At 43.2% G+C, this 58418-nt stretch overlaps 1 protein-coding gene and 1 long non-coding RNA gene across 2 annotated transcripts; one reads left to right on the plus strand and one right to left on the minus strand.

Moving 5' to 3' along the window:
- Positions 1-3759: 3759 nt before the first annotated feature.
- On the minus strand, positions 3760-5479 carry LOC111145270. The gene is made up of 3 exons (XR_002640462.1): positions 5450-5479; positions 5255-5339; positions 3760-5152 (listed from the first exon to the last, which is right to left on the minus strand). It is a non-coding gene; the product is annotated as an uncharacterized LOC111145270 (long non-coding RNA).
- A 9292-nt stretch (positions 5480-14771) lies between these two features.
- Positions 14772-20878, plus strand: LOC111145351 (hematopoietically expressed homeobox). The gene is made up of 4 exons (XM_022500206.1): positions 14772-15218; positions 17311-17489; positions 17704-17754; positions 19759-20878. The coding sequence occupies exons 1-4, from the start codon at positions 14849-14851 to the stop codon at positions 19975-19977; spliced, it is 819 nt and encodes a 272-aa protein (XP_022355914.1). The 5' UTR covers positions 14772-14848; the 3' UTR covers positions 19978-20878.
- Positions 20879-58418: the final 37540 nt, after the last annotated feature.

A 58418-nucleotide genomic window follows, 5' to 3' on the forward strand; every position in this document is an offset into this window, starting at 1 on the left:
TGTCCACAGAAGCACTATCACAATAGCCAGATGGTGCCCCCAAAATATAGTTCTAAGTGAAAGAAGTCAGATGCAGAAGTTCATATATTGTATATTGTATATTGTATGATTCCTTTTATACAAAGTATCCAAAAGAGCTAAGTTCATAGAAACAGATTTGTGATTGCCACGGTTGGTTGAGAGGGGAAAAAGGAGTGACTACTTACTAAATACGGAGTTTTATTTTAGGATGTTGGAAATATATTGGAACTAGATAGATGTGATAATCGTATAATATTGTGAATATAGGACTCAGTTGAGTGTCTGCCTTCCATGATCCCAGCATCCTGCGATCGAGCCCCACATCAGGCTCCCCACTCTGTGGGGAGTCTGCTTCTCCCTTTCCCTCTTCCCCCTGTTCTTGCTCTCTCTCTCTCAAAGTCTTAAAAAGAGAAATTGCAAGGCAAAAAATAATATTGTGAATATAGTAAATGCTAATTAATTATGTACTTTAATTCCCTAGGGGCACCTGGGTGGCTCAGTTGTCAAGCGTCTGTCTTCAGCTCAGGTCATGATCCCAGGGTCCTGGGATTGAGCCCCACATCCGGCTCCCTGCTCAGCAGGAAGCCTGCTTCTCCTTCCCCCACTCCCCTTGCTTGTGTTCCTTCTCTCGCTGTGTCTCTCTCTGTTAAATAAAGTCTTTAAAAAAATAAAGTACCTAAAACTCTTTACTTTTTAATTGAGGTACTGGCATGTAACAGTTTCAGGTATACAACATAATTATTCGTTGAGAAATGACCACAGTAAGTCTTTTTTTTTTTTTTAAAGATTTTACTTATTTATTTGACAGATAGAAATCACAAGTAGGCAGAGAGGCAGGCAGAGAGAGAGAGGAGGAAGCAGGTTCCCCGCTGAGCAGAGAGCTGGATGTGGGGCTCAATCCCAGGACACTGGGATCATGACCTGAGCTGAAGGCAGAGGCTTTAACCCACTGAGCCACCCAGGCGCCCTGACCACAGTAAGTCTTAAAATGATTCATTTTTTGTTATGTGATTTTGACTTAAATATCCATTCAAAATATTTCTATTGACTAAAGAAGATGTAACTGAATCATAGTGGCATTAATTGTTGGTAGACTTAATTAGCAGATAGAAAAAAAGTTCTTAAACAAATGCTACAATTTAAAAATATGAAAGGGGCACATGGGTGGCTCAGCTGGTTAAGCATCTGCCTTTGGCTTGGGTCATGATTCCAGGGTCCTGGGATTGAGCTCCACAATGGTCCCCCTCTGCTGCTCCCCCTGCTTCTCTCTCTCTCTCTCTCTGCTAAATGAATAAATAAAAATCTTTTTAAAATATATCAAAAATTAAAAATGTGTAGGCATGCCTAGGTGGTTCAGTCAGTTAAACATCCAACTTGATTTCAGCTCAGTCATGATCTCAGGGTCATGAGGTTGAGCCCAGTGTTGGGCTCCGTGCCAAACACAGAACCTGCTTAAGATTTTCTCTCTCCCTCTCCCTCGGCCCCTACCCCACCCCCACTCACATGCTCTCTGTCTCTCTCAAAAAAATAGATAAATGAAAATAAAAATGTGTACCACGTGTGCTCATAAAGCACAGCTATGTAATAGTCCTTTGAAAAATAACTTCATATACAAAGAGATAGACCTGGACCAAAAGAAGAAAGATAACGGAAACAAATCACAGAAATTTCAGCGAATGGAGCTGCAAAACGAGATCTTTCAAAATCAGTCATTTAAAGAATTTAAAGACATGAAATATTTTGGATGATAACTGGAAATTATAAAAAATCAGATGGAAATTCTAGAACTGAAAAATACAACAAATTATAAACAGAATGGGCTTAGTTTGCTGAACAGCTAAAGGGAGTATTAAAAAATGGATGACAGGTTAAAAGAAAATAGTTACCTGCAGCATAACAAGACAAATGGACAAGAAACAAAAAAATGGTCTGGTGAAAAGGTCTAACAGACACATAATTAGAGCCTCCAAAGAAAGGAGAGAGAATGAACCTCTGTAAATCTCAAGCAGGATGAACATCAGGTCATACCGAGGTACACCATAGTTAAAGTGCTAAAAGCCAACAATAAAGAAAAAAATCTTATAAGTAACTAGAGAAAAAAAAGATATGATTTTCATAGGAAAAATAATTAGGCCCACCCCTGCCTTTGCAACAGAAAGAAAGGAAACAGACAGTGGAATGACAGCTTCAAAGTAATGAAGAAGGTAAATTCAGCAAGAAGACAAGGAGGGAGGGACACATGGAGAATACTGGTCAAGACGAAATTTTTCAGAATCCTGGTAATTAGCCAAAGGCTTGGAGTAATCCAAGGAGCATTTATATTTTTTAAAAAATGATGAGTTTTGTAGCATTTTAACTTGACCTATTCTCATCACTCTCCCCAGCTCCTCATTACCCTTGAAAACCAACAGTCCCCCAATCACAGTGAAAACCAGTAACTAGGGACGCCTGGGTGGCTCAGTTGGTTGAGCAGCTGCCTTCGGCTCAGGTCATGATCCCGGCGTCCTGGGATCGAGTCCCACATCGGGCTCCTTGCTCATCAGGGAGCCTGCTTCTCCCTCTGCCTCTGCCTGCCATTCTGTCTGCCTGTGCTTGCTCTCTCTCCCTCTCTCTCTCTCTGACAAATAAATAAAATCTTAAAAAAAAAAAAAGAAAACCAGTAACCAATAGCAGCCACTGCCTGGGGTAGATTAGATTTGGAGTCCCCTGAAAACACCATTCTGAAAACACCATTCTCAGTAAGTGTCATTATTTGACCCATCTGGCAGGTCTCTGGAAACCCTGCATTCAAGGGCCTGTCTTTATTTGACCTGACTCTGACCTTGCTCAGTGTGAATAGCCTTTCTCCTGGGGCCATTTGTTGAAAACAAGCCACAGCCATGGTTTGCAGTGCACCTACCTGGGTTAGTGATCTTCCATCTTAAGAAAGTTGAAAAAGAGGGGCGCCTCGGTGGCTCAGTCGATTGAGCTTCTGACCTCGGCTCAGGTCATGGTCTTGGGTCTTGGGATGGAACCCCAAGTCAGGCTTCCAGCTTGGTGGGAGTCTGCTTGTCCTCCTGCTCTCTCTTGTCCCTTCCCCATCCTTTGTCTCTTTCCCAAATAAATAAAATCTTAAAAAAAATAAGTTGCAAAATAAATGCAAACTAAACCCAAAACAAACATAAGGAAGGAAACGATAAAGATTAGAGTGGAGATAAGTGAAATAAAAAATAAAGAATCAATGGAGAAAATAACTCATCAAATTCTATACCTAATGAAAATATTTCTTAGGAATGATGGTGCATTAAAGGCATCTTATATGTCTAAAAAAAATGACTGATTTTGTCACCACCAAACTGACACTAAAGGAAATATTAAAGAAAATAGAAATTTTAAGCAAAAAGAATATTATACCAAATGGCATCTCAGAGATGTAGGAAAGAATAAAGAGCAATGGAAAATACAAATGGATTGGAAAGGGTAAATAATCATTGTGAAACAATAACAGTGTTTTGTAGGGCCTAAAAAAATTCTCAAGAATAGTGTATAAGATGGAAGAAAGGTAAGAGGCATTAGGGATTCTTTTTTATTTTTTTAAAGACTTTATTTATTTATATGAGAAAGAGAGCATGAGCAGGGGGAGAGGCAGAGGGAGAAGCGGACTCCTGGATGAGCACAGAGCCAGACTGGGGACTTGATCCCAAGACCCCAAGCTCCTGACCTGAGCTGAAGTCAGATGCTTAACAGACTGAGCCACCCAGGCGCCCTGTGTTAAGGGGTTCTAAGATCCTTTGATTGTCTGGGAGGTAGTAAAGGTAATAAAGCCCTACCCTCAGTTTGGTCTCTATCATTAGACCATTATTTTCTTTCAGCACTTGAAAGATGTCACTCACTGTCTTCTGGTTTGCAGTTCCAGCAAGAAGGCTGGTATGTAATTCCCATCTTTGCTCTTCTGCATTTAATGTCTTCTTTCTCTGGCTGCCTTCAAAATTTTCTTTATGACTCTGGTTTTCAGTACTTGTAATATGGAGGGCAGGGCAAGGCGCTAGGTTGCTGGAGGGCTTTTCTCAGCATTTCTGCTCCGTCCTGTCTGTGCAGCCTTTCCTGTGGTCCTGAGCCCTCGAAGGGTCTTTCTACCATGGAAGGAAGCTATTCCTTGATTCTTGGGGTTTCCTGGTGGGTGGAGGATTGAGGTGGAGGTTGAGGAAGGTTTTCTGCTGTGCAGGTCCTGCCCTACTCCTAAGCGGGCCCTATGCCCCAAGTCTTGGGGGAGTTGGGTCTTCTCGGTGATTCTGAGAGTAGCCAATCGCCCACATCTTTTGCAGGTTCTTTGCAGGGAAGAGTGTCCTGCCCTTCCCCTAGGACTAGAAGTTTTGTTTGTTTGTTTGTTTTTACCTTTATCTCAATCACCGTGGTCTTCTGTGGTCTTCGCGTGTTCCCTGCAAGGGTGCTGCCCTTCTCCCTAGGGCTTTTGACTCTAAGGAAGTAGGGTCTGGGCAGAGCTCCACGCCTTTCTTGTAGTGATGGCTGCTCCCTTTCCAAGCCTGCATCTCTGCTTCTGGTCTCTCTGGAGCACCTGGTAAATTCTGAGAAGAGCCTGCTAGTGGGTGTAAATTCCCATTGTGTCTGCACTTTCAGGGATTCTACACTTCTTGTTACCTCACATAAGCCTTTGGCAGTTCATTAAAAATTTACCTGAATTCTTCTTACAGGTATACATGGTATCTGGTGTCTCCTCCTGCCAGGCTCTGCCACAGGTCAGCTACGGCTCTTCCCTGTCTCTCCTTGGGAAGGTCTGTCTCTCCTGAGAGTACTTAGCTGACCTGAAACCTTAGCTCTTGGATGTGTTCAAGAGAAGTTATGTGGTTTATCTCATTTTTTTCTTGTAGAGCTATCTCCCTGGCGGGAGCAGACTCAGTGTAATCTTGCATTAACATTGTCTAACTTGTTGGACAAATAGTGGAAGTGAGTTCAAGAGTGATTTCCTTTTCAAATATGTGCCTATTTTGTTCCTATTCTACTCGTCTTAAACAAAATTATTATATGTTTACTTCCATTTCTTCTGCCCCTTGCCCGTCAAGAGTCTTTTCCCAGTCTATCTGGTCACCCTTTATGCCTTTAAGATACTTCCCCAATGTGTACTTGAAGAGACCTAGGAAAATAAAAATTTGATCTGATATCATTTTAGGTTTACTCTAACCTCTTTATTCAAAAGCTTTTGTTTTGAAGGAAGCTGAAAATCTTGTTGCTTTACCTGGGCTCGGCATAGTATCTGATGAAGTAAATGGCTTTGGTTGAGCAGGAACAATGGTAGCAGATCTCACTTGGGACATTTTCCCCTAAAGAGGAAGAGAAAGAAGAGAAACTGGCAAAGACCACTTCATAGATACATTCTGTTAAAAATGTTATTTTAGGGGCGCCTGAGTGGCTCAGTAGGTTGAGAGTCTACCTTCAGCTCAGGTCATGATCTTGTAGTCCTGGGATCTAGTCTGGCATCCGGCTCCCTCCTCAGCGAGGAGTCTGCTTCTCTCTCTTCCTCTCACTTGCCCTTCCCCACTGCTCATTCTCTCTTTCAAATAAACAAATAAAATCTTAAAAAAAAAAAAAAAGAATTGCAGAATCATTATATTATATGCCTGAAACTCATATAACACTGTGTGTTAACTATACTGGAATTAAAATTAAAAAGTTGATAAAATTTAAAAAAAAGGAAATAGGGGCACCTGGGTGGCTCAGTCGTTAGGCATCTGTTTTTGGCTCAGGTCATGGTCCTGGGTTCAAGCCCTATGTCTGGCTCCACTGAGCCAGCTTCTCCCTCTCCCCTGCCTGGTGATTCCCCTACTTGTGCTCTCTCTCTGTATCAAGTAAATAAAAAGAAAAAAAGAAGAGGGAGAGAGAACATTTTTTTTACCATTAGATATTCTTTCCTGCTTTGTCAAAGATTAATTGACCATATAGTTGTGCATTTATTTCTGGGTTTTCTATTCTGTTCTATTGATCTATGTGTCTGTTTTTGTGTCAGAACCACACTGTTTTGATTACTATAGCTTGGTAGTATATCTAGAAATCTGGGATTGTGATATCTCCAGTTTTGTTCTTCTTTTTCAAGATTGCTTAGGCTACTGGGGTCTTTTGTGGTTCCGTACAAATTTTAGCATTGTTTATTCTAGTTCTGTGAAAAATGCTTGTGGTATTTGATAGGGATTGCATTAAATCTATAGACTGCTTTAAGTAGTAGATATTTAACAATATTTGGTCTTCTAGTCCATGAGCATGGAATGTCTTTCCATTTCTTTGTGTCATCTTCAATTTCCTTACTCAGTGTTTTATAGTTTTCAGAATATAGGTCTTTCACCTTTTTGGTTAGGTTTATTCCTAGGTATCTTATTATTTTGGGTGCAATTGTAAATGGGATTATTTTCTTTTTAAAGATTTTTTTTATTTTTTAAAAAAAGTTTATTTATTTTAAAGAAAGAGAACATGCAGAAGTTGGGGGACAAAAAGAGGGGGAGGGAGAGGGACAAGCAGACTCTGAGTGTGGAGCCTGACTTAGGGCTCAATCCCATGATCCTGAGATCACAACCTGAGCCCAAATCAAGAGCTGGACATCTAAGCACCTGAGCCACCTAGGAACCTTTTAAGATTTATTTATAAGCAATCTCCACACCCAACATGGGACTCAAACCCACAAGTCCAAAATCAAGAGTTGCATGTTCTGTCAACTGAACCAGCCAACATCTTCCTGACCCCCAGACTGTTTTCTTAATTTCTCTTTCTGCTGTTTCATTATTGGTGTATAGAAATGCAACAGATTTTTGTACATTGATTTTTGTATTTTGTAACTTCATTGAATTTGTTTATCAATTCTAGCAGTTTCTTGGTGGAGTTCTTTGGGTTTTCTATATATAGTATCATGTCGCCTGCAAATAGTGAAAGTTTTACTTCTTCTTTACTGACCTGGAGTTCTTTTATTTCTTTTTGTTGTCTTCTGTGGCTAGGACCTCCAGTACAATTTGAATAAAAGTGATGAGAGTGGACATCCTTGTCTTGTTTCTGATCTTAAGGGAAAACCCTCAGATTTCCCCACTGAGGATGATGTTAGCTGTGGGTTTTTTATATATGGCTTTTATTATGTTGAAATATGTTCCTTCTAAACCTATTTTGTTGAGGGTTTTTTTTTTTTTTAAAGATTTTACTTATTTATTTGACAGACAGAGATCACAAGTAGGCCGAGAGGCAGGCAGAGAGAGAGAGAGGAGGAAGCAGGCTCCCTGCCGAGCAGAGAGCCCGATGCGGGGCTCAATCCCAGGATCCTGGGATCATGACCTGAGCCGAAGGCAGAGGCTTCAACCCACTGAGCCACCCAGGCACCCCGAGGGTTTTTTTTTTTTTTAAAGATTTTGTTTATTTATTTTGACAGAGAGAAATCACAAGCAGGCAGAGAGGCAGGCAGAGAGAGAGGAGGAAGCAGGCTCCCTGCTGAGCAGAAAGCCCGATGCGGGGCTTGAACCCAGGACCTGGGATCATGACCTGAGCCAAAGGCAGCGGCTTAACCCACTGAGCCACCCAGGCACCCCGAGGGTTTTTTTTTTTTAAATCATGAATGGATGTTGTACTTTGTAAAATGTTTTTTTTGCATCTCCTAAAATGATCATATAATTCTTATCCTTTCTCTTATTCATGTGATGTAGCATGTTGATTGATTTGCAAATATTGAATCAGACTTGCAACACAGGAATAAATCCCAATTGATTGTGGTGAATGATTTTTAAAATATATTATTATTTTTTGGTTTGCTAGTATTTTATTGAAGATTTTTTTTAAGAGATAGAGGTGGAGGGTGTAGGAGGGGTAGAGGGAGAGGGAACAAATCTTAAGCAGACTCCACACCCAGTGGTGAGCCTAATGTTGGGCTTACTCTTACAACCCCAAGATTATGACCTGAGCCAAAATCGAGAGTTAGACGCTTAACCGACTGAGCCATGGAGGTGCCCTTTATTGAGAATTCTTGCATCTGTGTTCCTCAGGGATATTTGTGTCTGGCTTCCTTCACATAGCAAAGTGTTCACATAGCAGAAACAAAATAAAAAAATAAACAAGTGGGACAACATCAAACCAAAAAGCTTCTGCACAGCAAAATAAATCATCAACAAAGTGAATGAACAACCTGTAGAATGGGAAAAAATGTTTGCAAATTATATATCTGATTAGGGTTAATATCCAAAACGTATAACAAATTCATATGATTCAATAATAAAAAACAAAGTATCCACTTTAAAAGGGAGCAAAGAACCTGTACAGAAATTTTTTTTTTTTTTTTTTTTTTTTTTTAGATTTTATTTATTTATTTGACAGAGAGAGATCACAAGCAGGCAGAGAGAGAGGAAGAAGCAGGCTTCCTGCCGAGCAGAGAGCCCGATGCGGGGCTCGATCCCAGGACCCTGAGTCATGACCCGGGGCCGAAGGCAGAGGCTTAACCCACTGAGCCACCCAGGCGCCCCTGAACAGACATTTCTACAAAAAAGATTTATGAAAGGCTAACAGGTACATGAAAAGGTGCTCAACATCATTAGTCATTAGGGGAATGCAAATTCAAACCACAATGAGCTATTACCTCCTGCCTGTTAAAATGACCATCTTAAAGAAGAGAAGAGAAAATAAAAGCTGGTGTAGATATGGAGAAAAGGGAATGCTTGTGTATTGTTGGTGGGATCATAAATTGGTAAGGCCACTGTGGGAAACAGTATGAAGGATCCTCACAAATTTTAAAATAAAACCACTATATGATCCAGCAATTCCTCTTCTGGGACTATATCCAAAGACAATAAAACCCTACCTCAAAAGGATATCTGCACCATCATGATGTTCATAGCAGCATTATTTACAAGAGCCAAGACATGGAAACAACTTACGTGTCCGTCAGTGCATGAATGGATAAATATAGGGAATATTATGCAGCCACAACAATTAAGGAAATCTTAGTTTCGTGACAGCATGAATGGACCCTGAAGGCATTATGCCAAGAGAAATAAGTCAGACAAAAAAGGCAAATACTATATAATCTCACTTAAATGTGGAATCCAAGCAAAACAAAACAAAACACCTCTACAAGAAAGAGATAAAAATGTGGCTACCAGAGGTAGGGGGTCAAAGGTGAGGAATTGAAGGAAGACAGTTAAGAGGTACAAAATCCTAGTTATAAGATAAATATTCCATTGCTAGGATGCCCCACATTTTATTTATCCATTTATTGGTTGATGGATATTTGGGTTGTTTCCACTTTTTGGGAATTATAATTCTACTATGAACATATATTTTCATTTTTGGGGTATGTACCTAGAAGTGGAATGACTGGGTCATGTGGTGACTCTATGTTTAAATTTTTCAGGAACTGTCAGTTTGTTTTCTGGAGCAGCTGCTTCATTTTACGTTGCCACCAGCAATGGATGGAGATTCCAAATCTCCACAACCTTACCAACATTTGTTATTTCTTGATTAAAAAATATATATATATTACAGCTCTGCTAGTGGGTAGGAAGTAGTACCTTATTGTGGTTTTGATTTGCATTTCCCTCATATGTAGTGACATAGTACATCTTTTCATGTACTTATTGGCCATTTGTTTTTTGAAGATTTCATTTATTTATTTATTTATTTGAGAGAGAAGGAGAACATGGGGGGAAGGGAGAAGGAGAGGGAGAGATTCTCGAGCAGACTCTGCACTGAGTGTGGGGCCCAACGCAGGGGGGGTGTTTCAATCCACGACCTTGAGATCATGACCCTAGCAGAAACCAAAAGTCGCACGCTTAACCGACTGAACCATCCAGGTGTTCCATCTGTTTGTATGCCTTCTTTGGAGAAATGTCTATTCATATCTTTTGCCATTAAAAAAACTGGGTTCTCTTTTTTATTAGAGTTCCTTACTTTTCTAAATGGACAAATAAATAGCATAAGTTTCACCAAACCTTCCATGATCAATACACCCACATTAAGTATGCTAAGTATGTTAGAGTAAGTATTTCATAGTATGTGAAATGCAGACATCATGAAAGCAATGTCATGTTGATTATTACCCACGTGTTCCAGAGCTCTGATCCCAGCCATGATGCAGGAGAGACATTTCTTATCTAATCTCATTAGCATTTTGCAAGTTAGTAAAGCCCTAAAACATGAATTAGATTTTGTCAAGTTTTAAGTTAAATGTAATACAGTGATTTGATATGTGACATAATAAGTGCTTTAGTCATCCCAATATTTGAGGGTAATAAAACTTTTACTGTAAGTAAAAATAGAACCAAATTGCTATAATAAAATCCACTGATGCTTTTTTAAAAGAATTTTTTCTTGTGATGAGAATTTTTTAAAAAAGATTTTATTTACTTATAGAGAGGGAGCTGTGAGACAGAGAGCACAAGTGGGGAGTGAAGGGGCAGGAGATGGGGGTAGAGGCAGAGGGAAAGGGAGAAGCAGCCTCCAAGCTGAGCAGGGAACCTGAAGATACCGGGCTTGATCCCAGGACCCTGGGATCATGATCTGAGCCAAAGGCAGACTCTTAACTGACTGAGCCGCCCAGGTGCCCTGATGCTTTCAAGCTTTAGTTAATTTGAAGTTTTACCTCTATGTATATTTAATTATTGAAAATAAGTTGATCTATTTGTAAAGTTTATTTGTCCTAATGCATTTAATGAACATACTGTTCATCTGTTACAAAAAAAAAAAAAAAAGAAGTTTCAAAACAATTACCATAGATAAATTAGAGGTAAGACTCACCTTCTCTTCCTACAAAGGTTAGTCTCTTTTATAGTAGCAGTGACTAAAATAAATGGTGCCAAATTTTTGGACAGAGTCTTGTTTAATTCAGAATATAATTAAAATCTCATGTAGCTTTATTGGTTTTAGTATCCAGCAGAGAAAAAATATTGAAACTCCAAGAGATTTTGAATTAAATAGCTACAACAGTTTTGTTTTATTAGTTCTGACTGTGTGAAAAAAAATTATAAGGACAACTTCGGAAAAACCTAGTTCTTTTAGAGCCCCAAATGACTTTTAAAACAATAAAACTAACTATAAACCTACACAAGTGATATTAAAAATTATGTAGTTCAATAAATGTGACATTCACAAATGTGGTTGTAATTTTTTTTTTAACTATAGTAAAATGAACATGGATCTGATGACTGGATTTAGAAGAGATGGTGTTATATAGCTTAACAGAATTAAGTGCTTCAATTTGCTGGTGAGCATTATGTAGCAGAGCTGGAATGTTCTATCAATGCCTTTTAAGATCTCCATCTAACTCCCAGGGTCTGTGGCAATCAAAGAAAGGGATGATGCTTCCTTTTCCTATACTAGTGATTATTTTCCTAGCATTTTAATATTTATTTTTGGAAGGTTTGTAGATTTAGATTTTTTTTCCTTTTTTTTCTTTTTTTTTTTTTGCCTGGTGGCTGAGTCATGCACAGAATAAGCTACAAGCCCATACTATTTTTGAAGATGGAGCTTAAAGGCTAGTGATTTACTATAAGGGCATTATATGAACTGATCCCCTCAATTGCTTGTTAGGTGGAAGGGGCAAGAAAAGAAGAAAAACAAAGATGAAGAAAAGACATTTTGTGAAGAAAACAATAATCAGTCACCTGGTTAGTTCACTGAGGTCCCAATCTTTGAAGAGCCAAACATAACTTTTGAAGGTTCCTTTGAGCTTCAGATAATAATTGTCTTTTCTTTGTCCCCAAATCATGTCTCTGTTCTTGGTACACAGAACACACTTGACTTTCACAGTATTCCAGCACCTGGCTGACTTCTCCATCAGGCCCAGGGATGAAAATTAATAACTGGTGGAAAGGGTACAACATCAGACCGGACCACAGAGGGACCAATGATTTGTAAACAGGCCTCCATGATGGCTTCCAGGGACAATGTACTACCCGAACTTGTATGCAGATTTCACAAAAAATTCAAATAATTTTTACCTTAAAAAAATGAGACTGCTTTCATTTCTTTAATATCTAAAATCATACTTTAAAAATTTTTTATACTGGAAAATTTCAAATCTACAAAAAAGCTGAAACTAGTACAATGCATATCAGTATACTCTTCACCTAAATTCACCAATGAATAATTTTCTAATTTGTTTTATCTCCTTATCTGTACATGTGTGTATAATGGTTTGTGTATATATATGTTATGTGTATGTTTTGAACTGTATGAAAGTTACGGATGTCAAGACCTTCACCCCTACTTCAGTCCACACCTCCCAAAAATGAGGACATTTTACTCACAATACTAATGTCATCTAACTTACAACTCATTTTTAGTTTTTCCCTTTTATCTTCTCAATTGTCTTTTATGGCTTTCTTTTTAAAAATCCAGAATCTAATCGGTTGGTGTGATATTATGAGAGGTTTCAAAAATCCTCATCCTCAACAATGTTTCATTTGATGGTCCTTTTTTTGTTGTTTTTTAAAATATTTTATTTATTCATTTGAGAGAGAGAACACAGAGGGAGGGTGAGAGGGAGAAGCAGACTCCCCACTGAGCAGGGAGCCCATGTGGGGCTCGATCCCAGGACCCTGAGATCATGACCTGAGCAGAAGGCAGACGCTTAACCAACTGAGCCACTCAGACACCACTCACTTGATGGTTGAATTATTACATTTTAAAAATTTTATCAAAGTTTTTAATTTGTTAGCTGGCATCCTTCCAGCTTTACCATCCACCATCCCTCTCTCTCTGAGCATTGCTATGGAGAGTGAGACTATGAACTGTTACATTCAATGTGTTATAATCCAAAATGTGCTTTTGATACTTAAAGCACCTCAAATTTGGCCAATGGAAGACTCATCAGGGCGGGTCTGTCTTCATTCTGTGGTTTCTAGCACAAGATGCCTTGAGCTCACCTTGTACTTTCCCTGCCCCAGACCTAGAATCAGCCACTTCTTCCAGGACCTACTTATGCTATGAGTAGGTCACCCATCCACCTGGTTCAATTCTCCAAATATTCATAAAGTATACAGCAAGTTCTCCCTTCAACTCCACCTCTCTCTTCATGGACAGCCGATGTTACTAGTTTTTTGTGTCCTCTTCCAGATATAGTTTACCTAATAGAACAAAGGCACAGATAAATACCCCGACTCTTTCCTGACGTTTTACCTCAAATGATAGCATATTACACTCACTGTGTTCGTCTGTCATCAGACTCGGAAAGACGCCTATGACTCCAACCGCAAAAGACTAGGAGACTTTAGGCTAAGTTTCAGATTTTCAGAAAGTTCAGGGAGGATGATTTGACCAAAGCTGCACTGACAACGCTCACATGCTATTCCTTGAGTATTCGTCCCTCTCTAGGTTCTTTGACAACTTCTCATTTTTCAAACATCACTTCCTTGGAGAGTACTTTCCGTTTCTTAACACGCCCCCTCCCCCAACTAGGTGACGTCCCTGGTTATTAGGTTTCGGATCATTATGTACTTCTCCTTCCTAGCACACACATAAGTCACAGCATCAAAATTTGTTTCCTGCCTCCGTGAGGAACGGAACTACATCTGTCTTGTTCACTGCTGGCACATAGTAGTTGCTCAACAGAAATGTGCGCAGTGAAACTCGAACGCGGGCCAGCCGGCTTCCAGTCCACTCTTCTTTCGTCGGCGACCCCGCTTTAGTCGATGAAATTGTTCCAAGATGTAAATAAAACATCTCAATAGGAAAAGCTGGGAAATGTGTATTTCCACGATTAATGGAGGACCTTAGCAGAAACTGCTCACCGCGAGGTGTGACTACCGCAGGAGGGCGTCAATCAAGAAAATGCCCTCTTGGCCCTCAGGCGAGTGGAGCTGCACAGAGCCGAGGCCACAAGGCGTAGAGCCACGGATTCAATAGAAAACACGTGCAAAACGGGAAAGCGGTGCTGCGCACAGCTGCGACCCCCAGGACCCGGGGATAGGGGACACAGAGCAACTCCCATTGGGGCGGAGAAGACTGCACAACTTCTACCTGGCACTGTAAGACCCAGGCTTTCCCCTGATTCCTTCCCAAAGCAGCTTCTGCCAGCGACCTCGCGGAAGTGGCCGAGTGCGGGGCCCCACAAATGCAATGGGCTGGAGCGGCCACGAGCCCGGGGCGCCCGAAGTCTCGTCGTCCTTACGCCAACTAGGACGTAGCTAAGGGCTAGAGCTCTCTCTTTGGAGCTGCCCCAGGAACTCAGGACACTCCCCCGCTACGAGCTCCGGAGATGCCCCAGGCAACAGCCAGTGCCACCGTTACTCCAGAGAGCGCGCCGACAGGGAGAATACTTTCAGGCCGGCGAAGGGGCGGCTCTGCCGGTGGCCTCTCCGCCTGTCCGGCTCAAGCCTAGCTGCCCCGAGCCTGGGGCCGGCTACTGTCACCCTGAGCCCGGGCCCGGACGAGTGCCCCCCGAGTTTCGGCAGAGTTGCCTCCCGGCAGGAGCTGGAACTACTTGAGTCCGTGTTCCAGGCGCTGCTTTCTTCCTGTCTCCCCACGACGGACGCGGCCTTAGGCTTCCTTCGAGGGCTTTCCTGGTCAGGGTGCCTGGCGCCCGGAGCGACCGCGGCGGCAGCCGGGCACCGAGGCGCAGGGTCCCTGGAGCCTAAGGCGAGCGCGTCCTGGGGGGCGGGAGCTCGGCCGGCGGGGGCGGGCCGAGGGTGGGGGCGGGAGGCGGCTCCCGGGGCCCCGCGCCATTGGCGGCAGGGACCGGCGGCAGGAAGGGGCCAGAGAGCGCGGCCCCACCCCGTGGCCGGCAGAGCCTATCGCCGGGAGCGCGGAGCGCGGATAAATGTAGCGCCGCGGCGCGGGCCTCCAGCTCTCCGAGGGGCCGGAGCGCAGCGGAGCCATGCAGTACCCACACCCCGGGCCGGCGGCGGCGGCGGCGGGCGCCGTGGGGGTGCCGCTGTACGCGCCCACGCCGCTGCTGCAGCCGGCGCACCCGACGCCGTTCTACATCGAGGACATCCTGGGCCGCGGGCCCGCCGCGCCCACCCCCGCCCCCACGCTGCCGTCCCCCAACTCCTCCTTCACCAGCCTCGTGTCCTCCTACCGGACCCCGGTGTACGAGCCCACGCCGATCCACCCCGCCTTCTCGCACCACTCCGCCGCCGCGCTGGCCGCCGCCTACGGACCCGGCGGCTTCGGGGGCCCTCTGTACCCCTTCCCGCGGACGGTGAACGACTACACGCACGCCCTGCTCCGCCACGACCCCCTGGGTAAGGCGGCCGGGGTCATGGCGGGGCCGAGCCGCGGCGGCGGCGAGGAAGGCGCCACCCGGCAGGTGGCAGCGTCCAGGAGGCGGCGGGGGCGGAGGGGGAGGCAATAGAAAGTTGTGGCAAAAGCGATCGAAAAGCGGCTCTCGGGCGCGCGCGGGGACAGGAGGCGCGGGCCCCAGTGGCGCGCGGCCGGGCTGACCGCACCATGACTCAGATTGGTTTTCCTGCACCTTGCAGGCGTCGGGGCGCGCGGGCCGGGGCGAGACCTCTGGCACGGCCGCGGGGGCTGGCGGCCGAAGGCAGCCCCGGCGCTCGGGTCGCTCGGGGTGGGGTCCCCTTAGCTGGAGGGACCGGGAAGGGAGTGCCAAGGCGCCCCGGACCAGCCCTGCGGGGTAGGGATAGCTGCTGGGCCGCGGTGGTTACGAGGCTGGACCTGGTTCAACAAGCTTGTGCAGTGAAAGAGCCTGACCCTTTCCGTTCATACAGGAAATCTTGAGTTCTCGATAGGAGTAAATCTGGTTTCAGAAGCTGTTAAGTGTTTTCCTGGCTGCATGAAGCAGACCCTTCCCCCGGAGTAGTGCACGCTGCTGATTATTTTATCGACATCCTCAATACAGACAAATTCAGGAAACACTCGACTTCTGATAGCCGGGATCCGTTTTTCTGATATTGTTCATTTCCTCTGTGTGGGATGTGACTTTATGGCAGCTAAAATAACCAGTTGCTTCCTTTTTTTCCCCCCTCCCCGAAGCTGTTTTGCACTAGTCTGAAGCCTGACGTAAGCAAAATCTGGAAAAAAAAACAATGCCAGCTTTCAAAGTGTTTGGGGGCAGGCCTGCAGACCGACGGACCGACGGACTGACAGACATGTCTTTGGAGTAGGAAAGGCAGCCAGGACACCTAGGGCATATGGTATTCGCGAGGCTTGCCCCCTCAGCGCTCAGCCTAAGAAATAAGCCAACGGTGACCCGCACTCCGGGTGGCCCTTGTCGGCTCTGGCATCTGAAGCCCCCCTGGGTGGGGGGAGATAAAGAAACGGGGCTCTTTTTCCTTTGGGCCCCCAGGGTTTTAAATTTACTCTCTGGCAGCTTCGGTGGGGACCCTAGAGACAAACTAACATTTTAATGCCTTCATGTTAATGACGCGGCCTCTAGCTCAGCCCTCCACCTCCTTTCTCATCGTTAAGATTTGAAGGGGATTATATTTTAGCCTTTTTTTTTTTTTTTTTTTTTTGTTAAAGTGACTGTCTATTTGGTTCCAGCTTCGAGGGTTCGGTGCGGTGGCCCCGGCGTGGCTCTGTGGGCCTGCTGGGGCGGGAGCCGGACCCTCAGCGGGGCCGGGCCTGGGGCGAACGTTTTCACAGAGCGCGCCCTGCGTTTCCTTGGGTTACTGCTGGGACCGCGCAGGAGGAAGCAAAGGGCTTTTCGAGATAGACCAACAGGAAACACATTGACGGAAATGTTGCCATAGCCCACGGGGTAGCTTTAACTGGCCGCCCCCGCCGCCGGGTGTGAAATCAGAGGAGGCCGCAGAGCGCTGGGGCCAGGATTGGAAGCTCCGCGAGCGGCCTCACGTCGGCGCCCGGCCCGAGGACCTCCCGAGCAGGGTCCCTTCGGCGGTGCCTGGCCGGGACGCCTTGGGGAGTGGAACAGCCCGGGTCCTCCCCAAGACACGCACTCGGGTCTTTGGAAAGTACGGCTCACCCAGGGAGAGGGCCTGGAGGTGCAAAAAGTTCTGTAGAAACTCGAGAGTGACTTCTTAAAGAGTGTCGTGGTATTTTAGGCTCGGTTTATAGTGGCTGTTATCTTGGGGCTCCAAAGATCTGTGCGTTTGAAATCAGTTGTGGGTGTGATGGCTGTTTGTGTGCGTCTGTGAGTGTACAATGTGGTCTACGTGCCTGTGCTGTGCGGTGTGTGTGCCTACGGGTCCTTGGGTATGCATGTGTCTTGGTGCGAACGTATTGGGTCCTTGTGGGTGGGTGTGTGCGAACAAGTCTGGCTGAGTGTCCTTCTGCGTCCCCTACTCCCCTTTGTCACCTCCAGGGCCTGGCCGCTCCAGGGCTGTCCCTAACCGCTGCTCTCGCTGCCCGCAGGCAAACCCCTGCTCTGGAGCCCTTTCTTGCAGAGGCCTCTGCATAAAAGGAAAGGCGGCCAGGTCAGGTTCTCCAACGACCAGACCATCGAGTTGGAGAAGAAGTTTGAGACCCAGAAATACCTCTCTCCGCCCGAGAGGAAGCGTCTGGCCAAGATGCTGCAGCTCAGCGAGAGACAGGTGAGCGCTCCTGCGGGGCTCGGGGCAGAGGCCTGGGGCGGCGGTCGCGGGGCGGAAGACCGACGTGTTGCCAACCGTGCGCTCCGGCGTGCCGCGTCGCGCTATCCAACGCCCGGAGCTCCGGCCGTCTCGACAGTGGACCAGCAGCTTCTCCGTGATGCCCCATGTCGTATGAGTTCATGGCAATTACTTTTTTCCTCTCTCTCTCCTGTAGGTTAAAACCTGGTTTCAGAATCGACGCGCTAAATGGAGAAGACTGAAACAGGTACCGACATGGCTCTGTTTCTAGGGAAATAAATATTTTTATCATGTTATCTCAATGCGGGGCCTGTTATGGGTTGTATGCAAAAGTCATTTGAGAGACTATTTAACCTCTTCACCTTGATTAAAAAGGCAAATAGTCCTGCTGAAATTCAGGATGAGTTGCTCAGGTGGCAGTAATGCTAAAAGCACCTAATGCAGTTGCTATATCAATTATGCTTGGTTTTTCACACACTGGCTGGTAAAACTCCGGGCTAATTGTTTTATAAACCCCATATGTTGTTTATCTAATTAACGCAGGAAAGATAAAGTAATTGACAGTAAATGACTTAAGCAGTTATCTTTGGGAGAAAATTGTTTCTTTTATTTACATAGCCATAATAAAACCAGGCAGAGCTCAAGGGTAAATATAAGGAAATAAACACCTCTAAGTCTTGTTTGCATTGCTTTTTTTTTTTTAAGAAGAATTAAATATCAAAGAGTTTAAAATTATTTCCCATCTAATGCCAGCTCTTAAAATGAATATTAGACCTGCAAGAGAATATACAAGCCTATTTGGAAAGTAGCTTAAAGTTACTAACAGTCTTTTTTCCAATGACCTTGTTACGCAAGATATGATAAAAAGTAAGGGCTAATTCAGTTTTTGAAAAACCTCTATTGACTTAAATCTAAAGATCTGCTTTTGATGTTCCAATGTGGGTGTCTTCTCCAAAGGTATCTGACAAATTGCTTTCATTGTTCATTTGCTAGTGTATATAGAGATTAGAATAAAATATTTTTGAAAACCATAATATGAGCGGGGAAATTGAAAGCAGTGTGCATTTTTAAATTTGGTGATCATAACTTTTTCATTAGAAATAAGATGGTGTCACAAAGAGCACTTTGAGACAGAAAATAAATTTCCCATAATTTCATTATTTTAACAGGATTTAAAAATCTGTAGATTCCCTCTCAATCTGACCTTGTACATTTATTTGTTTCTTAGTTGCAAGCCTGGTGAATATATTATTCTATAGTCTTGCTATAAAAAAAACCCCCTGGGAATATTTCTTTGTAGTGTTTATGTCTATTTTAGACAAACAGAATTAAAAATTCACTCACTTATTCAGTTCTTGGTCAAAGTCTTGACTGCAATTTACCAGGGATTTTTAAACTAGTGGTTCCTGGGGCACCTGGGTGGCTCAATTGTTGAAGTGTCTGCCTTCGGCTCAGGTCATGATCCCAGGGTCCTGGGATGGGGCCCCACGTTGGGTTCCCTGCTCAGCAGAGAGCCTGCTTCTCCCTCTCTCCAGTGCTTGTGCTCTTTCTCTCTGTCAAAGTCTTAAAAAAAAAAAAAAAAAAAAAAAAAAGTGGTTCCTTTGTAATATGGGAATATAGTTTCCAGAAATATCCCCTGGATTTTAAGTTAATTGTAGTTAATTTCCTCCCTTTGAATGGCAGCATTCTTCCAGTTCTGCATTTTTACCTTTGCCATGATTTTGTAACTCGTTAAGTGTATTTTTAAGTTTATAAATTTACTCCAGAAAATGGATGAAAAAGGATTCAATTTAATAATTTTGAAACTTTCCCTTAATTCAGTACTTAGCATTCATATTTTTTAAATGTCTGGAAGACCCTGTTAACCTGCAAGGTTTAAAAATACTTGAAGAATGAAGATAGTGTGTACTTGTAGTGATCTAATCTCTCCTTCCTCTAAACTTTTAAGAATTTTGAGACCATGAGGATGGGCTGGAGCTAACTGTTCATTTGACACAATACAGTTAGTTATATTTGTGACTGGTTGTTCTTATCTGGCAAGAGAATGATCTTTCTTTGATATGTCAGGCACTTTTCTTCCAAAATGAGAAGCACAAGTATGTATTTTCTGAATTAAAGAGTATAGGTGAAAGCAATAGATAAACTAAAGATTTTAAAGGTGATAGAGAATGAAAACACATTTTGATTTATGTCTCTTATGTCTTCATATTTCACAAGCCTACCAATTTCCACTTTCATTCCTTTCATTCAGGAGAACCCTCAAAGCAATAAAAAAGAAGAACTGGAAAGTTTGGACAATTCCTGTGACCAGAGGCAAGACTTGCCCAGTGAGCAGAATAAAGGTGCTTTGGATAGCTCTCAGTGTTCACCCTCCCCTGCCTCCCAGGAAGACCTTGAATCAGAGATTTCAGAGGATTCTGATCAGGAAGTGGACATTGAGGGCGATAAAGGCTATTTTAATGCTGGATGATGATCACTGACACTGGCACATTCAGAAAACTGGACTTCGGACTAACATTTGCTACAGAAAATCTCCGTAGACATACTGAAAAGCTATGAGAAAGGGAATAATTTTCTGGTATTCTGGAAATCTGAAATATTTAGTGGCTGGCTAAGCAGCAAACTTACACTGAAACCTTAATTTTGACTTAAATGGTTTATGTACTGATTGTAGGTTATATGATGAAGAGACTCTTCACTGTTTAAATTCCCCCTTTTTAAAGAAGTAAATTGTTTTTTCTATTTATAAAAAGCAATTTTGAACAGTTTGTTAAATTTTTAAGTTATAACTAAAGATTTTAATAAGATCTTCTTGAATGACTTTTTAATCTGTATCTACATCCCACTTAATGGAAAAGCAAAAGGGCACCTCAGATCCAGAGGTATGCCATGGTAAAGGGGCCCACATTTCAGGCAGCCTTGGAATATTTTAAAAGGAACTTCCTTTACTTTTTATATTGTATTCTTATACTGCCTTAAATCCAATATGATCTCAGAGCTCCTGTCCAGGGGATGTGTGTGTGGTTTTTTTTTTTTTTTTTTTTTTTGGTCAGAGAGATATAGTTGATAAGAATCTTAAATGCTTGTTTTGCACTATCACTTAGTACCTTATATGACCAAGGTGTTAAGGGAATAGTACAGGGCAATTCAAGCAGAGAAACTGACTTGTCGGTGACTAAAATTAATCACAGAAGAACTGGAAGTAGCAGGTTAATTAAATGTAAGTAGACTGTAGATATTGTGTTTTATATCAAACTGTTTATAATGTGTATATATAATTGTTCACTGTAAAAAAAATGACCAAAATGGTGTTTTTTTAAAAATGAGTAACTTGTGTATAAAATAAACCCGTCGATGGGACGACTGACCTCGAGGGGCCTCTCATTCTTCCAGTGAAACAAACGCACACCTCTCACCTTTCCTTTCAGCGCCTCCCAGGTCCCGGTGCCGCGCGGCTCTGGGCTGGGCGCGGGGGCGCGGGGTAGCGGGTGGGTGGGCCCGGGGAAGTAGATTTGGAACTTTCCCTCCAGGGGGAGGGGAGCTGGGGGCGGGGGAGGGGTTCAACGTGTGTGCGTCGCGGCAGTGGGACGTTCTCGGCTTCGGACACTGAGCGCGGCGGGTCTGAGACCCCGGTGCGCCAGGTGGCTGGAAAAGCCCGGGACGAGGCCGCCGAACCGCATCGATTTGCCTCGGCTCCCAGGCTGGCCCGGGCCGCCGTCCTTGACCGGCGTGAGTCAACACTGCGTCATCCCTTGGCGGCTAAGCCCGGGTAGGGGGGTCCGCGGAGGGGTGAGGGGGGTAGCCTGCCGGGGGAGAGCGGGGCAGTAGCTGGTGTGGAGACCGCGGGTCTCAAGTTTCGGCGAGCGTCACAAGCGCCCGCAGAGCTTCTCGAAACTCTTGGCCAACCGTGTCGCCAGAGTTTCTGACTTGGTAGGTCTGGGGTGGGACCGGAAATGTGCACTTCAGCACGTGCTCAGGTGATGTCAGAGCTGCTGGGAGGAGGACCGTGCTTTGAGAACCGCCATTCTAAGGCGCTCCTCGAGTAGAAGCAGGTGGGCCCGCATACCCCCTCACTCCCCTCCCACCTGCTTCGCTTCTCCCAATAACTACTCCCAGTGTGGGAGCAGGGGGCCGGGAGGAATGAAATGGAGAAAGAGGGAAGCGGGGCGGGGAGTCTAGGCCGGTGGGAGCCAGAGTTGGCTGTGGGACCCTGGCAGGCCCGAGGAAGGGCTACTGTGAGAGGGGAGAATGGCAGTGCCAGGTAAGGGGGGTGTGGGGCTGAGAGGAAGGATGGCCTGAGGTTTCTGACTGGCCCAGCTGCTTGCCTAGTGGAGCCATCAGGTCCCTGACATTCCAGGAAAATGACATTCCAGGCCTGTTGGAGGAGAGATCCAGAAATCTCTTCCTCTAGTCTGGGCCTGCATGGAAGCCTCTAGGTGTTTGCGGCGGTGGGTGCCTCCTGACTGAGGGCCCCTGATGGAATGACTCTGCCCCTGGCGTGGCTGACCAGGGCTTTGGTTCCCCCAGACATGGGCACTCCAGTGAAGACAGAGTGAAAAGGTTATTGCTTTTAGGGAGTTGTTACAGCCTGCCTTCTTAGATTCCAAGAAGGCCTCTGGAAATGCCTGCAAATTTGAATTTCTGAGAAAACTAGCACCAGGTCCTTAAGCAGAGAGGTGTGAATAGGCCTGGAAGTTTAATAATTTGGGTTGGAGTTTCAGTTCTTGGCCTCAGTTCTCTCCTCTGTGGAATGGAGATGGTCTAGTTGACCTATGTGATCCTTTCCAGCCCCCAAATTCCCAACTCTAGGGAATCCCTTCAAGCTCTTTATCTTTATGGTTCCCCTTATTCTCTGTGTCTTCTCAGTGTTGGAGCCAAAGTAGACCTAGTAGCTGCAGGCTACAAACTCTCAGATTCTGCCTGACAGTTTACCTCTAGGTTTCAAGGGTCATAATCAGTCTCGTTGGAAAATGGGACTATCAGACTTTTGGAGAATGGGAGGCTTGTGGGCCTAATAATTGAATTAAAGCAATCCTGAAATCAGTTCGTGTGTGTTTCGCTCTTGGAGATAACCTCTGGTTAATGTTTATTCTTGAGAATAACTGTATCATGATGATGAGGCTGAGAAATACAGGCTTATGTATTGATTGACACTAGAAAAGTTGAAGGGTGAAATACTGTTTTAAAGTAGACAGTTTCTTGAATCCAGGATGTTTTCTAGCTTAAAGTTATTCCTAACCCTTCTTCCAGTTGCTCATATTCTGAATCTAAACATAGTCTTAAGAATCAAGAGTATGTACACCAGAGAAGTACGTATTCTCAGGGTACGGGTTGGCATTAACTGTTTTCAAAATGCCCCATTGCAGATTGCCAATGGATATTTACAAATTCTTCCTACAATCCAGGCATTTTTTCATTTGTTTGTCTTTTGGCTATTTCATGTTGAAGCAGCATGTATGACCTTTACAGCACAACTCCTGTCTTGTTTTTAACTCTTTTTATCAGGAGATTCAACTTGAAAACGGTTATCATTTAGCAGAAAGACAAACAGAAAAGCACATTTTTGTAAGCAAAACGTTAATGATTGGAAGAATTGCCCTAATTTCACCATGACAGTGTGTGATTAATCCCCTGGGTCATGTACTTATACTTTAAGTTATTCAGTTCGTTGGTCTTTGATATTCAGAAGCCTTTCTAACTTAATAGGATATTGATTTTGTTGGATGATGTACTTTGACTCTTTAAACAACATCACTTTTAGGGATGACTAGCCTGCTGTGTAGTATTTTATTTAGAGAACTATTGCATAAGTTTTCTTTTTCTTGCTTTTTATGGTTTTCTCAGGGTGAAAGCTGATAAAACATCTTGTGGGAAAAGAGGAAACCATCTCTGATAGTGAAAGTACCTATTCTCTTTCAACATTTCTGACAACCTTTTTTTTTTCCCCTTTGGTGGTTTCATTGCTGTGAATATTCATTTTACTTAATGGAGGCAGGGCAGAGATTCAAGAAAATGTATTTGGACTTGGGGGAAGTGCACTTTGATGAGGATAGACTGCCCTTACCAAAATTCCCATTCCAGTTACACGGCCTTGTGGTACTCAGGTTCAAAAGCTCACCCTTTCGATTTTTCTTTAAAATCTAATAATCCATGATCTTTTAACTCTGTGAGTGGAGGTGAGACTTTTGTGACTCTTGACAACATGGGACAGAATGTGGAGAACCAGTCACCCAGGATGCTTCTAAATGGTTAGGAATCTGGTATCTTGTAGTAAACACAATCAGATGTTGTCCCAACATTTCCCTTCCTTCACTTTGGTTTTCATGAAATTCCAGCTGGACTCTGTATTTGTCTAATGGAATTCTGTTCCTTGAATCATTTTTTGGCATTGTTAAATCCAGACAACAAGCATTTTGGAGATTCCTATCACCCACCAAAATATCTGAGATCCAAGGTTCAGAACTGCAGCTACCCCTTCAGGTCTGGCTGAGAGGACCCCAATGTCAGGAATTATACCATCATGGCTAAGAGCTGGGCTGGAAGAATGCCTCTTCCATTCTTCCATTCCCAGCCATTCTGGTTGGGGGCCTTGGGAAATGTGAATTCTCAGTGCAGTTCCTAGAGAGGTGGGCTGTTCACCTGAGAGCAAGTATCATCCCTGGGATACAGTGGGCGCCAGGTGTTAGCTAGAAAAACTAGAAAACCCTCACTGACTCCCTTCTTTTAAGGTAGCTCTTTGATTCGTGGTGGTAAAGCTCTTCAGTCAGATGTACACAAATCTCTCCAGACAATGGAGAGGGCTGCGGGGAGGAGACCTTGGAGCTGGCAAAGGCATTTCCTGTCTGCGGAGGATCTTGACTTTGGAGCATCCGGCGATTGCCCCGAGGTTTTCGAGGGGGCTGAACACTTTTCCGTGTAGCTACTTAAAAAAAAAAGAAAAGAAAAAAGAAAAGGGGAGGGAAGGTCACAGCCAATTTCAAGCGATTTTCCAGATGAAAGCCGATGAGACAGCTTCTCATTTAAAAAAAAGAAGAAGAAAGAAAAAAAAAAGCGTATTTTCTAATCATTAGAATTTTTTCTAATTTGAAAGGGAAGTTTGGTATCATTCAGAATCTTATTCAAAAATCTCATCACCCTCCAAAGACAACTGCAGGAAAATGTTAAAGGTACGACCCTTCCAAGATACTTGCAGGAAGAGAAATAAATGCCTGTTGAGTTTGTTTCCATGAAACTTGTTTATATTTTTCTTTTGTAGTTTAATTCTGCCCTTCATCCTTCCTTGCCTATTTGTTTCTTTTTAATCATTTCCTTTCTCCACTCCACCTACTCGCACCCCCGCCCCCTTTCAGGATTTCTCTTCCTCATTCATTTTATTTCCCCATTAAGAATAAAAAATGACTAGTCTCAGTTCTTTAGATGTCACAATTAGGGCCAAGATTTTCTTCAAATATACAGAAATGTTCAGTTTTCAGATGGAAATTCTAGGTTTGAGGAAGATGTTGCTAGACTCCTAACACACGACCCTCATCCCTCCAAAGACAGTTCTTTAGTTTAGCCCCTCCCCCCCGCCCCGCCTTTTGGACCAGGATAAGTAATAATAGTGAAAGTAATGATATTTGTCCCTCTGGAATGCCTGGGTGGCTCAGCTGGTTAAGCATTCCACTCTTGATCTCAGATCAGGTCTTGAGCTCAGGGTCCTGAGTTCAAGACCCACCTGGAGCCTATTTAAGAAAATAATAATATTTATCCCTCTAGGAGTTAATCCCTGAGTAGGGTTGGGATGTGATGGGCGTGATGGGGGGGGAGGGTAGGGAAGGAGAGTGGGTTGGGGTTGGGGGTGTGTGTGTGCTGGAGATGAAAGAGGGCAGAGAGTAAGTATGACTAGAATCTTCAGAGGTTTATGACTCCAGAATTTTGAAGAAGTGATTATGGAGTGGTATTGTCCGCCTCCAGTCACGCAGATCTCTTGGCTTTTTTTTTTTTTTTTAAAGATTTTATTTATTTATTTGACAGACAGAGATCACAAGCAGGCAGAGAGGCAGGCAGAGAGAGAGAGAGAAGGGGAAGCAGGCTCCCTGCTGAGCAGGGAGCCCGATGCGAAGCGGGGCTCAATTCCAGGACCCTGAGATCATGACCTGAGCCGAAGGCAGAGGCTTAACCACTGAGCCACCCAGGCGCCCCAATAAATAAAATTTTAAAAATGTTAAAAAAAAAATCTGGAAGGACTTACAATATGGTATAGGAGATATGCAGTTTCTGTCGGTGTAGCCCATCATTCTATTTTGCCAGGAAACCAATAAACTGGAGCACGATTCCAGTTTTCTGAGGACCCAGGCATTATAAAATATGCTTCATGCTTTTCAAGGTGTTAAAAAAAGTTCTGCCACTGGCGCGTGTCGTTTGGTGTTCCTATTAAATACACTGTTAAGTACCATTACATTTACTCCTCATCTAACTCACCGATGAATTTTCCACAAGGTTCTCTGAACACAGAACAGCGCAAGGGCTTACTCTAGCATCCGTTGCATCTAGCACTGTTTGGCATGTGGTAAGCTTTTAATAAATGTTGTACCGCAGAATGAAGAGTGAAAACCATTTGCCTTCCTCAGTGGAGAGGGGAGACATTTCTCCCCTTTTCTGAGGGGAGTTGTGCACTGTTGTTATGTTTCCTACTCATTGGCCACAGGAACACGGCTTTCCTGGATGGCTCCAGGAGCACAGCAGAGAGCAGGACAGGGCCTGCAAGCCCTGGAGAATCTACTGGGCTGCAGCAGGGGTGGGGTAGGGGGTGGGGGACGTGTTAAGTCTATTTAAGCCTACAAGCACTAAAAGAAGATGAGCTTCCCCCTCTTTTTACCGACATGAATATGAAGAGGAAGTGCTTTTGTGGGTTTGTATTGGTTGTTTTTCCCTTCAGATTTGGCAATTTCATTCAATTTCACATTCACACTTCTCAGTTTCAATCAAGAGGTTTGTTTGGAATATGCCTATTTTCCTGAAAACTGACACCATTTGTGGTTATTTCTACTATTTTTATTGACATCATCCATTTAGCAGCTGGAAGTAGGAAAACTCAAATGTTTTTAAATGATTTCTTAAAGTATTTCATGGATTGCAAAGAAACAATTGTAGAAGGAACATAAAATGTGTTTGCTTCACAACCTGGTTCAAAGTATTCACCTTCCTTAGCTGCTTATGGAATCTGCATTACTACAGACTTTACATTAATTGTAAATTAGACCAGACTAATTCAATAAATGTTTAAAAAATGGCCCCTGAGTGCAGGCTCAGACGTCCAGAGGAAGTGGTTTCTTAGACACCTGCCTCCCATATAATGACTCGATGGTATGTAGGTGGAAGGGAGTGAGATAGTTATGATGATGTATGGTGCTGTTAATTAGTTAATTGAAAGTAACATTTTGGGCTTCACTAAGCAATTACCTGACCTCATTAAGGTCTTTAAAATCACCCAAATGCCATTTTGCCTGAAGCAGCTGTCCCTCCTTTAGATGTTATTTCAGGCATTAAGAAAAGCACAATGCTAATGGCAACCAGGGAATATAAACCTGCCATTTCTGGAACATACTGTTCTGAATCTAAGCCATTATTCAGTATTATCTGTCCTGCGTGAACATAAGACACTAAAATTTCTTTACATTTGTATGGTTTTACTTTTCAGAAAGTTTTTTGAAGTATCATGTTTACAAAATATGTATTTTTAACAAATGAAATCATTTTTTAAAACGGTGTCAATTTTATTTTTATTTTAATTTTTAAGGAAACTTCTTGTTAAAGAGTATAGCTTACATTCAAGAAGTTAACAATCATGGGTGTATGGCTCACAAAGTGATTGCCACATAACTGGAATCCATATAATGATACAGAACATGGAACTATTGGATCTCTAGAAGCACCCCCGCCCTTTTTAAAAATTTATTAATGAGAGACAGAGAGACAGAGAGAGGCAGAGGCAGAGGCAGAGGCAGAGGGAGAAGCAGGCTTCTCATGGAGCGGGGAGCCTGTTGCAGGACTTGATCCCAGGACCCTAGGTTCACGACCTGAACCCAAGGCAGATGTTTAACCGACTGAGCCACCCAGGCACCCCTAGAAGCCACCTTTTTGTCCCTCTCTAGGTCATTGTCCCCAAGGCCATCCCAATGAAAACCACTATCCTGATTCTAAATTTTTTTTTAAGATCTTATTTTTTTAAGATTTAATTTAATTATTTATTTACTTATTTTTTAAAGATTTTATTTTTATTTATTTGACAGAGAGAGTGAGGGAACACTTGCAGGGGGAGTGGAAGAAGGAGTAGGGTTCCTGCTGAGCAGGGAGCCCGTGTGGATTCTGGGATCAAGCCCCACACGGGCTCCCTGCTCAGCAGGAACCCTACTTCTTCTTCTTCCACTCCCCCTGCAAGTGTTCCCTCTCTCTCTGGGGCAGACACTTAATGACTGACCCACCCAGGTACCCCAAGATTTCATTTTTTAAAGTAATCTCTATACCCAACATGGGTCTTAAACTCACAACCCTGAGATGAAGAGTCGCATGTTCTACTAACTGAACCAGCCAGGAGCCCTGTCACAATTCTGATTCTAAACAGCATAGATTCACCTGCTGATTTTTGAACTTTAGATAAATAGAATCCTGCGGTATGTTCTCTTTTGCCTCTGGCTTCTTTCACTTACTTTTTTTTTTTTTTTTTTTAAGATTTTATTTATTTGACAGACAGAGAGAGAGACAGTGAGAAAGGTAACACAAGCAGGGGGAGTGGGAGAGGGAGAAGCAGCCGCCCCGCCCCAAGCAGGGAGCCCGATGCGATGCAGGGCTCTATCCTAGGACCCTGGGATCATGACCTGAGTTGAAGGCAGACGCTTAACGACTGAGCCACCCAGATGCTCTTTTCATTTGCTTTTTTGTTGGTAAAATTCATCCGTGTTATTGTGTGATGTTATTTGTTCATTCCAGCTGTTGTGTGCAGTAGTTGATTGTATGGATTTTCATGCTACCTTAAATAATGCATCTGAACATAAAAAACTCTACCATAAAATTTACAAACATTTAAAAACAATATCACTGTTCACATATTGTAACCAGGTGCTTATTTATTTAAAAGTCATGGTAGGTATGTAATTCTAAGAGTCCTAGATGCACAGGGGTGCCTGGCTGCCTCAGGTGGTTAAGCGTCTGCCTTTGGCTCAGGTCATGTTCCCGAGGTTCTGGGATTGAGGCCCACATCAGGCTCCCTGCTCACCCAGGAGCCTGCTTCTCTCCTCCCTCTGCTGCTCCCTGTTGCTTGTGCTTACTCCCTCTCTCTCTCTCTCAAATACATAAATAAATACATAAATAACACATTAATACACATTAATATCTTAAATTTCAGTGGTTATACACTTGAGGTGTTGAAGGGTGCAAGGAGTCTCTCATTCCATGGGCCTTCTGGTAAATTCCTGATCTGGGCTGCCTCTTCTACTTGCTCTCAGTTCTAGGGTTGAGTCAAGGCTCAGTCTCTAGAAAAGCCTATCACAGCTCACCCTAGGGAAGAGTTCTCAGGAAAGCATCCTCAGTTGATTACAGTTCTATCAGATTATTAAATTAATTCAACCATTCCCTCCACAAACATTTACTGAGTACCTACTATGTGCCAGGGGACTTTGAGAAGCACTGGGTATATAAATTTGAGTAAGACGCAGTAGTGTGACTTTGAAGACCAGAGGGGGAAAAAAAATATCCTTTGGATTTCCAGTATTTAAAGACAAACCTTTTTCTGTTCCAAGTATAATTATGATTTTCTTGCTGCATACTGGTTCCATACCATTTCAGTTCCTGAGTTTGGCTTTACAAAAGCTCTTAACCAAACAGTCCACAGCAAAATGTTTAATGACACATGGACATTCCAAAGTTATAAATGACCACCTGAGGCATCCCTGTTTATAGAATAACCTCCCAGCGGCCTCTTCTTTCCTCATTTTCATCCTTGGCCTCATATGCCTGCTTCATCCCCCCATGTCATGTGGTTAGAACAATAATCAGTGTCCTGAGCAAATGACATTATCTACTGTCCCATCCGCAGAGCTGTCATCTCTCCCTCACCATGTCCTTCCTTTCCCATAGAGGCTGTGCCTCGGCCCATCTCACCTCATTTCATACAGGTGACTCTGCCGCCTCAGGCAGGTCTCTGGTTGGCCAGCTCTCTTCCTTCTCTTCAGTCCCCCTTCTCTCTCTACATTTAACTCTTAATCTACCTGGAATTTATTTTGCCCCACAGTATGAAGTGAAGAACCAAATAAAAAATTTCCTTAGGGACGCCTGGGTGGCTCAGTTGGTTAAGCAGCTGCCTTCGGCTCAGGTCATGATCCCAGCGTCCTGGGATCGAGTCCCACATCGGGCTCCTTGCTCATCAGGGAGCCTGCTTCTCCCTCTGCCTCTGCCTGCCATTCTGTCTGCCTGTGCTTGCTCTCTCTCCCTCTCTCTCTCTCTGACAAATAAATAAATAAAATCTTTAAAAAAAATTTTTCCTTAAAATATCTAACTGAGTATCCCATTTATTTGGTAATCCTTACTTTATGTTCCTTTTTCTATATTAAATGTCTAAAAATATATTGGCTTTTGGGTAACTTCTAATGCTCTTACAATTTGGTTTCTGTATTTCATACATCTGTAGCTGAGTGTAAGGACCAGAATTTGCTTTCTGCCGCCCAAGAAGGAGAGCTCCTGGTCATCCTTCCATATAATCAACTTTCTCCTTCTCTCAAGGTGTGGGCTAGCTTTTTGAATAAAGAGCTAGCCTTCTGGGGCGCCTGGGTGGCTCAGTGGCTCAGTGGGTTAAAGCCTCTGCCTTCGGCTCGGGTCATGATCCCAGGGTCGTGGGATCAAGCCCCATATCGGGCTCTCTGCTCAGCAGGGAGCCTGCTTCCCCCTCTCTCTGTGCCTGCCTCTCTGCCTACTTGTGATCTCTGTCTGTCAAATAAATAAATAAATCTTTAAAAAAAAAAAAAAAAGAGCTAGCCTTCACATGAGATTCTACCATAACTGGGTCTTCCTGTTCATAACTCTTATAACACAGATAAAGGGGCTAGCAGAATGTACTAAGCACCGACTTCAAGAAGCACAAAATTAAGGAAACTTCATGTGCTTCCCTGTCTGAATCATCTGACATGGCAGAGCACGTGCCCTCCCCTCCAGTCCATCCATATTTTAAATTATAATACTTAAGTGTACGAATTGGGCAAAGCTTAGATGAACAGAACAGCAAATTTATTGGAGGCTTATATTTTTTCCATTTTTTTCAAATCTCTATTAATATTTATAGTAAAGATAAATGTTTTCTAGATCTAATTAACAATTTTTATTTATTTAGGTGAAATCCATATAATATAAAATTAATCACTTAAGGGGTGCCTGGGTGGCTCAGTGGGTTAAAGCCTCTGCCTTCAGCTCAGGTCGTGATCCCAGGGTCCTGGGATCAAGCTGGGCATTGGGCTCTCTGCTCAGCGGGGAGCCTGCTTCCCTTCCTCTCTCTCTGCCTGCCTCTCTGCTTACTTGTGATCTCTCTCTGTCGAATAAATAAATAAAATCTTTTAAAAAATTAATTACTTAAAAGTAAACAATTCAGTGGCATTTAGTGCAATCACAATGTTGTTGCAACTACCACTTTTATTCTGTTCCAAAATATTTCTGTTGTTCCAGTATAAAACCCTGTAACCAATAAGCAGGCTCTTCACCATTCCCTCTTTTGTCCAGTTCCTGGAAACCACCAATCTGCTTTCTTCTCTATGGGCTTATCTTTTTTTGGATATTTCACATACATGGAATAATACAAGGTGTGGTCTTCTTTGGGTCTAGCTTCTAGAACATTAGCATCGTTTTTAGGTTCATCTGCACTGTAGCATGTATCAATATAGCGTTCCTTGTTGTAGACGAATGATGTTCCATTGTATGTATATATAATTTGCTTATTCATGTACCAGTTGGTACATATTTGGATTGCTTCCACCTTTTGGCTATTGTGAATAGTGCTGCTATGAATATGTGTGTACAAGCATTTGAGTACTTGTTTTCAGTTATTTTCGGTGTGTCCCTAGGAGTAGAATTGCTGGGTCATATGGTAGTTCTGTGTTTAAAAATTTGAGGAGCTGCCAGACTGTTTTGAATAGGAGCTATACCATTTTACATTCCCACCACCAAAGTCAAAGGATTCCAATTTCTCCAACCTCATCAACACTTGTTATATTCCCTTTTCTTTCTTCAAATTAAGTCATCTTTGTCGATGTGAGTGCTCTTTCATTGTGGTTTTGATTTGCATTTCTCTAGTGGCTAATGATGTTGAACATTTTTTCCATGTGCTTATTTGCAATCTATATCTCTTCTTTGGAGAAATGTCTGTTCAAGTCTTTTATCCTTCTTAAATTGGGTTGTTTGCCTTTTTGTTGTTGAGTTGTAAGAGTTCGTTACATTTTCTGGATAAGCTAATCATATCATTTACCGATCTTTATCAGGTATATGATTTGCAGTTATTTTTTCCCACAGCGTAGGTTCTTTTCACTTTCTTGGTAATGCCCTTGAACATACAACAATTTTAAATGTTGATGAAGCCCAACCTGCTTTTTCTTTTGTTGCTCACGCTTTCAGTGTCATATCTAAGAATGTACTACCAGATCTATGGTCATAAAGATTTAACCCTATGTTTTTTTCTAAGAGTTTTATGATTTAAGCTCTTATATCTGGGTCATTGATAAATTTTGAGTTAGTCTTTATATTTGGCATGAGGTAGGGGTCCAACTTCATCCTTTTGCAGGCAGATATCCCATTGTCTCAGCACCATTTGTTAAAGAGCTTCTTCATTCCCCCATCTAATAGTCTTGGCATCCCTGTCAAAGAGAACTGGCCATTGATGCAGGGGTTTGTTTCTGGTCTCTCAGTTCTATTCCATTGGTCTAGGTGTCTATCTTTATGCTAATCCTGCACTATTTTGGTTACGGTAGCTCTGTGGTAAGTTTTGAAATTGTGACACTTGAGTCTTCCAACTCTGTTCTTTTTCAAGATTGTTTTGGCTGAGGTTTTATTATCTTGCAGATACTACTACTGTCTTCCAAATACTACTACACGTTATGTTATATGATTCATTTAACAAGTCTCTAATATAGATATTAATATCCACATTTTATAGGTTAAGTGATTTGGCCAAGGTTACAAATCTGGTAGTTTATCTAAGATTAAAACTAAGATTATCTAACCCCAGATCCTACTTTCTCAAGAATTATATGCCTGTCTCTGTCAAAGATCAGGCGCCATTGGAGCTTAGTAACACTGTTTTCTTTTAGGTAAAAGGTTAGAAATCTGTACTAGCAAACATTTCTCAATTGGTAACCCACAGTCAGACTGATCTGGTAATAGATACATTGAAACCCATTTTTTCCTTTCACATTTAGTACTTAATTTTTCTAAGGTTTGTTACTATTCAGACAGTTTTGCATCCTCCTCCACCTTCCTCTTTTTGTGATCTTATTTTTTCAGATGGATGTTTTGAGGTTATTTTCTATTTTGAGAAAATTACACAAATCTGATTTATTATCACAACAGCTCAAGAGTGGTTCCTGTTGAAGCCCTCCACACTGTCAATACTATGAGCACCTACTATTCTCCTTCACTGGACAGGAAACCATTGAGTAAGGGTGATACTTGATGTTTTCAACTAAATTGTTGTTGAAGGAAATTTTGGTGACCTTAGGTGTATCAAACAAATATGCAAATGAATGTTTTGTCATCATAACAGTGCATAACTTTAAAAGCAAATACACAAACATTTTATATTGGTAAGCTGCTTCTACATCTTTGATGTAGATTGATTGATTGATTGATTGATATAATTTACATTTGGTAAAATTCACTCTTTGCTGTATAAACTTCTGTGGGTTTGACAAATGCATAGAGTTATATAACCACTACCACCCTTGGGACAAAGAACAATTCTGCCCCTCGAGAAATTCCCTTCTCATGCTGCCCCCTCTAGTCAGCCCCTCTTTTGACCCCCAGTCCCTGATCATTAATCTGTTCTCTGTCCCTACAGTTTTTTTTGCATTTTCTAGAATGTCATATAAAGAGAAACATATGGTATTGCCCTTTGAATGTGGCTTTTTTCACTTAGCATAATACATTTGATATTTCTCCATGTTCTTGTGTTTCTTCCTTTTTTGTTCCATAGTATGCATGTGCCATACTTTGTTTACCCATTCACCATTTGAAGGACATTTGGGTTGTTTCCAGTTTTTGGTGGTTACAAATAAAGCTGCTGTAAACAGTTCATGTAAAAGTTTTTGTGTGAATGTAAGTTTTCCCTTGGGTAGATATCTAGGAGTGGGATTTCTGAGTTACAGGATAAATTCAGGTTTAATTTGATGAGAAACTGTCAAACTGTTTTTTTTTCTTCAATTTCTTAAAGCTACAGTAACAGATTAATACAAACTTTATGGCTTAAAATAATAGCACCCTTGGAATTAGAAGGTACTATGCTAAGTGAAAGAAGTCAGTCAGAGAAAGACAAATATATGATTTCACCCATATGCAGAATTTTAAAAAATATATTATTTATTTATTTATTTGAGAGAGAGCACGAGCAGGGAGGAGGGGGAGAGGGGGAAGAAGAAGCAATGTGGGACTGGATCCTAGGACTCTGGGATCATGACCCTAGCTGAAGGCAGACAGGTAACTGACTGAGCCACCCGGGTGTCCTCATCTGTGGAATTTAAGAAACAAAACAGATGAACATAGAGGAATGGAAGGGAAAATAAAATTAGGTGAAACAGAGAGGGAGACAAAGCACGAGAAACTCTTAACTATAGGGAAAACAGGGTTGCTGGCGGAGAAGTGGGTGGGGGGGATGGGGTAACTGAATGATGGACAGTAAGAAGGCCGCTTGAGGGGCGCCTGGGTGGCTCAGTGGGTTACAGCCTCTGCCTTCAGCTCAGTCATGAGCCCAGGGTCCTGGGATCGAGTCCTGCATCGGGCTCTCTCTTCAGTGGGGAGCCTACTTCTCCGTCTCTCTCTGCCTGCCTCTCTGCCTGCTTGTGATCTCTGTCTGTCAAATAAATAAATAAAATCTTTAAAAAAAAAAAAAGAAAAGAAGGGCACTTGATGGAAAGAGCACTGGGTATTCTATGCAACTGACGAATCACTAAATTCTACCTCTGAAACTAATAATATGTGTTGATTAAATTGTATTTAAATTAAAAACAAACAAACAAACAAAAAAAAAAACCCAGCACTTTATTCTCTCACAGTTGTGGAGGCTAGAAGTCTGGAGTTGAGGTATGGACAGGGCTACACTCCCTTCAAAGGCTCTGTGGGAGACTCTTTCTTTGCTTCTTCTTCCCTTTGGTGGCTCCTGGCAATCTGTTGCATTCCTTGGCTAGCAGCTGTGTTACTTCAATCTCTGTTTTGGTCTTCACATGGTCTTCTCTCGTCGTCTCTTTGTGTCCTTTCCTCTTCTTTTGTGGACACCAGTCATTGGATTTAGAGCCCACCCTAATGAGTGATGTCCTCATCTTAACTAATTATATCTGCAAAGACTCTAGTTCCAAAGGTCACATCCTGATGTTCAGAGTGGACAAGAGTTTTGAGGGGGACAGTTATTCAGTCCACTGCAGGGGCTGAACCATATTGCATTACCCCCTGCAGTTTGTGAGAGTTCCAGTTGCTCCCGGTTCCCATCAGCACTTCTTATTGTCAAATTTTGGTATTTTTTTTTTAAGCCATTCTATTAGGTGTGTGGTGGTGTCTGATTGTGGTTTGAATATGCATTTCTGTAATGACTGGTAATGATGCACATCTTCTCATGTACTTATTTGCCACCTATATATCTTCTTTGGTAAAGTGTCTGTTCAAATCTTTCCCCCATTTTTTTTTTTTTTTTATTGAATTTCTAAAGTTCTTTCTACATTCTAGATATAAATCCTGTGTCAGGTAGGTGATTGGCACATATTTTCTCCCAGACTGTGGCTTGTCTTTTCATTCTCTTAACCATGTTTTTCAGAGAACAGAATTTAAAAATTTTGTTGAAGTCCAGCTTATTAATTTTTTCTTTAATGGCTCGTGCTTTAGATGTTGTATCTAAGAACTCTGCCTAATCCAAGGTCACAAAGATTTTTCTCTTGTTGTGGTTTTGAAACGGTAAAGGTTGAACTGGGTCAAATAGCAAGTTGGTTTGAAAGAAAATGCTTGGGTTCATTTCATGTTATAAAGATGTTAATTCAGTTGAATTATTAGATGGTCCAGAGTTTAGTGTGTTCAGGACCTCATCATCACCTCTCAGCTCTTCCTTCCTCAGAACACAGAGGCTTCCATCGCAGACAGGGTCTGTCTTCACAGTTAGAAACTCCAGCCTTGGGGCACCTGGGTGGCTCAGTGGGTTAAGCATCTGGCTTTGGCTTGGGTTATGATCCCAGGGTCCTGGGATGGAGTCCATGTCAGTCTCCCTGCTCCCTGGGGAGTCTGCTTCTCCCTCTGCGCCTCCTTGTGCTTGTTCTCTTAATCTTTCTCTCTCTCTCTCCCAAATAAATAAATAAATAAATACTCCAGACATAACAACTTCAGGAGATAGAGGAGTTTCTCTTACCCAATAGTCACTTCAAAAGTTCCAGAATTTTGGGGGCACCTGGGTGGCTCAGTGGGTTAAGTGTCTGCCTTCAGTTCAGGTCATGATCCCAGGTCCGGGGATTGAATCCCATATCTGGGTCCTTGCTCAGCAGGGAGCCTGCTTCTCCTCTCCTTTGGCTGCTCCCCCTGCTTGTGCTCTCTCTCTTTTTCTCTCTTAAATAAATAAATAAATAAGATCTTAAAAAAAAAAGTTCCAGGACTTTTCTCTCATTGAACTGCCTTGGCGAACATGCATTATCTCTGAACTGATCACTTTAGCCTGGAGATGGAATATGATTGTTGGCCAGGCCTGGGTCATGTCCCCACCCCTCAAGGTAGACATGGAAGGAGTCAGTTTCACCTGAAACAAGTGAATTGAGAGTGCATAAGTGGATTTCTAGGAGAGAAATTGGCAGATGTCAATAGAAAAAAAGGGGAGCCAAAGATTGTCAGGTAAAAGCAACTAATTTTTACTGCAACTGGGAAAGTGCTCTTTGTAACTTGCTATGAATTAAATTGTGTCCCTTCCTCAAATTTGTATTTTGAAGCTCTAACCCCTAATGGTGTTTTGAGCAGGGGCCTTTGGGAGATAATCAGGTTTAGATGAGATCATGAGAGTGAGTCCCTCAGGAGGGGATGAATGACTCCAAAATGAGAGACATCCAAGATCTAGCTCTCTCTGTCTCTTTGCCCTCTGGGCTGTGCGAGGACACAGTGAGAAGGTGGCCATCTGCAAATTAGGGTCATAGCTCTCACTGGGACCTGGCCATGCTGCCACCCTAGCTCAGACTTTTGGCCTCCAAAATTGTGAGAAAAGACATCTTTTGTCATGTAGGCCACCCTGGCTAAGATATTTTGTTATGATGGTCCGACTAATTCTCAACCTCTCTTTCTCAGTTTCCAACAACTGCTGGAATCAAAGCAAAAACGGCCCTTTCTCCATTGCTTCCCTTGTGCTGGGGCTGTGCTGTGTTTCGCAGGACTCCAGGTTTCCTAGCCATTCTCTGTGGCAGATCTATTACTCTTGTCCTTATTTTACATAAGAAAGCTAAGGCCAGGGCCTCTGATAATGTGCTTAAGGTCACTGGCTCTTGGGTGGTGGCTCCTGGATCCCAAGCCAGGTCCGTCTGACTTCAGGGTCCGCCCTAATAACCACTGCGATGTCCCAGTATCTCTCCTTAGCTAAATCAAACTCTGCTTTGAATTGGTGCTGGATCTGGGCCCAGTGGAGTTTCCTGCCCCTCACTCAGTAGCAGCAGACCTCAATTTTGTGTCCAAACTGAGTCCTGGGCACAGGCGTTTCTATTGCCCCGTATGGGGGCGGACAACTGCCACCTTGTCCTCATACAGGGCTCAGAGTGTGAATGGTCTTCCCCAGGTACTCCACCCCACCCCCAGACCTCGGCAGCGGCTGCAGAACTATAGCAGAGAGAAAGGCTCTCTTAGGTCTACTGCCTACATATAGTCTTTCTTTTGGATACCAAGTGGAAGCCGATGGAAATGAGACGGCGAGCAGCGTGGCTTTTTTCTCATGTCTGGAGTGCTCAGGGATTTTCAGCTGTCATGCTACCTTGACTCGGCCTTTAAGAAATTTTCTTCTTACCCAGTTCTGTGGTAATAACCTATTCTTCCCATTCTTTGCCACAAGAAAAATAGTTGTTACGTCTCGTGTTTCTCCTCAGAATGGCTGATCATCTTTTAGTATTCAGTTCCCTGGTTCTTTGGAGCTCAGTTCTCTAATGGGCCCAACCAAGTGAGAGTTTTGTAGATTATCCATATTTTCTCTTGTTGCTAGTGTGGGAGTAGCATTCGCTTGAGGCTTTCTACATCCTAGTTGGAAGTAGAATTTCCCAGTTCGAAACTTCAAAAAATAGTTTTCAAAGTAATTGTTAGAAAAATACTAGTCTGTGGAAAAGACGCTCGTGTCAGATAAGCTTGGAGATTTGGCATATCTTATTCTCTTTTGGATATTTACATGGAACATTAACACCTTAAAGACTCTGAGAAGTCTTGCAGAATAGAGAAATAAATTTAACTTTAACAATGTATCTTTAGAATTTGTCTAGGGGCTCCTGGATGACTCAGTTGGGGAGCATCTGACTCTTGACTGGAGGTGGTGAGTTCGAGCTCCATGTTGGGTGTAGAGATTACTTTAAAAAGTTTACTTTTTTTTTTTAATTTAATTTTATTTATTTATTTGTTAGAGAGAGAGAGAGAGAGAGCATGAGCACAGGCAGACAGAGTGGTAGGCAGAGGCAGAGAAGCAGGCTCCCCGCTGAGCAAGGAGCCCGATGTGGGACTCGATCCCAGGACGCTGGGATCATGACCTGAGCCGAAGGCAGCTGCTTAACCAACTGAGCCACCCAGGCGTCCCCAAAAGTTTACTTTTTTAAAGTAAAAAAGTAAAGTAAAAGTAAAGTAAAAAAAGATTACTTAAAAAAATTACTTAAAAAAGACCATGGAACCCCTCTTGTGTAGCACCCATTATTTCCCTTAGAACTACTATTCTGTGAATTCTTTTTGGAAAATAGAGGCCTAGATATTGATGCTTTATTCTCTGGGAAACCTGGAAACCAAACAGAAAGCAGAGATCCCTCAAGAAAGTATCAGAATCCCTGTGGATATTGCAAGAAGGAAACCATCCTACAGATTGGTTAGGCATGCTGGGTGGTACTGAGGCACTTGGCAATGGCCCCAGTCAGTAGTTAGTGTCCAATCTTGTATGCTTTGACTTCAGAGAGAGCACCTGAAGGAATGAGATACAAGATTAAATACAAGGTCAAAATAGTGTCTGGAAGTCTGTAGATCATTCCACTGGCTCTCAGCTCTGACCTGCCCCACCTCTTTCTCTGAAACCAATCATAAATCTCTTCCTGGATGCTCTGTTTATACAACTTGCTCTGATGTCTAGTGGTCACTATCCTTGAGGTGCTTGGGGCCTACCCCAAATATGGAGCTGCTGTTGTATAGTAAGGCTGGATGTGAACCTATTCTGTGGCTCCTCATGTAAGTAGGAAATGAATCTTCAGCCTCAACCTTAAATTCTTTAGCTTCTAGGCCCTGTCCTGTGAATTTGAGAGTGGACCTTTGGTCCTTGCCCTCCATCCCTCAGCTACAAGTAGCCTGGACATCTGTCATTTCCATCTCCTTGTATCCCTTTCGTTTCTCATCTTGAGACACCTCCTCCCCATATTCTTCTCCTCCACCACCATATTCACGTGGACCTGCCAATTGGTAATTGCTGCCAGATTTGGGATTTGAACCCACAGAGTCTGACATCAAAACCTACTTCCATAAAAATTACACTAGCTTGCTTTCCAGTTCCAAACTGTATCACTTTTCGTTTAGATAACATTTACTCTTTATTACCCTATGTAGTGAAATATCTTCTATTACAGAGTTTCTCCCCAGCCATTCAGATAACCACATATAAGACACAACTGAAACAAAACTTAACATTATTTTAAAAAAAGTTCTCATCTCATAATGGGGGAAGTTTTCATCTTCTTGTTTTGGTGGTGGCAAAAATTAGGTTCTGTTTGAAAAATAATTTTGTTTAGTCTAAGGTCCTTAGTCCTTTTTATTCCTTAGCTACTTCGGCTAAACTGTGGCCATGAATAATGATTAAGGAAGCTAACAGCCTTTTTCCAGAAGGATACTGCCCTCATTGTCCTGGAAATATCAACTATAAATCAAGAAGGATATCATGACTTAATTGTTCATTACACAAAAATTATATGATCCCTATTTCTTCCATGTCCTCTCTCTCTCTCAGTCTAAAAAGGTATTTAAGTAAGCAATCAGGGATATTAACTCTTCACAGCCGCGGCAAGTGTGGGGCAAATAACCCCGCAATAACACGCCGGCAGCCTCGGAGATGGCTGGCTGTGAATAAGCACACAGCACTTAGTCTGGCCCTTCTTCTGTGTTTGCTGATACATTTGCGATTTCATGCACGGTTTTAAATGGGAGGCATTAATCTGAAATGGGCACTGAAGCATCAATAAAGCCTACATTTTACCCCTTTTAATGAAAATGCTAGATATAGATTTAATGCAAAACTAAACATTCGGCTCACTATGTTCTACTCCAGTAAATTAACCAGTGTTTGTCATCTTTTTAAAGAAACCTGGGAGTTTAATGCCTCATTTCACATGGTTTTGTTAGGGACAGATAGAAAGCTGATAAACAGTCCATTTGTTCTGTTACAGTAGCTCCTTGCCACACCACTGGAGTTAAGCCTCAGTGCTCATTTCCTTTACAGACTCTGCTGTGAGTTGAAGTGGTCTGCTTTTGAATATTGACTGAAATGGTGTCTTGGCGAGAATGCTTTCTCAGAGGAATGCAGACTGGACTTTGATGGACAGTGGCCCCAGAGTAGTGGGTTCTGAAATGACTCAGTGCACCCAGAAGGGAACAGCCCATTAGTGAGGCCCTCCTGGGTGCTGTTCTAGATTTTCATCTGCATTATGCCCACAACAATCACCACAGCCCTGAAAGGTCCATGTGACTACCTCCACTTGGCCTGATAAGGAACCCAGGGCTCAGAGATGAAGCAGTAGTTTAAGGATGACATCTGGATTTGAGCCCACTCACTATACCATACTGCCTGGAAGATAGGGACTGCACTCCCTCATCTTTACCAGTAGCGTGTTATTTGTCATTTAAGATTACTTCTGCTGCCTCCTCCAGGAAGTCATTGCTGATTGCCTGCTTGTTGACTATTCTTTTTATGTGTTTTTATCACACTTTATCAGTACCTCCAGTATTGCCCTTAGGGACTGTCTGCCTTTTATTATATTAATTGAATACATGTTTGACTCCCTGTAAGAGGAAGGGCTATCTCTTAAATCTCCTTTATAAACACTACAGCACCTTCCCTACTAAAGGCACTCACTAAATGTTCACTGAAATTTTTATAAGGTAGATGGCTCTCAATATCTCAAATCCTGTTTCCAGAATTATGAGGTACATGATGGTGAAGGAGGCAGGTCCCAGAGTGAGTCTGCCTAGATTTGAATCCCAGCCGTAGGACCTTAGGCAAGTTACAGAGCTTCTCTGAGTTTCAGATTCCTTACTATATAAAGTAGGGATAATAATAGTACCTACGTCAAAAGGTTGTTGCAAAAGTTCCATAAGATAAGGCATGTATAATACTTGGAACAGTGCCTGGTACATAGAAAATGCTCAATGAACAGTGGCTATTATTTTCCTGAAAACTGGAGATTTTCCTGAAAACTGGAGTGTAGGCAACAAACTACATGGCACTTGATTTGTCTATAATTTAAAAATATATTAGTGGCAGGGTCCTGGGATCGAGCCCTGCATCGGGCTCTCTGCTCAGCAGGGAGCCTGCTTCCCTCTCTCTCTGCCTGCCTTTCTGCCTAGTTGTGATCTCTGTCTGTCAAATAAATAAAATCTTAAAAAAAAAAAAAAATATATATATATATATATATATTAGTGGGCTGCCTGGATGGCTCAGTTGTTAAGTGTCACCCTTTGGCTCAGGTCACGATCCCAGGATTCTGAGATCGAGTCCTGTATCCGGCTCCTAGCTCACAGGGAGCCTGCTTCTCCCTCTGCCCCTTCCCCTACTTGTGTGTGTGTGCACACACTCTCTCTCTCACAAATAAATAAATAAAATCTTAAAAAAAAAAAAAGAAGTACAGGTAATATGTGTAATGCTTCCTGAGAATGAGTTCCAAATAGTTCTGTATGCACTGACACAGGTGTCATATTTTCCAAACCTATCTAATCAGTATGTACCAGAAAGAGAGAGATGTTCACGTAGTGCAGAAAGCTAATTTGGTAAACCCGAAGTCCATTCTGTTCTAGAGAGCTAACTAACTAACCTACTTGCCTATTTGATACTATTTGATTCAGGGTAAGCCTCTCAACATCTCTGAGCCTGAATCTTCTCATAGATAAATACAGGTCAAAATATAGTACTTCCCTTCTGTTTTCCCCTCCGCGCTCCAGTTTCCCAACTATCATATGACCAGGCGGACTCTCAGGCCCTCCTCTGGCTAATCTGCCTCCCCCGGGATGCTGTGAAGTCAATTCAGTCATACTGCCCAAGTTGTTGGGGACTTTCTGACCCCAGGCTCTTCGGGACACCACCTGACTAGAATCACTGATGGCCACACATGGAACACATGGAAGATTGTCTCTCTTCTGGCAGGAGGACAGCTGCCTGACAGGTGTCTGAGTGACTCCTCAGAAAGGGGGGGCGAGCAGCCGACTGTGGCTCTGCCTTCCCCTGTCTTCTGGCCACCTGGCCACTACTGGGATGCAAGGACTCTCCCTCTGGGCAGCAGGCAAGTGGCAGGTGGGCCCAGAAGTCGGAATTTTCTTTTTTTTTTTTTAAGATTTTATTTATTTATTTGTCAGAGAGAGAGAGAGAGAGAGATCACAAGTAGGCCGAGAGGCAGGCAGAGGCAGAGGGAGAAGCAGGTTCCCTGCTGAGCAAGGAGCCCGATGCGGGACTCGATCCCAAGACGCTGGGATCATGACCTGAGCCGAAGGCAGCCGCCTAACCAACTGAGCCACCCAGGCGTCCCAGAAGTCGGAATTTTCTTAAGCAACCAGGCATCGCACAGGACCCTAGCCCCAACACAGCACCCTCGCTCTCATGGAACTACAGAAGCAGTCCACTTGGAAGGCACGAGAAGGGTAGGAGGTCTCAAAGTTTAGACTCTTTGGCTCCAGTCGCCCAGAAAAGTCAACAGCCTTCAACAGAGGTTCCCAGGCCCAGCGCGTACTAGCAGCACCGGAGAAGTTGTTTTAAGACAGATTCGTGGGCTGTAGACTAGAACACTCTGATTCCGTAAGTGCACACTGGCCCTGAGCATCTTATTTTTCACAAACTCCCTAGGGGCTCTTTGTGCATAGCCAGGTTTGGGGGATCCTGTTGGTTCAGGTCACAGGGATATAGAGGACACTAGAGAAGTCTCGTTGGCAAAGGACATTAGCTCCATGCATGCCCAGTGGGGTCAGCAGTACATGGCATTCCAGAGCTTTCTAGGTCTGTCCATGGGTGCATCTTAACATCTCAAAGTCTTGGTTTTCTCCTCACCGTGGCGGGTGGGGGGGGAATCATGGTGATGGCCCCCATGTATTCATGTGAAGATTAAATAGACAGTGCCCACAGAGCAGCTGGCAGAGGGCTCTGCACACAGTGAGTGTTGAATATGTGCTAGTTATTCTCATCATCACTGTTGTCGTTATGACTTTAAAGAAGCACGATGGCTCTCTGATCTGTGCGCCGGGAGCTAGCCCTATTCCAAACAGTCTTCCTGAGAGGAGGCCAGTAAATCCGAATTTGACTTTAAAAAAAGGAAGTAAATAGGGACACCTGGATGGCTCTGTGGGTTGAGCCTTTGGCTCAAGTCATGATCCTGAGGTCCTGGGATCGAGCCCCGCTCTCTGGACTCTCTGCTTGGAGGGATCTTCTCCTTCTCCCTCTACCTGCCGCTCCCCCTGTTTGTGTTCTCTCTCTCTGTGTCAAATAAATAAATAAAATCTTAAAAAAAAAAAAAGGAAATAAATAAAAGAAAAAAGAGAGTAGTTAGATTTAAGAGAAGGCTTGGGGATTCAGAAGAGGCAGAGGGAGGTACAGGCAGAGAGCTGCAGAATTGTGGGTTGCCAGTGGCATGGGGAGCACTAGCGGGGGGTTTGGTTCTCTGCAGACCCCAGACCTCTGGTGAGTCGCTGGACCACTCCCGGCCTTCTTTACATCCCACCCCATTTGTAGAGTGGAATTGCCTGGGGTGATCTCTAAGGTTTCATTACAAGATTTGCCCCAGACACCCCTGAGGAAACATATTTCCAATACTCTTTACAAAGATGGCTCATGGACTAAGGTTAAAAAAGTGTTCATATTTATTCAGTCTGGGTGATGAATAAAGAAATGACTGTTAGAATATTCCTTCGATTTCCTATATTTTTGGAATATTTGATAACAGCAACAACAAACTAAGCTACCATTTACAAAGTCCAGCTGATTGGTTCGAGTTAATCCCAGCTGGCATGACCGTGGTCAAAATAAGGAAGCAGGCAAAATGGCCTTCAGTGGCCCTCCGGCTGTGTGACCGCACCCTTCTTCCCTTGGAGAGCTATACTCCTCCCTCTCAAGTTCGTCCGCTATCCAGGGCCTCCGTTCTGCAAGGACTTGACTCATTTTTCCAGGGTTCCTGGTTTCATCTTGTGACTAGTTCGACCTGAGGTATGAACAGCTGATGGCAGCTTAATTTCAATTCCTGCTTCTGCTTATAAACAAAATGGCATGTGCGTCAGACCCGCGGCTGTGAGTGGGAAAGCTGGTGAGCATGTTTTGTTAGAGGATGAAGGTTGTACACTACCCCTCAAACTCCACCATGTGCAAAGCTGCTCCCTTGTTGCAGGGAAAAGATCAGTTTTGTGTCCGTGTTCTCGTGTTCTGTTCCTGCACAAAACAATTCCGAATGATACCAGAACAGCTCCTCACCTCAGGCATCTGGGTGTGTGCCTGTGTGTTTTGCTGTCAGTTGCCTTTATGTAAATAAAATAGCAGTTTATTGGAAGATTTTTCCCTTTTTAACTAGTCACTATTGTGTTATATAACCTTAGACAAAGAGAACTTGTGCTAAATTGCTTTTTAGAGGGGAGCCCGGCTAGCTCAGTCGGTAGAGCATGAGACTCTTAAATTGCTTTTTAGGTGTATTACCCAAACAAATACAAATTCAAAGTGAGACTTTCTTTTGTTTCTTTTCTCTCCTGTAAATATCTAATCTGATATTCAGTTTTTCTCTTCTTCCTTCAGTCCTCCTGATGAGTCCTTTGATTTCCTGGTCTTAATTCTATACCAAGCGTAAAATATTTCTTATTCAGCCGTAGTGTTTCCTGAACTCAGTCATTCCCAGACCAGTCTCCTACTTTTGGCCATATCCGTGTATCATCCTTTCTATCACTTAGCCAGTCTTCTTTACATCAGGTCGCTTATAAAATCATCATCAGAGAGAACTTTTTAAAAGTTTTTTAGCTTTTATTTATTTTTTTACATTTTATTTAAATTCAGTTAGTTAACATATAGTATATTAGTTTCAGAGGTAGAGTTTAATGGGATCCATCAATTGCACCCCGTGCTCATTCCATCAGGTGCCTTCCTTAATGCCCATCACCCAGTGACCCCCTCCCCTCACCCACATAGGTAACTATGAAAATAAATACGATGGAAAACAAAACAATGTTCTTAAATTTTAGCTGAATTTCCTATTAAGCATCTCAGTCGAAGACCTGTGTTTTCTTTGTTTTTTGTTTTTTTTCCCCCAAGATTTATTTATTTTAGAGAGAGAGCAAGCAAGCAGGCATGGGGGAGGAGCAGAGGGAGAGGGAGAGAGTCTCCCAAGCACACTCCAGCTACGCACAGAGCCAAATGTGGGGCTCGATCTCACGACCCTGAGATCACGACCTGAGCAGAAACCAAGAATCAGTTGCTCTGATTGAGCCACCCAGGCACCACCCTCCTTTTTTTTTCCTAAAGGAAGTAGCAACTTAAAAACGTATTAGTACTAAAATCATATTTTCCCCCCTTTGATTTAAATCCACACAAGCAATCTTGAACTGAAAAGCTAGAGACTTAAAAGTCTCTTGAAGTGACTTATTGTTATTTAATGCCCAGTAGTTGTATCCACACTTTGGAGCTCTGGACCTTGCAGATGGTCGTCTAATCCAGACTGTCTGATTCTACCTTGGCTTTACCTTGAATGCCCAAGGCATCTCTTCCCAGGTTAGCTTTGGCTGTCTTATATTCTCTCCCAGGGCTTTTCTACAAGTCTCTGGGCCTTTGTGGCTTGCCTTCCCCACCACTCATTCAAGTCTGCTCACAGGCAAAGTTTGCCCAGGGAGCAGTCTCCTAAACCTTCCCCCTCCCGCCTCCAGATCCTTTCAAGGAAGGCTGACACTGCAGTCTTTCAGAGCCTCCATTTCCTATTTTGCAAATCAAGAAAGAATAATAATACTGGCTGCGAGGATTAAATGATACAATGGAGAGAGAGTACCTTGTACAACGGCTATAATAAGAGCTCAATGAGCAGTAGCAATTGTCGTTAGTCATTAAGACATTGGGCCTGACCCCAGCACCAGCTCCTTTGAAACACTCAGCTCTTAAGCCACCCCCGTAGCCTTGGCTGCCCGCGTTCGGTGGCTCTTGCCAATGCCAATAAGCTATTGTTTTACTTAAATTCCTGGTCAGTGATGGTTGATTGTCTGGAATGTCATTTGTGTTTGCATGGTGTGTCTCAGATCTGAATTAGCTACCAAAGTCAAGTGGTTTGGAAGAAGAGTGTGATTGGAGGGCATGTCCTAGTGTTCCTACCTGAGAGTCTCATGGCTTCCTGAGGAGACTGTTTTTCTCCCTTAGTGGATATGAGCAGAGGGGCAGCTTCTGAGAAGGGACCCATGGCCTTTAGCCCTGAAGGGGCTTTGGAGAGGCCAGGTCTCCAGCGTATTGGGTATATGTTCATTGTAAGTTCACGTTCTTTTTTTTTTTTTTTTTAAGATTTTATTTATTTATTTGACAGACAGAGATCACAAGTAGGCAGAGAGGCAGGCAGAGAGAGAGGAGGAAGCAGGGTCCCTGCTGAGCAGAGAGCCCGATGCAGGGCTCTATCCCAGGACTCTGGGATCATGACCTGGGCCGAAGGCAGAGGCCTTAACCCACTGAGCCACCCAGATGCCCCAAGTTCACTTTCTTTGTGTGAGACTTACGAGACTAAGGCAAAGAAACTGGGCTCCTGAAAGCCAGATTCATCCTCTCTGTCTCTCCACCAAGCAGAGAGTCATACAGTAAAGGAAGGTAAACATTCTTTTAAACTAATTTATCAATTTAACACAGCGCAGTGGTGTTGGGTTACTGGGGTCAACAGCTAGCAGTCACATTCCTCAGTTGTTGGATTGTGGAAACACATTAACAAACCCAGTAAAACTCTTTCTGATTAATCATGTTGATAAGTTTTTTTTGTTGTGTGTTACAAGCTCTTCTAATTTAATCTGCTTGGACAGCAGCCCATGTTGTCTTGACTTATCTAAAGAGGCATCGATGAGAAGGCTACCTGGCCTGGAAATTTATTGGGATATCATGTAATCATTAACACATGTGGATGCTGCTTCCCTGCATGCTGATTCCTTTCTTCAAATGAAGGAAGTGTTTGTAGCATGAAGGCAGGAATTAAGGGAAGATGAGCGCCAGAAGCAGGGAAGGGAAAGGAGGATGCTGCTAGAGGCTGAACCTGAAAAGAGTGTCTTATTGTCAGGGATAAAAATATTTGAAAATACTAATAAATAACTTCAATGAACACCCATCTTTTCAAGGCAAAGGAAGGTAAGTATGCATTTCTGTCAGAAAAGTGGAAATCTAGATCCAGGCTTCTAAGCCTTGGCACTACTGATGTTTTGAATTGGGTACTTATTTCTTGTGGGGAGCTATCCTTGTATTATAGGGTGTTTAGCCTTTATCTAGAAGATGCCAGGCGCTGTCCCCTGAGCCCTCTATGGCAACCCAAAAGATCTTCAGACATTACCCAATGTCCCCTGGGGGACAAAATTGCCCAACTGAGAACGACTGTTCTAGATGTATAGTTCTGAAATCTCAAATAGCCTATTATGACTCTCTACTGACCCGATTCCATCATATTACTGAAGACAAAATGAAACATTTAGTTCTAGCAGGCCCTTTCTCACCTGGACTGCTCCTTCCCTGATCTCTTTACATAGAGACCTTCAGTCTACACTGTCTTCTTCTCCTGCTCTTCCTTCTACACAGAACACTGTACTAAACAGCTTGTCAATTCCAGTTTGCTAAAGGGAATTCTTTCTCCCTTGGGTTTGTGACACCTCAGAGGCAGTTTAGACAAAATCCCTCTAACTATTCAGAGATAAAATGAATATTCTTTAATTTAAAATAAATGTCTAAATAATAGCAAGTTAAATAGGATGAGAGGCAGCAAGAAGTGACAGAATTGCTGAAATTTAAAATAGCTCACTTCTATGGGCTGATGAACTGAATAGACAGTTCTCCAAAGAAGACATACAGATGGCTGACAGACACATGAAAAGATGTTCAGTATCACTCATCATCAGGGAAATGCAAATCAAAACCACAATGAGGTATCACCTCACACCTGTCAGAATGGCTAGTATCAAAAAGACAAGAAATAGTAAGTACTGGCAAGGATGAGGAGAAAAGAGAACCCTGTGTACTGTCAGTGGGAATGTAACTTGGTGCATATTGTGGAAACCAGCATGGAGGTTCCTCAAAAAAATAAAAATAGAAATATCATATGATCCAGGAAGTCCACTACTGGGCATTTACTAAAAAAAAAAAACCAAAAATAATTTGAAAAGATAGAAGCACCCCTGTATTTATGCAGCATTATTTACAATAGCCAAGATACAGAAGCAGCCGGTGTCCATCTGTGGATGAATATGGGTAAAGAAGACGTGGTGTATATACAATTGGATATTACTCAGCCATAAAAAATGACATCTTGCCATTTGTGACAACATGGATGGACCTAGAGGGTAATGAGTGAATAAGTGAAATCAAGCAGAGAAAAACAAATATCATATGATTTCATTTATATGTGAAACCTAAAAAACAAATGAACAAGCAAAACAAAAAACAGATTCTTAAATACAGAGAACAAAGTGGTGGTTGCCAGAGGGTAGGGGGATGGGTGAAATCGGTGAAAGGTGTAAGAGGTACAACCTTCCAGTTAGAAAATACCTAAGTCGTGGAGATGAAAAGTAAAACAAGGAATATAGGTAAGAAAAAAAAAAAAAGAAGCCCACATTCATTAAGCGCTTGCTTGACACCACATCCATAATCTTAATTAATTCAGATGTTACCCACATTTTACAGATGAGGAAATAGAAGTTTAGTGAAGTGATTTGTTCAAGTCCCCGGAGCTGAACCGGCAGCGTGTGGATTGGAGCCCAGGCCATCTGACCGTGGGGCACTCAGCCCTTATGCATCCAACTGTAGTCCTGAAGGGGGAGAAGATCACTGGATAGGGCTAGGGACCAAGGGGAGAGGTGACTTTTCAGGAGTTGTAAGAACAACTCGGCTGAATTCTCGAGGCCCCAGCTTTCAGTGTCTGGGCCTATGCAAATCTTTAAGCGAGTGTGGTCCCGTTTCCTTGTTTCCATCTGTCTTAGTGAAACTGCCTCTGCTTAGCGGTGTGGAGTATTGCTTTCCTAGTTTAGAAAGTTCATTTGTAAAGGCAGCTGAAGTGAAGAATATGGTTCAAGAGGATGCCCCAGCTTGCAGGTGGTAGGGGAATAGGGTGGGGGTGGGGAACGTAGGGCTGGGGAGTCGAGAAATAAGTGGAACCTTTGATCCTTGAAGAAGGTGGGAGGGAAAAAAAAATGGGACCCAGATGGGTCCGAAGCCTTGGCAATATCTATCTCTGGACCTGTCCTAAAAACCCTGTTTTTGCCATTTTGTATTTCTAATACAAAAGTACAAGGAGATAGGTGTATTTTCCAATTTCTTGGGAAAATTGTATGCAGACATTGGAGAAGATTTCCACATGCCCTTCTGTACTACCAAAGTAAACATGTTTACTGGAGAAGAATTAAAAATAAGAAAGAAAAAGTAACAATATAACTGACAATCCCACTGCAGAGCGAAACCAACTATTTATATATTGTGAACCATACTCTCGCAGGTCACAAAATCTTCAAGAGAATTGTAATCAAATGATTGGTTGAACAAGATGAGAAGGGGGGCGGAAAGAAGAGGCCATGGTGAGGCCAGAATTAGCAAGATCAACCCTTGTATTAGCCGCTGTCTGACTGCTTTAATAAGCTCCACTTTTACAGGGAGCAGCATGTCTGTTCCCAAAGACAGGGCACCATGAGGCCCCTCCTTGACCACTGACCAGAGGTATCATCTCTGCCTTGCTCTGGATGCCCTCCCCCGAACCCGGAGCAAGGCCTCTCAAGGGCTTTCTTTTCTTTTCTCTCTCTCTCTCTTTTTAAAATTTTATTTATTTGACAGAGAGACTGTGAGAGAGGGAACACAAGCAGGGGGAGTGGGAGAGGGAGAAGCAGGCACCCCACTGAGCGGGGATCCTGATGGTGCAGGGCTGGATCCCAGGACCCTGGGATCATGACCTGAGCCGAAGGCACACGCTTAAAACCTGAGCCACCCAGGCACCCCTCAAGGGCTTTCGAAAACCCTGCAACCCCACGCCCCTCAGAACCATCCCGGAGCCAGTCAGCCGTGCCCTGTGTGCCTGAACGTGCTCTCCTGGTACTCCGTCCTGGATAGCACTTCATGAGCCACAGCCTTATAGGGCTCTCAAAACTTCTGCGTTCTCTCTGGAAGCCACCCCACCTGGGCCTTCTGAAAGGCTGCACCCCTGGAAAACATGAGGAAATCTGAAGTCAAGCTATTATTGGGAAAGCTTTTGTTGGGGCTGAAGTCTATTGTCAGCCTATCTTCTCCTCTATTGTTGTGTAACCCAGTGTTGTGTATTTTCGTCATGTGTGATTTTTTAAAAAAGATTTTATTTGTTTATTTGAGAGAGAGAGAGTGCAAGCAGGGGGAGGGGCTGAGGGAGAGGGAGAAGCAGACTCCCTGCTGAGTGCGGAACCTGGCTCTACTCCATCCCAGGAACCTGAGATCATTACTTGAGCCAAAGGCAGACGCATAACTGACTGAGCCACCCAGGTGTCCCTCATCATGTGTGACTTAGATATTTTTTCCTTTGAGGGTAGTGGATGTTTTTCCTCTTAAATTGATGGTTTGATATGTTTGTTTTTGTTACAGAGAGAGAGAGAGAGAATTTGTGTGAACATGGTGGGGAGCAATGGGTGGGAGTAGTGGGGGAGAGGGAGAGGGAGAGGGAGAGGGAGAATCTTAAGTAGTCTCAGTGCTCGGCACAGAGCCGGTCTGGGGCTCAATATTACGACCTTGAGGTCATGACCTGAGCCGAAATCAAGAGTCCAGTGTTTAACGGACTGAGCCACCCAGGCACCCCTTGATTTGTTTTTAAGAGAAAACCATCAATGCTGGCATGGGGGGCGGGCAGCTCCTGGATGGCCCAGTGGGTTAAGTGTCTACTTTCTGCTGGGGTCATGCTCTCAGGGTCTTGGGACCCAGCCAAGCCCCATGTGGAGCTCCCAGCTCAGGGAGTCTGTGTCTCCCTCTCTCTCTGCCTCTCCCACCACCCCACACCCTGTTCATGCTCTCTCTCTCTCAAATAAATAAAAATTAAAAAAAAAAAAGAATAAAAAACGACTAATAGTACAAAAGAGCATATATAGTGAAGATGGTTTTCCTTAAACCTCTCTTATCTAATCTCCCAGTTTCTTTCCCCAGAGGTAGCCACTGCTACTGAGTGACTACACAGCTATCTGTCAGTCCCTTTTGAGGCTTCCCAATACACAAGAGACCAAGACCCAGAGCTCTTGCAGGGTCTCCAAAGCCCTGCCCAGCTGTCCAGCCTTCCCTCAAGCCACAGTTTTCCTTGCCTTGCGCTCAAGTCATGCAGGCATTCCCTCCGTCCTGACCTCGGGACCTTTGCCCATCCGTGATGTCTCCTTCGCCTGAGAGCTCTCTCGCCTTCCCTGGTCCAGCTTAGCTCCTCAGGTCCTTGTTTACATACAGCTTCCTCAGAGGGGCCTTTTTGACTTCTCTCAATGAAGTCTGTCTCTTTGACCACATTTCCTGTGGAGCATCTTCTCAACTTGTGGTTATAGATTTATTTGAGTGACTCTGTGTTTAATGTCTGTCTTCAACTAGCCTGGAAGCTCTCTGAGGGCAGGGACTTCAGCATCCCACACAGATGGCATGGGGTGTCCAGCACTGATTTACCGAGGGAAGAAACGTAGTCTTGATTGAATATTTGGTTAGTGGGAGACAATTGTTTTTTTTGTGTATTTTCTGATTTTTAACTTAAAAAAATTTATGGAAAATCCTCAATGTACATAAAACTAGGACCAATACGTCAAACCCCAATATACATTATCTTGATTCACCAGTGATCAAGATTTTGCCACATTTGTATAGTTTTACCCTCTTTTACTTTACTTCTTTTCCTAGCCTTCTGAAGATGTGAATGTGAATGATAGCTGCCTTTTATTGAGTGTTTACTCTGTGCTAGTAACTGTGTTAAATGTTTCTAATGGGTAGTATTATTTATTCCTCTCAACAATCCTGCTAAACACGCATTATTATCCCCATCTTAGAGATAAGAAGACCGAGACAGTTTAAGTGTCACTTTGTGCAGTGTCCCCCACCCAGTGGATGGAAAAGCTAGGATTAGAATCCAGGTCTCTGACTCCAAAGTCCATATTCTCAACCACCAGAGCGCTTGCTGCAGACTGTATCAAGAACACATCTCTCTGACTTGTCCTCCTTCTTCATGCCTACAGACTTGAAAAATGTTTGAAGCCTTTTTATTTTGCCTAAGCTGTAAGAGAAATGTTGTCCTGTCTGTGAAAAGAGCAAGGCAATTGGCTTTATTATTCTCCTATAAAAACACTAACTCAGCCACTAAATGTTTATTGAACCCTTTTTTTATTCACCAAGCACTGGGTTGAGAGCTGGGAAAACAAAAGTGAGAAAAAAAATAAATACTGTCCTTGCTCTAGTGGAGCAGAGTCAAGTTCCAGGTCCTCCAACATTAATTTGGATAGTTTGTGATTGAATCCATCCTATGTAAATATGCCCTTGGTTTTTCACCTGGGGCTGTGGGTTTAGACTGGGAGAAATGAGGTGAAACAGCTGATACTGAGGGTTCACAAGAGTTGACTCCACTATTCACAGGTCTCCTCTGTGGGAGGAGATCTCATCAACTTTTTTCTTTCCCTCTGCTCCATGACTACCTGAAGCAGTATTGCTTTCATTTCTGATTGGGCAGAGGAAGGATAAAGATCTGTAATTCAGAATTACTGTGATGGCTAACCAGGGCTGTTCTGTACTGTTATGCAGTTAGTGTACTGCACAAAGACACCTGGTTGAGGAGGCCAGTTGGAGCTGCATCCAGCCTGAGCCCCACATGCCGCACTGAGACTCTGGCCCAAAGCTAGACATCTCTGAGGAAGGGGTGCCCTCTTCTTCCCCCAGGTTTCCCTTTGCAGACCCACAGATGCATCACATAGCCCGACGTGGCCCTCTTGGTAGAGCTAGGAAAAGAACGGAAAGGGAGAGAGCTAAAACTGCCCTGTCACATTGAAGTTTTGTGAAATTTACCATTTGTGTTCTTCATGTCTCCCATTGACTCAGTAGAAGTCTCATTGGAGGGACTTCAGGTGTTTGTTTAAGATTTTATTTATTTATTTGAGAGAGAGAGTGTGAGAGAGAGAATGAGCATGAGAAGTGGGAAGGTCAGAGGGAGAAGCAGACTCCCGGCCGAGCAGGGAGCCCGATATGGGACTCGATCCTGGGACTCCAGGATCATGACCTGAGCCGAAGGCAGTCGCTTAACCAACCGAGCCACCCAGGCGTCCCAGGTGTTTGTTTTTTAATAGACATTTCTTTTCTTTTTTTAAAAAGAATATTTATTTATTTTGAAGAGAGGGAAAGAGAAAGCATGAGTTGTTGGGGGAAAGGGGCAGAGGGGGAGGGGGAGAGAGAGGATCTCAAGTAGACTCTGTGCTGAGCACAGAGCTGGAGGTGGGGCTCAATCTCATGACTCTGAGATTATGGCTGTGATCATGGCCATCTTAGAGCAGTTTTAGGTTCACAGCAAAATAGAGTTGAAGGTACAGAGATTTCCCGTGTGTATACCTTTTGCCCCCACATGTGCATTGCTTCCCTCATTATTGACATCCCCCACCAGAGTGGTCCATTTGTTACAACTGATGAGCTTACATTGACATGTGATTATCACCCAAAGGCCTTAAGGTTTTGATGACTGTAAGAATGCAAGTATTGGTTCAACATAGGAAAAATGCATCACGGTTAAAAGCATAACATTTAAAGGGTATATATTATGGCTTAAGAAACTCCCTGCCAGGGGTGTCTGACTGGCTTAGTCAGTAGAACATATGACTCTTGATCTTGGGGTTGTGGAGCCCCACATTGGGGGTAGAGATTACTTTAAAAAAAAAGAAAGTAAAGAAAAGAAACTTCCTGCCATGTAACTGGAAATAATGGGAAGAATTAGTAATAGTTTTCAATTATTGGTTCCTTTCTTAGACTTAATTTCTAGAGTTGAGTAGATCATCTCATCATAATGATGAAGACAGTAGGGACACCTGGGTGGCTCAGTTGGTTAAGCATCTGCCTTCTACTCAGGTTGTGATCTCAGGGTCCTGGGATCAAGCCCCGTGCCTGGCTCTCTGCTCAGTGGGGAGTCTGCTTCTCCCTCTCTCCCCTCTACCCTCCCACTACCCCGTTCATGCTTTCTTTTTCTGCCTCTCAAATAAATAAATAAAATCTTTAAAGTATGATGAAGAAAATAATAATTACCAAGCCATCTATGAATTTTGTAAAAGATTTTATTTGTTTGACACACACACACACACAGAGCAAGCCAGAGAGCTCAAGTGGGGGAAATAGAAGAGGGAGAGGGAGAAGCAGGTTCCCCACGGAGCAGGATGCCTGACTTGGGGCTTCTAGGACCCTGGGATCATGACCCGAGACGAAGGCAGATAGATGCTTGGGTGACTCAGCCCCCCAGACTATCAAAGCTGTCTATGAATTAACCCAAAGGTTTTCCATTAAAAAATTGGGATTTAATTGAAATTTAATATTGTGTAAGTTTAAGGTATACGTGTCAATTTGATATATTTATACATTGCAATGTAGTTGGCATTGTAGTGTCAGCTAAAACCTCTGTGACATCATTTAATTATTATTTCTTTTTTTATGCTAAGAATAATTAAGATCTAGGGGCGCCTGGGTGGCTCAGTGGGTTAAGCCGCTGCCTTCGGCTCGGGTCATGATCTCAGGGTCCTGGGATCGAGCCCCGCATCGGGCTCTCTGCTCAGCAGGGAGCCTGCTTCCCCCTCTCTCTCTACCTGCCTCTCTGCCTGCTTGTGATCTCTCTCTGTCAAATAAATAAATAAAATCTTTAAAAAAAAAAAAGAATAATTAAGATCTAGACTCTTAGCAAGTGTGATGTTTATGCTACAGTATTGTTCTCTATAATCATTATACTGTGTGTTAGATCTCCAGGACTTGTTTATCTACTAGGTGCTAGCTTGTACCCTTCAACAACATCTCTCTATTTCCCCATCCCTCAGGCCCTGGTGACAGCCATTCTATTCTCTGTTTTTAGGAGTTTGGCTTGTTTGGATTCCACATATAAATGATGCCATACAGTATTTCTGACTTATTTCACTTAGCATAATATAGTCAAGTTCTGTCCATATAGTCACAAATGGCAGGATTTCCTTCTTTCTCATGGCTGAGTAATATTCCATCATATATATATACCACTTTTTCTTTATCCATTTATCCTTTGACAGATATTTGGGCTTTTTCTGTATCTTGACTATTGTGAATACTGCTACACGTAACTCTTCAACACTGTTTTTGTTTCCTTTGGATATATTTCCAGAAGTGGAATTGCTGGACCATATGTAGTTCTATTTTTAATTTTTCGAGGAAACTCCATACCGTTTCCATGGTGGCTGCACCAATTTCATTCCCACCAACAGTGCACAAGTGTTCTTTTCTCCTCATCCTTGCCAACACTTGTTATCTCTTGTCTTCCTCATGATAGTCGTTCTGATAGGTGTGAGGTAATATCTCATCATGGTTTTGATTTACATTTCCCTGAATATTAGTGATATTGGGCATTTTTTCAAGTACCTGTTGGACATTTGGATGTCTTCTTTGGGAAAAAAGTCTATTTAATTCCCCTGCCCATTTTTTAATTCATTGTCTCTTTATTATTGAGTTATATATGCTCTTTATATATTTTGGATATTAATCCCTTATCTCTTTTTATTATTGTGTATAATAGTATCAATAACTTTAATTTAGTGAACACAAACACACACAGGGCCTTGTACTAAGAATGTTAACACTCGTTGCTTTATTTAATTCTCTTCATGGTCTTACAAGAGGGTGTTCTTATCTCAGTTTTGTACACAGGGACACAGATGTTTGAATTACTGAAGGTCCTAGAACAAAGAAGTGGCTAAAAATGGGGCTTGAACCTGGTCTATTTGACTCCAAAACCTGCACATCTCACCACCATCTTATGCTCCTCTGTTTTAGGAGAAGAGATCTATTCAGTTAGCTTTCAGGTCCCTATCCTGACCAGAGTACCCACACACAGATTTCAGACTTCCATAAAATATTTCCAGTCTCCTCCAATTTAGGTCTTTCTCAGCTTTCCTTCCTTAAATATCTGCTGCCCTCGTAATGTATAACTGATGGCCAGCAATCCTTCTTGGGGAGTGCAGCCAACAGACCACTCTCTTTTAGCATAATCCCGATTCACACTTACGTCACAAACCCCAAACCAACCCCAGCCTTTTGTCTGTGTCAACCTCAGCCAAAGCTCTGACCTAAGAATATACAAAATCTTGTAGGATTTTTCTCTTTGACAGTATCTTCACCAATGTCCATGAGGGAGGGCAGTAGTTTGAAAGATTTAAGATGAGAGAGTTGTGTGTAATTCCGTTTGGAGGGGATAAAAGAGGCTGGAGTTGAAAAGGATGAAGAATGTAATAGTGGGTGGGGCAGGAGCTAGTGTCACTGAGAGATGGTTTTCATGGTCCTGAGATCACAAGTATGATCAGGAGTTGATGGTAATTATTTTTTGCTTTGGGTTCAAGGGAGATGAATTAGATAATTGGTTTGGCATTCTTGAGTGGCATGGCATTTTGTTTCGCCTTTTCCTCTATGCTGTGGGCAAGGAGCCCATAGCTTTTATAAGACAAACTCACCAGTAATAACGACTCCCCTTCGTTTTGCTCTTACCCTTTATTGTTTCGGGCACATTACAGACCTTTCCTTTAATCCTCACAAACACCCTGTCAGTACCTGCATTTTACAGAAGACAAGAGGGAGGCCCAGGAAGGGTAAAAAACTTGCTCAAGGAAACAGAGCTAGTAAAGGGCAGAGCCTGGATTCAAAACCAGGCAGTCTGCCTCTAGGCTGGGCTCTTAACCTCTATTCCCTGTACTCCTGAATTCCTGTGGTGGGGGCACAGGGAGTAAGGATGCCTAGGCAATCCATTTTGCATGTAGAGCTTATTAGGCTGCAAATGCTTGGAATGCTTCTTGCCACCTTTTTGTTTCCAAGACTAGGGGTTTTCCCCATACAGGGTTGGCCTCTGTCCCACCTTCACTTCTCCCCTGGGGAGATGGAGTGTTACCTGAATGGGAGGGGACGGGAGCCTGCATGGCTATCTTCCTTCTCCCATTCTTTCTTTGGGTTGCATTCTGCCTGTAGAGACCATATACTTTGATCTGCTCCTCCAGGGGCAGGTCTCCTCTGTGGGGATAGGATGGGGAGGCCCTGGGTGGTATTTAAGGCTGCCTAACAGGTTCAGTGCCAGCTTGTCTCTTGCTTCACATAAACCCATTCTCCACAGCAGCTTAATAGAGGGGATACCTTGAACCTTACCTGATTATCCTTTGTCTTATTTCTCCGTTGACCTACAACTCAGATGGAGAAGAGAGCTACTATGTATCCTTATCACACCTTCCCCCAGGAACTACTGAGGCAAATAAAGAAATATGGATAAATAATAAGATATCATATGAATTAAAGACTCTTTTTTTTTTTTTAAAGATTTTTATTTATTTATTTGTCAGAGAGAGAGAGGGAGAGAGAGCGAGCACAGGCAGACAGAATGGCAGGCAGAGGCAGAGGGAGAAGCAGACACCCTGACGAGCAAGGAGCCCGATGTGGGACTCGATCCCAGGACGCTGGGATCATGACCTGAGCCGAAGGCAGCTGCTCAACCAACTGAGCCACCCAGGCATCCCTGAATTAAAGACTCTTGATATAACATCCAATAAGTCCACCCCCTTCCCAGGCGATCAGTTTATCAAGTAAGCTAAAGGAGGGAACAGAGCAGGTGTATTTTGCTTACATCATCTCATTTAACTCCTTTAACAATCACGTGAGGTGAGGTTTATTATCTTGGTGTTATTTATAAGGAATTTATTTATTTTTTTTTAATTTTTTTTTAAAGATTTTATTTATTTATTTGTCAGAGAGAGAGGGAGAGAGAGCAAGCACAGGCAGACAGAATAGCAGGCAGAGGCAGAGGGAGAAGCAGGCTCCCTGATGAGCAAGGAGCCCGATGCGGGACTCGATCCCAG

Source organism: Enhydra lutris, unplaced genomic scaffold (assembly GCF_002288905.1).
Source record: "Enhydra lutris kenyoni isolate GAN:26980312 unplaced genomic scaffold, ASM228890v2 scaffoldscaffold12, whole genome shotgun sequence".
Taxonomy (NCBI): domain Eukaryota; kingdom Metazoa; phylum Chordata; class Mammalia; order Carnivora; family Mustelidae; genus Enhydra; species Enhydra lutris.

Bases quoted from the DNA above. Each gene is read 5' to 3' on its own strand.
- LOC111145351 (XM_022500206.1), top strand. From the start codon at position 14,849: ATGCAGTACCCACACCCCGGGCCGGCGGCGGCGGCGGCGGGCGCCGTG. The intron at 15,219-17,310 runs GTAAGGCGGCCG...CGCTGCCCGCAG, and splicing joins GCTCCGCCACGACCCCCTGG to GCAAACCCCTGCTCTGGAGC. The intron at 17,490-17,703 runs GTGAGCGCTCCT...TCTCTCCTGTAG, and splicing joins TGCAGCTCAGCGAGAGACAG to GTTAAAACCTGGTTTCAGAA.